The 62,901-nt window shown below is 52.7% G+C and overlaps 19 protein-coding genes across 19 annotated transcripts in view; 6 read left to right on the top strand and 13 right to left on the bottom strand.

Annotated features, from left to right (window-relative positions):
• EI97DRAFT_485377 (uncharacterized protein) overlaps positions 1–759 on the bottom strand; it is a 1,662-nt gene extending 903 nt beyond the window's left edge. Inside the window, exon 1 of the mRNA XM_033802139.1 lies at positions 1–759. This exon is cut by the window's left edge and continues 198 nt beyond it. Coding sequence (XP_033649665.1) covers positions 1–542 — 542 coding nt within the window. The 5' untranslated portion in view covers positions 543–759.
• Positions 760–898: 139 nt separating this feature from the next.
• On the bottom strand, positions 899–2,858 carry EI97DRAFT_406876 (MFS general substrate transporter; the record flags this gene model as incomplete). The annotated part of the gene is made up of 3 exons (XM_033796604.1): positions 2,305–2,858; positions 1,730–2,254; positions 899–1,682 (listed from the first exon to the last, which is right to left on the bottom strand). Exons 1-3 carry the CDS (start codon positions 2,607–2,609, stop codon positions 899–901), a joined length of 1,614 nt encoding a protein of 537 aa, XP_033649664.1. The 5' UTR covers positions 2,610–2,858.
• Positions 2,859–3,931: 1,073 nt separating this feature from the next.
• Positions 3,932–5,245, bottom strand: EI97DRAFT_234347 (uncharacterized protein). Its single transcript, XM_033793981.1, has one exon. It carries the CDS (start codon positions 5,062–5,064, stop codon positions 4,141–4,143), a length of 924 nt encoding a protein of 307 aa, XP_033649663.1. The 5' UTR covers positions 5,065–5,245; the 3' UTR covers positions 3,932–4,140.
• Positions 5,246–6,438: 1,193 nt separating this feature from the next.
• EI97DRAFT_470647 (Coatomer, alpha subunit) lies at positions 6,439–11,010 on the top strand. The gene is made up of 8 exons (XM_033801782.1): positions 6,439–6,684; positions 6,738–6,787; positions 6,840–6,971; positions 7,019–7,167; positions 7,231–7,260; positions 7,318–7,326; positions 7,376–10,104; positions 10,156–11,010. The coding sequence occupies exons 1-8, from the start codon at positions 6,658–6,660 to the stop codon at positions 10,690–10,692; spliced, it is 3,663 nt and encodes a 1,220-aa protein (XP_033649662.1). The 5' UTR covers positions 6,439–6,657; the 3' UTR covers positions 10,693–11,010.
• EI97DRAFT_437212 (cytochrome P450) lies at positions 10,974–13,649 on the bottom strand. Its single transcript, XM_033799296.1, has 2 exons — positions 13,017–13,649; positions 10,974–12,912 (listed from the first exon to the last, which is right to left on the bottom strand). The coding sequence occupies exons 1-2, from the start codon at positions 13,241–13,243 to the stop codon at positions 11,139–11,141; spliced, it is 2,001 nt and encodes a 666-aa protein (XP_033649661.1). The 5' UTR covers positions 13,244–13,649; the 3' UTR covers positions 10,974–11,138.
• A 3,911-nt stretch (positions 13,650–17,560) lies between these two features.
• Positions 17,561–21,861, top strand: EI97DRAFT_234236 (uncharacterized protein). Its single transcript, XM_033793980.1, has 6 exons — positions 17,561–18,837; positions 18,885–20,321; positions 20,372–20,611; positions 20,657–20,889; positions 20,937–21,504; positions 21,560–21,861. The coding sequence occupies exons 1-6, from the start codon at positions 17,939–17,941 to the stop codon at positions 21,777–21,779; spliced, it is 3,597 nt and encodes a 1,198-aa protein (XP_033649660.1). The 5' UTR covers positions 17,561–17,938; the 3' UTR covers positions 21,780–21,861.
• Positions 21,862–24,882: 3,021 nt separating this feature from the next.
• EI97DRAFT_386477 (UDP-glucose:glyco protein glucosyltransferase precursor) lies at positions 24,883–29,664 on the bottom strand (the record flags this gene model as incomplete). The annotated part of the gene is made up of 5 exons (XM_033796073.1): positions 24,883–27,873; positions 27,928–28,188; positions 28,238–29,069; positions 29,121–29,474; positions 29,522–29,664. The coding sequence occupies 5 exons, from the start codon at positions 29,662–29,664 to the stop codon at positions 24,883–24,885; spliced, it is 4,581 nt and encodes a 1,526-aa protein (XP_033649659.1).
• A 505-nt stretch (positions 29,665–30,169) lies between these two features.
• Positions 30,170–31,713, bottom strand: EI97DRAFT_386420 (Ribophorin I; the record flags this gene model as incomplete). The annotated part of the gene is made up of 2 exons (XM_033796067.1): positions 30,170–31,307; positions 31,361–31,713. The coding sequence occupies 2 exons, from the start codon at positions 31,711–31,713 to the stop codon at positions 30,170–30,172; spliced, it is 1,491 nt and encodes a 496-aa protein (XP_033649658.1).
• Positions 31,714–31,887: 174 nt separating this feature from the next.
• EI97DRAFT_504447 (uncharacterized protein) lies at positions 31,888–34,511 on the top strand (the record flags this gene model as incomplete). Its single annotated transcript, XM_033802827.1, has 4 exons — positions 31,888–32,108; positions 32,163–32,744; positions 32,796–33,093; positions 33,158–34,511. Exons 1-4 carry the CDS (start codon positions 31,925–31,927, stop codon positions 34,509–34,511), a joined length of 2,418 nt encoding a protein of 805 aa, XP_033649657.1. The 5' UTR covers positions 31,888–31,924.
• Positions 34,512–34,542: 31 nt separating this feature from the next.
• EI97DRAFT_437209 (SPX-domain-containing protein) lies at positions 34,543–37,581 on the bottom strand. Its single transcript, XM_033799295.1, has 4 exons — positions 37,385–37,581; positions 36,896–37,298; positions 35,243–36,845; positions 34,543–35,146 (listed from the first exon to the last, which is right to left on the bottom strand). The coding sequence occupies exons 1-4, from the start codon at positions 37,387–37,389 to the stop codon at positions 34,770–34,772; spliced, it is 2,388 nt and encodes a 795-aa protein (XP_033649656.1). The 5' UTR covers positions 37,390–37,581; the 3' UTR covers positions 34,543–34,769.
• A 241-nt stretch (positions 37,582–37,822) lies between these two features.
• On the bottom strand, positions 37,823–38,967 carry EI97DRAFT_234139 (uncharacterized protein). The gene is made up of 2 exons (XM_033793979.1): positions 38,672–38,967; positions 37,823–38,591 (listed from the first exon to the last, which is right to left on the bottom strand). Exons 1-2 carry the CDS (start codon positions 38,829–38,831, stop codon positions 38,257–38,259), a joined length of 495 nt encoding a protein of 164 aa, XP_033649655.1. The 5' UTR covers positions 38,832–38,967; the 3' UTR covers positions 37,823–38,256.
• Positions 38,968–40,171: 1,204 nt separating this feature from the next.
• On the top strand, positions 40,172–42,195 carry EI97DRAFT_386454 (FabD/lysophospholipase-like protein; the record flags this gene model as incomplete). Its single annotated transcript, XM_033796070.1, has 3 exons — positions 40,172–40,322; positions 40,632–41,112; positions 41,325–42,195. The coding sequence occupies 3 exons, from the start codon at positions 40,172–40,174 to the stop codon at positions 42,193–42,195; spliced, it is 1,503 nt and encodes a 500-aa protein (XP_033649654.1).
• Positions 42,196–42,857: 662 nt separating this feature from the next.
• Positions 42,858–44,640, bottom strand: EI97DRAFT_470638 (uncharacterized protein; the record flags this gene model as incomplete). Its single annotated transcript, XM_033801781.1, has 4 exons — positions 42,858–43,124; positions 43,179–44,066; positions 44,305–44,386; positions 44,440–44,640. 4 exons carry the CDS (start codon positions 44,638–44,640, stop codon positions 43,108–43,110), a joined length of 1,188 nt encoding a protein of 395 aa, XP_033649653.1. The 3' UTR covers positions 42,858–43,107.
• Positions 44,641–45,540: 900 nt separating this feature from the next.
• On the bottom strand, positions 45,541–46,154 carry EI97DRAFT_437203 (uncharacterized protein; the record flags this gene model as incomplete). Its single annotated transcript, XM_033799294.1, has 1 exon — positions 45,541–46,154. A coding segment is annotated over exon 1 (241 nt), but the record flags the coding sequence as incomplete, so codon positions are not given.
• Positions 45,762–48,347, top strand: EI97DRAFT_437202 (FabD/lysophospholipase-like protein). The gene is made up of 3 exons (XM_033799293.1): positions 45,762–46,023; positions 46,077–46,641; positions 46,688–48,347. The coding sequence occupies exons 1-3, from the start codon at positions 45,957–45,959 to the stop codon at positions 47,934–47,936; spliced, it is 1,881 nt and encodes a 626-aa protein (XP_033649651.1). The 5' UTR covers positions 45,762–45,956; the 3' UTR covers positions 47,937–48,347.
• Positions 48,348–49,941: 1,594 nt separating this feature from the next.
• Positions 49,942–51,784, bottom strand: EI97DRAFT_496808 (FAD/NAD(P)-binding domain-containing protein). The gene is made up of 2 exons (XM_033802486.1): positions 50,436–51,784; positions 49,942–50,375 (listed from the first exon to the last, which is right to left on the bottom strand). The coding sequence occupies exons 1-2, from the start codon at positions 51,348–51,350 to the stop codon at positions 50,067–50,069; spliced, it is 1,224 nt and encodes a 407-aa protein (XP_033649650.1). The 5' UTR covers positions 51,351–51,784; the 3' UTR covers positions 49,942–50,066.
• A 1,638-nt stretch (positions 51,785–53,422) lies between these two features.
• On the bottom strand, positions 53,423–55,081 carry EI97DRAFT_437200 (uncharacterized protein). The gene has a single exon (XM_033799292.1). The coding sequence runs from the start codon at positions 55,041–55,043 to the stop codon at positions 53,532–53,534; it is 1,512 nt and encodes a 503-aa protein (XP_033649649.1). The 5' UTR covers positions 55,044–55,081; the 3' UTR covers positions 53,423–53,531.
• A 285-nt stretch (positions 55,082–55,366) lies between these two features.
• Positions 55,367–58,153, bottom strand: EI97DRAFT_426903 (golgi transport complex subunit Cog4). The gene is made up of 2 exons (XM_033797206.1): positions 56,763–58,153; positions 55,367–56,713 (listed from the first exon to the last, which is right to left on the bottom strand). Exons 1-2 carry the CDS (start codon positions 57,921–57,923, stop codon positions 55,520–55,522), a joined length of 2,355 nt encoding a protein of 784 aa, XP_033649648.1. The 5' UTR covers positions 57,924–58,153; the 3' UTR covers positions 55,367–55,519.
• Positions 58,154–58,298: 145 nt separating this feature from the next.
• On the top strand, positions 58,299–60,973 carry EI97DRAFT_233880 (DUF803-domain-containing protein). Its single transcript, XM_033793978.1, has 2 exons — positions 58,299–59,449; positions 59,500–60,973. The coding sequence occupies exons 1-2, from the start codon at positions 58,673–58,675 to the stop codon at positions 60,700–60,702; spliced, it is 1,980 nt and encodes a 659-aa protein (XP_033649647.1). The 5' UTR covers positions 58,299–58,672; the 3' UTR covers positions 60,703–60,973.
• Positions 60,974–62,901: the final 1,928 nt, after the last annotated feature.

The raw sequence follows: 62,901 nt of genomic DNA, 5'->3' as shown, positions 1-62,901 counted from the left end.
CCCTCAATCTTGACCCGATTCAACCCCTCATCCTGCGCCACCATCTCCTCCGTGATATCCTCCGTCTGATTACAATTCAAAAGCAAAACATCGTAATCCAATCTAGGAAAACCATCCCCGCGCTCCGGGTTCTGAATCAGCGAGTACTCGAGCTGCAAGATATTCTCGGGCCCCCGTCCTTGCTCCGTCCTCGAGATCTTGATGGAAATGGATTCGCCCTCCATTTTCCCCAGCTCTGGACAGTCGGGCGGCGGCGCCATGTGGGCGTGTTCCTTGGGCTTGGGACACACTTCGCGGTAGGCCTCGTGGTAGGTGCCGCCGGCGGGGATTTTGAAGGGCTCGTTGTTGCGGTTGGCGTTTCGCGGCCAGGCGCCGACGAATTGCGCGTAGACGTCGTAGTCGCAGCTGTTTTTGATCCATACGGTGTCGTACTCGGGGCCTCGGTCTGGGCGTTTGGTGATGGGCTGCGGGACCGTGTCCTCCTCGGTGGCTCTTGCGAGGGAGAGGAGAGTTAGGGGTAGTAGAATGTGTGGGAACAGCATGGTGTGGAATCATCTAAGTGTGCGAATACGCTCGTTATAATGCTATTCCTGGTCAGTATGTACGGTCATCATGCAGAGCTGTCGAAGATGGGTTTACAAAACGTTGCGCGAGTTAGAAGGATTAATCGAAATGCTCGTTACGATGCCGTTATGCTTTGAAAAGTTGGAGGGAAATTGCGAAAACGAATGTGTCCCGAAATTGCGAAAAGCGTTGGTGTTACTGATATGGTAGAAGCATGTCAACGTTGAAGGCTTATATTTGTGCTTCATCTTGGTGGCCAACTGAGTCAACTCCTGAGTGTGACCCAGCAAGTACTCAACACTGTCAAGCAGGCTCACCATTCCGGACCGAACAATTACTCCCTCTTCATCCCCACCCTCCCAATACCCCTCAACCCCCAAGCAAACATCAACCCCGTCACACAACTCAGCGCAAAGAGATACCAAAACGCCGCTTTGAACCCCTCCATCAACGCCTCGGGCGACTCCTTGTCCTTGAGCGTGCTCTGCGCTGTCACACTGTTGGCAATGACCGAACTGGTCGCTAGCCCTACGCTCTTTCCGACTTGCGCAATAGTGTTGAATACACCTCCAGCCAGGGCCTGCGTCTTTGCGGGAAACAGAGATGTGATGACCAGATTCGAGATCGTGAAGAGCAGATCGGCGCCAATGGGATTGAGGAAGACGGCCGGAAAAGCGCAGGCCCAGTATGACCAGCTCGGCTGGATGACGGCCATGAGTAGACAGGCGCCGGTCGTCAAGATGATTCCGAAGATAACGGCCCTGTCCGCTTTAACTCTGTGCGCAATCAAGCCCATAACGACGTTGCTCAGGGCTCCAGAGATCGGAGCAGGTAGAAAGCGTACGGAGGTCTCGAGAGCGGAGACGCCCTGCACTTCCTGGAAGAACAACGTGATGTACGATTCAATGGCGTTGAAGACGCCCCAGGTGATGAAGACGCCGAGACAGATGCAGCTGAAAATGCGGTTGCGCCAGAGGGAGGTGGGGATCAAGGCTGGGCGGCCTGTCCTCTCTTGACGTCCTACCCAGAAGATGAATGTGGGGATCAGGGCGATGGAGAGGATGAGCAAAGCAAGGGTTCCGGGAGTTTTGATGTTGGAGGTGCTTCCAGTGATGGATCTAAATATGTGAGCAACTGCCGTAGGAAGGAATTATAGTATGCATACGCAAAAGAATAGGATAACATGGCCAGGCAAGAGCCACCAATAGTAATACCAACCCAGTCAATCTCGTCCTTGAGACGGGCCAGCATATTATCCTGCTTATCATCGACCTTGGGAAGGCCAAAGAACCCAATCACGAACACAACAGTGTTGATGATAGCTGCAATATGCAAAGCCCACCTCCACCCAATGCTATCAGTGAAGACACCTCCAAGTGCAAGGCCGAGAGAAAACCCGACAGGCTGTCCGGCACCCATCGACGCGAACGCAATGTTCCTCCTCTTGCCTTCCGGAAACGTGCTCGTGATGATGCTGACGGCAGACGGAAGACAGAAAGAAATTGCAACTCCGGCAAAGGCTCGAAAGACAATGAGTTGGGTGCCCGTCTTCGCGAGGCCGCAAGCTAGCGTAAAGCAAGATTGCAGCACACATCCCGTCAGGTACATTGGCCTGCTTCCTACAACGTCGGATATGGAGCCGAGTAGGAGGAGGGTACAACCGCAGGTTAATGCATAGATCGAGATGGGCCTATGTTCATTGTCAGCAGAATCAGGCATGGTTCTTGAAGTCAAATATACCATAGAAGCAGACTTGCATCCAATCCCAAATCCCTCGCCATAGTCGGCAGCGCAATCGTCACCAACCCCGCCAACAGGCTACTAATCCCAGTCGTACACACAATCACCGTCAGTACAATCGCCGTGGTCCCTTTACTAGGCGCATCCTGCACCTCCGCTGAAACTGCATTCGCCGGCGGACGGGGATATGAATTCTCTTTTCTCCCAGTCGACGGGGTACCATCTCCCTTCAGTTTGACGCTTGGCGGCGCAGTAACTGGCGCAGAGTATTCCACAAGCTCAATTGAAGTCACTGGCCGCGACATCTCTGGCCACTATGCAAAAAACTGAGATTGAGGAATTGGGCCCGTGAGTAGCCGGCGAGAACTTCTATAGCAATACCTGACGGTGCGGGATGGGGCCGTACCAAGCCGGTGCCGGCCCGCCCGGCATTGCCGTCGGGAATGATCCGAGGAGCATCCCAGCAGAAGAAGATACTCGGTATGAAATATGCGCAGATGGGGTGTCACTGCTGTTGGCCTTGCGGCAACATCCTGATGTCGAGATGGTGTTGCGGCTCTGCGAAGGTTTGCGACAGGATGGGTGGTGCAGAATGAACCCTGCTTCCTTCCTATTTGGGCCTCGGGTCTACATGTGAATACATTACCAAGACAACAACTGAGGATTCACCATTCGCAGGTATAGGTATAATATACAAGTGCCAGGAAGTGACTAGGGGATAGAACCTTGGAACTTTGATTTTATTCGACAAAGCGGTCGCAATGTCATGGCACAATCACTAACTCAGGAGGGCAAGTTTGACAGCTAACCTTAACAGCTTCTGGACTACGGAGTATGCCTCGCGACCAATCATACCTTACCACCAATCGCAGCACAACAACATTATTCGTAAGCACCTCTCTCCTCAAATCCTAGAAGAGCATTGTGAAAGAGACATAATTTACATCTTCGAGCAGACTCTTCGGGCGAGGCTGCTGCAGTATCTACCTATCCCAGGAGCGAGCTTTATGGCACTTTTAAAAGGGAAACAGATATGAGCACATATTCGTGGGGAAAACGCTTCCGAAGCTAGATGGTAAAATATCATAAAACCCCCAAATCTAAAGATGCAAATTCAGAATCATAACTGCTCCGAATATGCAGAAGGACAGCTATTATGTCTTTCAACTCGATTAAAAAGGAAAACCTGCAAGGCGAGAGTGTCTTGTCATGGAAGTAGATCCTTCCGAGGAGCTTGGTGTATTCCCTACCTGTAACCAGACTGTTTTAGACGAAGGGAACGAGTCTCCACGCGTAGTCTCGACAAACTCAGTTGGCATGGCTTTCCCGAGCCGTTAACAGGTAGAGAATCTGTTTTTGGCCGCTCTGATAACTAGACGTTAGAGAAATCCGCAGAGTTGGGCACAAGACATGTTCAGATGGGCTGAAGTTCTTCTCACTCCTTCGCACTCGACATATCCTAAGGCGCCCAGCACTGCAGATTGGGACTGCTGGCGTCGACATGTCGCATTACGCCATGTTCCAGCATTGTCGAGATGCCTCCTGTAGCATAGTTTAGCTGGTTCAGCGAGGCTCTGGAGGTGGAGTGTAATAGGATGGGTTTTGGGTTCAGCTGGAACCTCGGCGGATGAGAGTGATATGAACAGTAATAGATTAGGCATAGTCGCAATGGCTAACAGCTCCTCATGGAGCACGTGAGAGATGAATGCAAAATAACTATGCTCAGAGATAATGACCAATGTCCATGAGTACGCCCAAACTATATTTCAGGATGACGTCGACAGCATAACTTAAAAGACAAGAAACGTGAAACATGTCGTTACCAAACGCGACATCTCATACAGACTCATATTCGAGATCATACATGGGTTCCCCAGTAACATAAAAGGGAAGTTCATCCAGGGTGAAGGCATCGTCGGAAGGTATCGATGGCGGCCCTTGGATATGGGGTATAACATGACCGTCCTCCGGCTCCTCCACCTCTGCAATGTTGTTGGTGTTCGACACGCCCTTGTCCTCGAATAAGAGAGAAGACCGGTCCCCTGGCCCTCGAACCCGGCGACGAAGGCGTCGAGCGCTCGAATCGACATCGTCGAGCGGATCATTGTCGGAGTAACTGCTATCACCTTCGATGCTCTGGCTGTGGGTGCGTTTGTTGTAGATGCCGGCGCTCCATCGCTTCTTTTTCCTCCTGTAGAGTCGTTGCTGCTCCTCCTCGTCTGACGAACTATGTTCGCATCGGAGGTCTTGGAATCTGTGTAGCAATCCGCTATCTTCCAGTCTCCCTCCGCTCTTTTCGCTCTTGGCATCTTCATAGTGATCTGGGCGCACGACTTCTATGTCACTGTCATAGTCGGGATCGCTATCCAGCTCCTCGAGCACGAAGTCGGCATGTTCCACCCTCCGAGATGGCTGCGCTTGATTGCTGCCATTTTCCTCCTCGGGTCCACTTTCGTCGTCTTCAGAGGATTGCTCATTGGTTGAGTTTCCTGGGCCGGATGCCGTCGATGCTCGAGAGGAAACGGTTGTTGACTGCGGCCGCGAGTATGAGAAATGTGGACCTTGGCCAATGGGTTGGATGTGCTCCAATGGAGGGGAGTGATCAAGCATGGCGAAGCCCATTCGCTTGTACGAGGCAGACGTGTGGCTTGCCTGTGGCGTAATGCGTATGTGTGAATGATGGCCTGGCGTCATTGGTGGCGAAGTGGGGTGTGGACCGCTTGGAAATGTGAATGGCTGAGGGAATTGCGGTCTTTCCATTATAAGTTGAGAAGGCGATGTTCACCGGAATGTGCTCCGTCAGGCTGTGGTCGATGTGCCTCAGTGGAGTGGTGAGGGCCGTGGACTGTTTCGTTCCCACTTGTCTTTGGGAAGGTCAAGGTATGAAAGTTCTGTGAACAAGCTTGGCTTTTGGTATACGGGAAGAGGGGTTCGAGGACAGTAGCATTTTTCAGAGAGGGGTTGGAGGCTCGAGGTGAGGTGGATGTCGTGACACGGTGCAGGGCGGATGGGCAGCGTCTTCACAATCAATCGGACCTGGCGAAGGCCTTGGCTTATCGCTGTTGGGGGGATACAGCGTGGTATAGGCAGCAATGCAGAAGAACAAGTCGGGATGTGCCTGCTTAGCCACAGACAGGTTGTCGAGTCGGAAGAGAGGTGGTGGGAGAGGGTGTAGGTGTGGGTGTGGGTGCTGCGGCCGAATGAAGGCGTGGAGAAGCAAGAAGGAAAAACAAAGAGGACTGGGACGTGGCTAAATTATTCACCTGCGTTTCAGCACACTGAGCTGGCACTGGGGCAAGCCTTTCTGAGTGGGCATGGAGCTGCAGAAGTGGCTCCGTGCCATGGTGGCCGTACTGTTGTATATAAGGGCTGCCAGCGTGGTGTGCAGACACGGACAATCTCACCTTGCGTCGTGCTTCCCGAGGCGGATCCAATGACCGCATCGCTCAAAATTGCTGAAATGCAGGGCGGACAGCGTGGTGAAGTGCTGGCACGCCGCCACTGACTGTCGGGGGAGACTGCGGGGTCCACCAGCCCTGGTCCAACGGGCAAAGGTGTGCATGTGCTGCATATGCCACGAGAAAAGAAAAATCTCTTTCTGCGGGGTCGGCGGGAGTCGTCGGTGGGAGTGCGGCTCTGCGGACGCTCAAGGGAGTGCGATGTTGATTACAGTATACCCGTTCTCCGTGTGTGGCTCCAGGACAGAGGGGAACATTGGAGGTCTGGACATGGGAAGGACCTACCGGGAGCACAGGCTCGATATCTGTCACGTGAGCACCCTTGGTATGGATGGGGAGCAACCCAAGAAAAGCATCCAGAATCTGGTTTTCAACATATACCTGAAACTGAGTCTCTCAGACTGAAGCGGTCGAGTGTATCGGCACGGGTGCGTGATCAAGGAGAGCGGAGAGCGATACGCACAGGCAACCAAGGAGATGGTCCTGTGCAAAGAGCATCTCTCAAAAGGTCAAATGGCTCATAGCCCATCAGCTTTACCCTTCAGAGGTGGGAATGTCAGCCTCAATTGCCTCTTGAGATATACCGCCGACTGCGCGATATCAATAGATGGTTGCGTATTGCGTTGAGTCCAAAGTAGTTCTTCGACCTGCGTTCCCTGCCTCGGGCCGTGTATTTCTCCGACATAACTGCCACATGCACCTCACCTCCAACTTTGGCAACCACAAACGTTGACAGCTCGGGAGCATCCAGCAGCTCACGGCCGGCTGTTTGCCATAACCCTTCTCATCCCCTCCTTTTGCCTCTCCAAGCGTCCAAACCCCACCCACAATTGCGTCCGCCGACTGAGCCAATTCCCCGTGCGAGCGGAGCTGCCGCTACCCCCCGACCTCCACCATGTCCTCCCCGTCCATGTTGACCAAGGTACGCTGTGCCCCACTCACAGCTCCCCTTGCCGCTTTTCTCACCTTCTGCAGTTCGAGTCCAAGTCTTCCAGGGCAAAGGGAATTGCTTTCCATCCAAAGAGGTACTTCCTCGGACCCCTCGCCCCGTCGCTTTCCCCGCTGACAGTCCCCTAGACCATGGATCCTCGTTTCTCTACACTCCTCCACGATCCAATTATGGGACTACCGCATGGGCACCTTGATTGATCGCTTCGAAGAACACGATGGTCCTGTGCGCGGCATAGACTTCCACAAGACACAACCCTTGTGAGCTTCCTTCGCTCATCGATCCGGGTTCGTACTAAGAGTGGCAGGTTCGTGTCCGGCGGCGATGACTACAAGATCAAGGTCTGGTCCTACCAGACACGGAGATGTCTCTTCACCCTTAACGGGCACTTGGATTATGTCCGCACCGTCTTCTTCCACCATGAGCTACCCTGGATATTAAGTAGCTCAGACGACCGTAAGCTGGCCTACTCTCTCTCGGCCTCCATGGTACATCGCTAATCTTGAAAACTCTGTATAGAAACCATTCGTATATGGAATTGGCAAAACCGTGAGTAATCGACCGCCCCCACTGGATTGTTCTTTCACACAGCTAACATGGAGGCAGGCTCTTTGAGTAGGTTCAGTTCTCGTCACGCTCGTCGGTTTATTCTAACCCCTTCCAGTCTGTACAATGACCGGTCACAACCATTACGCCATGTGCGCACAATTTCACCCCAAGGAGGACCTCATCGTATCCGCCTCGCTCGATCAGTCCGTCAGGGTGTGGGACATTTCAGGCCTGAGGAAAAAACATTCCGCACCTACCGCCATGTCCTTCGAAGACCAGATGTCACGGGCGAACCAGAACCAGGCAGATATGTTCGGAAATACCGACGCTGTTGTCAAATTCGTGCTAGAAGGTCATGACCGGGGCGTCAACTGGGTTGCTTTCCACCCTACGCTGCCCCTGATCGTGTCTGCTGGAGATGATCGCCTGGTGAAGCTCTGGAGAATGTCAGAAACCAAGGCATGGGAGGTGGACACTTGTAGAGGGCATTTCCAGAATGCCTCCGCTTGTCTTTTCCATCCTCACCAGGACCTCATCCTCTCGGTTGGTGAGGACAAGACGATCCGGGTATGGGACCTCAACAGGCGGACTTCAGTTCAATCATTCAAGAGAGAGAATGACCGCTTCTGGGTCATTGCGGCGCACCCTGAGATTAATCTTTTCGCCGCTGGCCACGATAATGGAGTCATGGTATTCAAGTTGGAACGCGAACGGCCAGCATCCGCAGTCTATCAGAACCAGCTCTTCTACATCACCAAAGAGAAGCATGTCCGGTCATATGATTTCCAGAGGAATATCGAATCCCCCTCAATGCTCTCGTTGAAGAAACTTGGCAGTCCCTGGGTACCCCCGCGAACGCTGTCATACAACCCCGCCGAAAGGTCCATCCTCGTTACGTCACCCGCAGACGGTGGGACCTATGAGCTGATTAGCCTACCTCGGGATACTTCGGGTGCGGTCGAACCAACAGATACAAAGCGTGGATCTGGCAATTCTGCTGTTTTTGTTGCACGCAACCGTTTTGCGGTGTTCAGCCAAGCTAACCAGCAAATCGACATCAAAGATCTCTCCAACTCTACCACAAAGACGATCAAGCCTCCCCACGGCACTACGGACATTTACTTTGGCGGAACCGGCAACCTGCTTCTGATCACACCTACCCATGTCATTCTATACGACATTCAGGCTAAGAAGAACCTTGCCGAACTGGCTGTCAACGGCGTCAAATATGTCGTGTGGTCTTCAGACGGACTTCACGTTGCTCTTCTGAGCAAGCACAACGTGACCATTGCGACAAAGAATCTGGAGCAAGTGAGCACGCTACATGAAACCATCCGTATCAAGAGCGCGACCTGGGATGATACCGGTGTCCTCCTCTACTCCACCCTGAACCATATCAAGTATAGCTTGATGAATGGCGATAATGGTATTGTTCGCACGCTGGAACATACTGTGTACCTCGTCAGGGTAAAAGGGCGCAATGTCTACTGTCTGGACCGAGCTGCCAAACCCAAGGTTCTACAGATCGATCCCACTGAATATAGGTTCAAGCTAGCTCTCGTCAAGAGGAACTACGATGAGATGCTAAACATCATCAAGACCTCGAGCCTTGTTGGTCAGAGCATCATTTCGTATCTTCAGAAGAAGGGTTACCCAGAAATTGCGCTCCAATTCGTCCAAGATCCGCAGACCCGTTTCGAGCTGGCCATAGAATGCGGAAACTTAGACGTTGCCGTGGAGATGGCTAAACAACTGGACCGACCCAAGTTGTGGCAACGCCTCAGCACGGAAGGTCTTGCACACGGCAATCACCAGGTGGTTGAGATGACTTACCAGAAACTCCGCAACTTCGACAAGCTCTCCTTCCTCTATCTGGTAACAGGAGACCAAGAGAAGCTCAAGCGCATGGCGAAGATTGCTGAGCATCGCGGCGACATCACGGCTCGTTTCCAAAATGCCCTGTACCTTGGCGATGTACAGAACAGGATAGAGATGTTCCAGGAAATCGACCTCTACCCTCTCGCCTATGCCACCGCCAAAGCCCATGGACTCGATGAACAGGCCCAATCAATACTAGAGGCGAGTGGACTCACTGAAGATCAAATCAACCTACCCTCCGTTGGCAAGCCCCTAAGCCCTGCAAGGCCAATTGTTCCCACATTCAAGGCGAACTGGCCTGCTCGGGGTGCCTCGTCCACCATGTTCGAGAAGGCTCTTCTCGGTGAGGTGGAGGGTGTCGGTGCAGAGGAACCTGCGGCGAACGCTTACGGCGAAGAAGATCTTCTGGGCGAACCAGAAGCTCCTGGTGTGCCAGCAGGCGAGCTTGGGGGCGAAGATGAGGACGACGTCGCCGGATGGGATATGGGAGATGAGGGTGAAGGGGAGGCGGAAGAGGACTTCGTCGAGGTCGAAGGGGCAGAGGCCGGCGCGGGCAGCAGTGAGGCTGATCTGTGGGCGCGAAACTCACCTTTGGCAGCGGATCACATCGCTGCTGGTTCTTTCGAGACAGCAATGCAGCTGCTGAACAGACAAGTTGGCGCTGTCAATTTCGCACCACTCGAGGGCCGGTTCGAGGAGATATATCAAGCAACCCGGACATTCCTGCCCGCCACCCCCAACATGCCTTCGCTTGTCAACTATGTCAGGCGGACAGTTGAAGAGACGGACTCGCGCAAGATCCTCCCCATCATCCCTAGGGACCTGGAGTCCATCCTCACTGGCGAATTGCAAGCGGGCAAACAGGCAATGGTGAAGAACCAATTGCAGGATGGCGTCGCTGTTTTCAAGAAATTGCTTCAGCTCCTCATTGTCAATGTTGTGTCATCGCAAGCTGAACTTTCCGAGGTAAGTGCTGGAGTTTTGTCTATCCAAGCTATTTGCTAACGACCTACACAGGCAAAGAAGGCTATCCACACAGCTGCACAGTACAGTCTCGCCATGTCCATTGAGCTTGCTCGCCGCGAACTTGTCAAGGGTGCCACGGACATCTCTGGTCTCCCCGATGACACGAAGAAGCGCGCCCTAGAACTGTCCGCGTACTTCACCATCCCCGAGCTTGAAGGCCCGCACAAAGCCATCCCACTCTCTGCGGCGATGAACTTCGCCAACAAAAACAAGCAGCTCAACACGGCGCTCAACTTTGCCAACGCCCTGCTCGATAGAACCGGCAGCGCTAAGCTCAAGGAGCAGGCGAAGCGTGTCAAGACTGTGGCTGAGAGGAATCCGGCGGATGCCATCGAGATTGATTTCGATCAATTTGCCGACTTTGAGATTTGCGCGGCTTCGTATACACCTATCTATGGGGGCAGTCCCTCTGTGGCGTGTCCGTATGATGGTTCGAAGTATCACGGCAAGTACAAGGGGACCGTGTGCAGGATTTGTGAGATTTGTCAGATTGGAGCACCGGCTAGTGGGTTGAGGCTGGTCGGTTGAAGATGTGGTGCAGTGTAGGGTAGTCCCAGAGAGTTGGGGGTGGGAAGCTGCTGGTAGGGTGGGGGAAGTGGAGATATGGGTGATGGATGAGGCATCTACCTTTGGGAATATAGATATGCGGTCGGTGGTGAAGAGAGCCGTGGAGTGATAGGGGAAGAGCTATGAAGTTTTGTGCTCGTGCATTGATTGATTGATAGATGGATGTTAGCGAGCGAACGAGATGACAGGGGTTGAGCGGGTTTGCTAGTCGTCAAAATGTTATGTATGCGCAATGAAGAGCATGTCCACGAAGTTCCGTGTCTCTATTTTTGAACTTGCTAGTCATATCTATTCAGTCTGGAGTCTTGGTCTGCAGACGTAGGATGTACATGGCTGCCTGATCGCAGCCCTTCGTAATCTACAACACTCGCACCCACAACACAAAAGCCTCCATCACTGCGTCCATACTACTCAAGGACAAACCTTTCCTCGCCCCTCCTCACCAACCGTATGGGCACACTCTCGCCCCTCAACTGCAACGTGATGATACTGCTCAACCCCCTCGCCAACGCCCTATCGGCCCTCCTCCACGCGCACTCCCACACGTCCTTCCTCTCCCTCCCACCCCTCGGCATGCGCTCCACCACCTCGTCAGAAGCCCACTCATCGACGGCGAGCTCGACGCTCCAGGCCGAGAAAATGACGGCGAAGCAAGCGAGCAGTTCGACCTGCGCGAAGCGGCGGCCGATGCACGAGCGGTAGCCGTCCGAGAAGGGAATGTAGGCGCCCTTGGGCGGTTTGAAGAGGTGCGAGGACGTGAAGTGGCCCGTGGGGCCGCGGAGGGATTCATCGTCGCTGTTTGTGGTGTCTTCGGGGTCTGTGGCTGTGGCTGTGGCTGTGGATGGAGGGGAGGAGGTAGAGGAGGTAGAGGACGAGGACGAGGACGAGGGAGAAAGCCAGCGTTCTGGACGCCAGAGGTCCTGGTCTTTGCGGGCAAAGGGGTCTTGTCCGTCTGGATAGTGCAGGGAGGAGGAAAAGGGAGAAGGAGTCGAAGGCCAGTATTTGGGGTTGCGGTGGACGGCGCTGCAGAGCGAGACGTGCGTGTCGCCTGGGATGAGGTATTCCTTGCCGTTCATGGAGATGGGTTGGGGCCGCCCCGGATCGGTGGATTTGGGAATATTGATGATGGGTTGGGTCAGGCGGAGGGTTTCGTTCATGACGGCAGCGGGCATGCCGTCGAAGAGTTTGGGGAAGTCGTCCTCGTAGGTCCATTGCGAGATGGGTTTCGAGGCGAGGACCTTGTCGATGGAGGCTTGGAGGCGCTTCTGCGTCGCGGGGTTCATGGCGAGGTAGAGCAGCGAGAAGTGCAGGGCGTTGGCCGTGGTTTCGTGGCCGGCGACCATAAGGACGAAGGCGTTTCCTAGGAGGTCGCTCTTGCGGAGGTCGGATGTTTGGTGGGGGTCGAGGATGCCGCTGTTGCGGAGCATGGCTTGGAAGAGGTCCATGCCTGGGGTTCCCTCCTCGCCGCGGGAGATTTCGGCGGATTTGGCGTCGAACATTTCGGACATGTAGGCGCCGAATTCTTGGACGGCGGTGCCGACATCGCGGTGGACCTTGAAGGGGGATTTGGTGAGGAAGCTGGGTGGGCCGATCTGCGTCCAGACGATTCCCTCGAGGAGCGTGCTGATGGCCTGGCGGTAGTTCATCTTGTGGCCTGGCGGCGGTTTGGAGCCGGCGAAGCGACTGAGTGAGCCTTTCTCGCTCGGCTGCGTTGAAGGGTTGTCCTTCTCTTCGTGAGGCCATTGGACCCGGACGTCGAAACCCGCTCGACTGATGATGTAAAGCGCAAACCGCATAGCTCCCTGATTCGGCTCCTTCACTGTCATATTCCCCTTCTGCTCCGTCCCTGCCCACAGCTTCACCAGCGCCTGCGCATGATGCAGCGACTCGTTCCAGACGAGTTCATTGTTCTTCTCCCCAAAGCTCGGGGCCGTGAGTCTCCTGTGCATGCGCCAGGCGGCGCCCTCGGTGGAAATGACGTTCTTCCCATACAAGTCGATCCGCTTGTAGAGACGCAGCGGTTTGGGGAAGTCTGCCCGCCGCGTCGTGATTTGTGTTATTACCTCCGCATCAGCCACGTAGGCGTTGATTTTGCGGGGGGACACAACGAGGAAGACGTCGGAGCCTAGAGCTTCGAAGGGTGCGTAGCCGACGCGGTGAGACCACTCATTGTCTAATAAGCTGTATGTGGCATTTAGTTAATGATTTATAGATACGGCGATAGTAGTCCAGTGTAACTCAAATGGAATCGATGAAGAGATAGACGGAATTCGAAAGTCACCTACACGAGCCACAATCCGTGAAACCTCTTAGGGAGCTTCCTCAGCAGCGGGAGGAATATTGCCACTGTTGCCAGCCACAACGTCGAGTATACGTTCCAAGGCGTCACCACGTAGGGCAAGCCCGAGTTTCGCGCTTCAGCGAGGTTCCGCCGCAGACTGCGATATCTGCCTACGCAGTGGTACAGAGTAATAGCGCTCAAGACGCTCAGTAGCACCACGAAAATGGCCATGGTTCAACGTGTTGGCCGCTGGTGGGCTGCTGTGCGGGGCCTGCAGCAGTCGTGCAAGGGGGGAGACTATCCGTCCGATGTGACTTGTGACAGCAGCGACTGTGATGCATTGAACAGCGTCACGGGGCCGCTGGAAAGAAGAAAGGACAATGGAGAGGACGACGATGAAGAGAGAGTTGAAGAATTGAGCTCCCAGGACGAAGCGATGTTGGGATGCGCATGCTGGCCTCGGGAATCATGTAGCCGACAAGTGTATCATGGGTGTTTGAGGCAAAAGTTGAGTTAGATTAGGTCATTGGCGCCGGTTAGCTGCACGTTTCGTACGCGAGCCTATATTTAAGAACAGTGAGCCGCGAGGGACAGGAAGGAAGATTGCGCGTTTGAACATTTTCTTCGACAAGACGATATGCTGTGTATACAGTGTCAAGAAGGTGTACGGAGTAAGGGATGTGGTTGAAGTTCACACAAAGGCTGCACTATGTCCGATGTAGGTTAGCTGACAAGCTTAGCGTGGCTGGCGTCTTGGCAATCACACTGTCACAAGTTCCCCACGAGTTACGAGACATGTCCCAAAAATCTGCGCGAAGAAGCTGCTACAAGGAGCAGCACATCGTGGCGCGGCGCCATTCTGTCCCACCAACATCTGAGGAGTCGGAGACATACGTACAGCTGTGCAGCTTGATCTGGGTTACGCTTCGGTACTACCCGTCGTCAAAAGGAACACAGCAGTGTCTCAGGAAGCCTTTGGATCTCGGGTCGTGAACGGTGAGGGGCTGAAACCATGCTTGAGGAGCTTCACTATCTACTGTGTACACAGTACCTAGGGAGTACTGCCGTTATCATGTTGCCGACCTCGGGTGTTGGCGGATCATGTACATGTTCGGTTCAATCGCATCATACCTCACGATTTGAAATCCTGGACGACTGACTGCTCGTCCTGCAACCCAACGGCTTCACTCGTTTCTCTCCGTTGGACTTCGCTTGGCGCTCTGAAGGATCCACACGGAAAACTGGTCTAGCGAATGCGACGTTGAGATATCCCTGGCCGTTCCAAAAATCCCCTCAGAGGCGAAGACACGTGGGAGACTCCCTGACGACAGCTCGGTAGACGCATTATGGGCCGTGGTGTCTCCGGGCGGGAGGTATTTAAAACGGGTATTTATGGGCATCAAACGCCACCCTCCGAAGCGGTCCTACGAATCAGCAGGCACCGGAGCGAACCCGTGTCTCACGCCAAGTAGGTTCCTATCGACTCTGATATCAGGAATCTGAAGAGTGACCTGGCGTCGAGCCTTTGATAGGCCTGGTAAAATCGACTGCTCGGAACAATCAGCAGTACCACTGTGGTACCGGTCGCACGCTGGCAGGCGAACGAGAATCTGCACTTGCATCTCCGTGCCTAGTCCTTCACCGCATCTCTTCCTTCCTGGGGGTCAGCCGGTTATCATGGGAGAAGCTGAGTAAGGGACTCTTGATTACGACAATACCGCATCTTCATTCATGTCGGCTGACGTGACTCCGGACGATGAACACCAAGGTCATGTGGCTGTTCTAGCGAGAGGAGAGTCTTCACTCATGTGGAGCGACTCGTTGACCGCCAGAATGACAATCCAGAGCTTTCGTTTGCCCGGTCCAAATGGTTCATGGCACGACGATGGCGGTGGCGACGACAGATCCTGACTTTGTCCAATTCCCGAGAGACCAGCCACGATGTCCAAGCTCTCCTTCTCGAAGCCTTTTTGGAGACGGGCAGCGGGTCAATAGTGGTCCCAGAAATGAAATTGGGAACGCCAGGGGAGATCTCTGGGGGTTCTGACACCGACTCGCCAAGACACGCCGTCTATTCCGCATTGGGATAACAATGAGCACCAGCACATCTTGGGCAGGCACAACGCTGCCGCACAACCACGACAGGAACTTGAACCTCAAACGCAAGACCGCAAGTTATTAGCCGACGGGCAAAGGATCGCCCTTCGGGGAGAAGAGAGGGAAAAACCATAAGTTGTGTCCCAAAATTCGTCTGCATTTGGTGATGCGCAGCGTTTGAAGGAGTGATGGACACTGGGTCGTCAAAACACATGTCGGGCGAAAGAAGGTGCACCAGGGGAATGAGGCTTCCACGGCATCGAGTGGGGCGCGCAGCTCTGTCGCGTTTCATGCACAGGCAATCCCCCTCCGCTCTTTTTCGAGCCCAAGCCCTCATCTCGGTCCCACGACTTCCCAGCAGCAGCGCTGGGGCAGCCTGGGCTTGATGCTGAATCACGCCGCTGGGAACCTGGGACTGTGGTCTCGGGATTCGCCAATGGATGAGTGCGTGTTCCAGCGCAGCAGTCCGGGAGCTCTGCTCGTTGGCGACTGGCCTGCGTGCAGCAGGTGTGTTGTTGAGGCGCTCTGCGACACGGAAAATCGCGCAGAGGGAGGTAGGTGTATGTGTGTGTGCGTGAGAGGGACACGATGTGGATGCGGAGTGGAGGAGAAGATGCCATGTGCGACGAAGGGACAACGTGGTATGGTGCTGGTATAAAGGAAGGGAATTAGGCTTCCTTAGCCTATAGCCTAGCAGACAACTAGAGCTAAAGACAGGACAAAACCTTAGGAACAGAAACAAGACCTTGCAGGGACAGGGGTTCGAAGGGCTAGGTTTGTAGCATGTTACACTCTTTGCATTTCTTTATTTCCTTTGTTTAAAATTGTTTTGCAATTGCAGCCTAAAAAGGCTACACTCCTTTACCTGCTCTCCTTTTATCCTGCAGTATAATAGAGATATGCCTCTATTATACCTGCTATAACCTATTACATCTATAGCCTAAAAGGCTTTTGTAACTAGGATAGCCATGTTATAGTCTGTAGACTCAATACACTTATTGATACAAAAAAAAAGGTATGGTGCTGGCTCCATAATAAGACGTTCTACGACCAAAAAGAACTACAAAAACAAAGCAAAACTTGTACAAAAATATGTTTAGTTACCTTTATGTCTATAGTATAAAGGAAAGAATACACTAGAAATATAGCTTTCTTTTGCTTTTAAAAGATAGTCGCATAATAAACATTCTAAATCAAGGCTATACTTACAACTAGATTAGCTATATTCTTAGAGAGTAGCATATACTAGGTTATATTAACTAGCAAGGTAACTGTTAGAATATTGAAAAGTATTTCTCGATAAATAAATGTCTATAACTATCTCTAATTAGCACAGTAGAGCACGGGACACGGGACGGCCTCGCCTCGCTTCAACCTGCCGCGCCCGATAGTGGATGGGATAGCTTCCAGGAAGCGAACACGTCGTGTTGTTGCGGCGTCGACGCTGAATCGCTGAATCGCCGAATCATCGTGAGCCCTAGCGCACAACTGACAAACAGACAACTGCGAGCAGTCAGTAACAAGTCGTTGTTGTGGTGGTGGTGCTGCTGCTGCTCGCCGTGCTGCTGGTTACCGTTCACCGTTCGCAGAGCAGCCTCCCTTTCCTCTCCTGGGGCGCGCCTTCCCCAGTTGCTGCTGCTGCTGCTTGCTCCTGCCAGTCTACCGCCTCGCTCCTGCCGTCTCAGGGACGCTCATCACCACCACCACCACCACCACCTCCATCCCCTCCCCTCTCTTCTTCCCCTCTCCTTTTCCCTCTCCTCCTGAACATCGCCACTCATCCTCAACAATAATATTATCTATCGTCTCCTTCACCCCGTCGCCAATTATTCCACAGCTCCACCGTCGACCAGGGCTCCGACCCAGGCCCACCTCACCTCCACCGCCGTGCCAGGCTCATCTTCCCGTCCGTGCCTGGCACCGATCCAAACGCCTTGTGGAAAGGCGCTGACGGTCTGGGATTGTTTTCGCCGCACCTTTGTCACCCCGTGACCTCTTCTGTGACCACCTGGGCACCCTCTCCACTCTCCACCGCTTTCTCCCCCCGGTCTCCCCAGGTGCCCCCCACTCATCCTAAGTACTCGCTCTGCCGGGCATTCCAAGCTTCACCAAACGTCGGACCACAGACGCAACAGAGCAATTTCTCTGCCAGACGGCCACAAGAGAGGGAGAGAGAGAGGTCTCCCCAGCCGGACCCTTCATCGCCCAGCGTCGTCCCATCTCCCGATCGGGCATTTCGCCTCTGGTCTGGTCTTGCAGGCGCGTCGTCGCCGCCTCCATGGTACCAGCGTTGGCTTCGCACCCCGGGTCCTCACGAGCCGCTTCCTGACTCCCGCTCCTGCATCCCACCGTCTGCCCTACCGAGCTCACCTTCTTCCCTGTCACCACCACCACTCCATGATACGCCTCCCCCCAGCATCACCTCGACTCGCTATCCTCTGATCTTCTTGTCCGTCGCGAGTTGCCCTGCCACACTACGGTGTGCCGGCTCCACTCCTGGCTACTCCCTACCTCCTGTCAATCCTCTGATTCCTCCCCTCCGCCCAGGTGTGATGACGCAGAGGAGGGCCTTTCTCTCCCAAGCCCAACCAGCCGACGTCGTGGCCCTCACGCCCTTGTGTTGCCTCTGGTGAATTGCTGCCAGTGCTTCTGCTGCCGAGGCTGGCCCAGCCCCGTTGCTTGCACTCCAGTGTCAGTTGCCCCCCAGTGTGGCCACCAAAAGTGCCGGCCCGCAGTTTGACCGCCTTCTTGTCGCAAGTGGTACAGCTCGAGTGCTCTGCCCTCCGTTGCCGCATGGCCTGAGCGGTTCGTCTGATATATGTAATAACCATGGACGCTGCTGAGCCGGATGCGCCTGTTCACAAACGTCCCCGCCTCAACTCACTCCACCCTCCTCCGTACAACGGCTTGCCTCCCCCTCACCCAGTCTCGCAGAATTCGCCCTTTCGCCATTCCGCCCATCCGCCTTCGTCTCCAGCAACACACGCTCAGGCTCCCTATCCCCCTCACGGCCTTCCCTCTTATCCGTACCCTCCTCCTCCAGGGCCTCCGTCGTCTGTCCCCCACCAGGATCGCTCCTCTGTCTCAATCCAGACTCCAACGCCTCAACTCGTCGCGCAAGAACGTTCCGCGCCACCAGGCCCATATCAACAACCTCCGGAGAGCGCACAGAGGCCGGGCCCATCACCGCACCAGCGCACTCATGGCTTCTCCGTGACTGTTCCTAGGGTGCCGCCTGCTATTGACCAGGACCGAATCTCGGATTACAGCCGTCCTCCCGTGACGCCGCAATCCACCGGAGCCGAAACACAACTCCCTCGTCCGCCGACTACCACCAAGGAGCCCAATCCGCAACCTGTAATGGAGCGAAGTGGTCCTGCTGCGCCATGGTCTGCAAGTTCGGACCACCCCCCGAATGGCACCTATCCGAGCAATGGCTACCCCCGTGTCGTTAATTCACCCCAGCATTCGGATCAACCGTTTCACACACCTTCTTTACCCCCCACCCAATATGCGCCGCTCGTCCCTACATATGGTGCTCCCTCCCATGGACCTTACATGGGCGGTTCGGAGGCGTACGGGAACCAAGTAAAGCGCAAACATGTGCGAGCCACCCAGGCTTGTAATCACTGCCGCTCTCGTAAACAGAAATGCGACGAGGCGAGGCCGTGCCAGTTCTGCAGGGACAATGGATTGGAATGCCTTTACAAGGACGTGCCACCTCCAAAGTATGTAGAGTCTCTATTATTCTGTGCTTCATGCTTACGTGGATTAGGATGGATAGAAGCATGATGCAACTCCAGGAAAGTATGAACGGTGTTTCCGAAACGCTGAAATCCTTCATTGCGGAAATAAACGCCTGGAGGCAGACGGTGGACCGGAAACTATCGCCCACAGTCGAGTTGGATCGCATGACGAACCCACTGTCCCCCGAACAGATCTATGGAGCTGGACCCGCTATGAATGAGCGGCATGGATCCCAGGCGCCCACTCCTGTTCAGGGACGCGGCTACTATCCTAGGGTCGATAACATCAAAGCCGAATCCCCGGTTGCCACGAATTCGACCATGTCTCCGCCCGCTGGACCCGTCTCAACACCCGGCAGGCAAGAGTTTCCAACAGCTATTGCTCGGCCTTCGGCAACACCCGTTGACAGCGCGAACGTCAAGCTCTCGACCCCGGTCCAAAAGGAAGATGACGTGCCTTCGGCATTTCCGGTCGACCACACGACGCCCGCCCACCAGATTCTCCAAGACTGGCCGACAATGAGAGATTTTTCCAAAGGCATTGAAGTCATCGAGAATCTGAAAAGGAAAGGCAAGAACATCGCCGACTATCCCATGCAACTAGAGAGGTTCCGTGGCGTAGTCAGAGTGCATGGCGTAGGCGAAGGACTGGATACGTGCGATGGTACACAAGGACTTACGACGACTCCCGACAGTAATGGGGCACCAGACACGCCGTCACCTCCATATGCCGAAATGAAACCTTGGGGTCCGCTTACACCTGAGAGTCCGCCCACGCTGGTTGATGAAGGATCAGCAGCCGCTGACCATGATCGAGGGCGACGCTTCGACTGTCGGCTTCTACTTGACAAATCAACAGTGGAAAGACTGTTTGACTCGTACTGCCGACACATTCATCCCTTGCAGCCATTTCTTAACATCAAGCAACTGAAAAGAATGGTACAGAACTTCGCTATGATGTATGGACCGGAGTCAAGGCGCAGCCAGAGCCATGCCGGAACTAAGAGGAAACGGTGCGCCGATTGTCTCAGTGGCTACTCGGATACAACTGCATACTTGGGGTACGGCATCCATAGATCCGTCCATAATGCCATCGTCCTGCTCGTCCTTGCTCTCGGGAAAGTGTGCGAGTGGAAGGACCCACTACCCGCCCCAGAGGCGGATGCGTTTCCAGTGGAAAGTCAGCGCCTGGGCTACATGCGGAAATCGTCACGGTCGGCCTCTGTGAACAGTAGCTTCAACAGCGACCACGAAGAAACCCGGAAGAGAAATATAGATCGCTTGCCTGGAATGTTATATTACTGTATTGCAACTGATATGCTCGGAAATCTGACAGGTGGGTTTTCGATAGGTCATGCGCAGGCGAATGTGCTTGCCGCATTGTACGCAGGCCAATATGCGCGCGTGATGGAGAGCTGGAGTTGGATCAACAATGCCTGTAGGATCTGCATCGTGCTCGTCAAGGAGTAGGCTTCGAAGCTCTGAAGTCACAGTGCCAATGCTGACTGCTCTGTAGGGAAATGCCTTTTATTCAGAGAAAGTTAGAGTTCGAGCGACCTGACGAGCGCAGCCAAGCACAAAGCCAGACCCTCAATCCAAACCCTAGCCAACAACCCAGTCAGACTCCGGCCTCCAATCCGCCTGCGACGCCCGGGTTGAGCCCATCTACACAACACGAGGATAAGGAAGAGAAGGAGCTCCAGGCACAGAGGAACCTCATCAAGCTACTCTACTGGGCCTGCCTTCAGCTGGAAACGTATGTCGACCATGATCTTGTTTATCGCGACTGACCGAGAAACAGCGATATATTGGCCGAAATGAGCACGCTGCCACCGTCCCACATTGCACAGTATCAAGATATCATCGATTACCCAAAGGGAGTCGGCCAAATCCGCATTCAGGATCTGCAAATGCCATACGAACAGTGGCCAGAGGACCAGAAAATCATGGTGCTCTATTCGAGTCAGATACACCTACGTGTCCTTCTCAATCATGCCCACAAGACGTTATATCAAAAAAACAAACTACGCTACAGTAAGTTGCACCCACTGCATGTTGGATTGCGCTAAAGAGAGTGTTAGCTCTAGAGAAGAATGACAAGAATGACAAAGACGACGTTGTTCAATCTTCCCTGCTGACGGTAGCCCATGCGGCACGCGAACAATTCGAGATGCTCAAGGCCTGGAAGCGCCTGCAGCCGCCTGCCCTCCGATGGGAGGATCATGACCCTCCAGCGACCGACATCAACATCGCACGGCTCCGGGCCAAGTATTACGGTGCTCAATATATGGTTCTTCGGCCATATTTGGAGATTGCCCTTCACGATGTCCCATTTCCTCCCAACGGTGCCACTTCGGACAGGTCATCGCATGGCTCTGATGCCGGGTTGGGAGATATTTCTACGCCCATGTCCGCCCGTTCGGTGGGCGCTACGCCCCCGGAGACCAGTAGCCAAGCGGCGGGTATTGTGGAACTCCTTCCGGACTTCAAGTCCATCGTCGAGGTTGCGCGTCTGTGTGTGGAGAGTGCTATTCAGAGTACCATTGCCTTCGACCGCGTGGGCCATCAGCCCAATGATGTCTACAGGAAATACGTCGACACGCCGAAAGGTCGACTTATAGTAACTAACATCTTCGGCACTATGCATGCGTACGTCTTCGTGGCTACCTTCCCTCTTGGGTCTTTTCTAACCAGAACCATGCAGGCAATTTGGAAACATGATCGTCCTTGCCGCGGTCATGATGTCAGGCAAGAACAAGCTGAGCCAGCTGCTTCCTGGGCTACCGACTCTCACGAAACAGACTTTTGGCGATCTGCTCGCGCGGACTATCAAAATGTTGAGACAAGTGGGCGATAATTCACCGACGCTTACAACGGACGCCGACATACTGGAAAATATTCAAAAGCTCGCAGGTGTCAATTGACGGATGGTTTAGATCTCGTTTTCATGGCAACCTGGGATGTCGGGATTTCCGGTTGGAGAAATTTCTGAAGGAACATATCCCTTAATGTTGGCGTGCATTCTTCTGGCGTTTGACAGCATTGAGTGGCACCATGTGTGTGGGAGGCAGCGTTTGACTTTTACTGTTATTCGACGCATGATATATCCATCAGCTTTGGTTTTTGGACTACGCGCATATATCCCTCGGCGAGCCCTGGATGCCTGCGTTCAGGCACTCGACGGCACGGCATTTGTATACCCGGTTTGTGAGTCTCCTGGGGTATGGCGATCTGGCTGTATGAGGAGGACAGAAGGACCGACGATGAAGAACGGCCGAAGACTGTATCATCGCACTGTTTTCCGTAGTAAGACGATTAGTCTGATATATACCAGATGCATCTATTCTGTTTCATCGTGGGACATGGACACAGTAATCGTACGCATATGGTCCACCTCGCTCGATTCGAGAACTTTGCCGTGCGCTCAAGAATTTCGGGGATTGAACTTTGCTCCTGCCCGGGCTTCTAGAAGGGGGATGGGGGGCCCGGCAAAGCGGGGACGCCGTCTCGTCTGGTCTGAGAAGCCCGAGCTGAGAAAAGCCCCGAGCCGTGGCGTCGGCGTCGTCCGAGAATTTGGAAATGACTGTGAGACTGACTGACTCTGGGGTGCAGTGAAGGCGGAGAGGGTGAACCGCGGGGTGTCATTCGTCGGAGCTTATCGACTAAGTATTTGTTATGGAAAGGTTTCGGGATGTTTTATAGGCGTTCTTAGTGCGTGGCTGCGTTGTAGAATTTGGTACTCCGTAGTGGGGAAGCAAGCTCAGGCCAGGGTTTCTCTTTTTATTTCTATTGGCGGGTTGAGATATGTATGGTCTGAGGGCAGACAACATCTTGAGATGAGACTCTCGGAGGAGGGGGAAGGCCCGGGGGCCGGCGAGTCATTCCTGATGGGAGTATCTCTCTAGTGGCAACAAGAAAGTATCATGGTTTTCGTGATGCTGATAAGAAAGAGTTCGGGTTCTAAATAATGTAAAAGGGGGCCTTTTTTACCCGAATACCTTCCTCTAGAAAGGGGGGAACGGGTCTATTACACCTTGATACTAGTTCAGATATGGAATCGTACGCGTATACGGACGTGTCCTTTTGTTTGTTGGGCGATCTACTAGCCGTCCGTCCCAGTCATCTAGGTATACGTCCAATAATGCATTTGCTTCCTCAATCGCCTCTGTTATTGCTTGAGACTATCTATTAGACTCTCGATGGGTTTGGCCGTCCGCTGCACCTCCTCCTTCTCCGCATCAGCGCCCCCCAACCAAGCCTGCAGCACGCAGCAATTACTAATAATTCAGATGGCCCGAAGACGCGGTCTTGGATTCTTTTTGCCTGGCCCCGGGGCATCGGAGCCGCGCCTGGCGATGGTGGCGTGCCTCTTCTTTTCTTTTTTCTTTTCCTGTCCCGCTTTTTGAGGGGGGCGTTTGCGGCATTGTTTCTTGGAGGGCGGGGATGTTGGAAAGTTGGGAAGGTTGTTGGGCGCGAGGCTGGGATGGGGAAATTTCCGAGATGGAGGATCGGCGTTTTTTTGTGGTGGCTTGCTTGGGAGGGATGGATGTCTGGGTGGGTTGGGGTGGTGTGATCGGTTGCGGAGGATTATTGTTGGTTTTGGTTTTTTGTGGGGAGTTGCTGTGTTGGTGCTGGTAAGTTCTGGAGGCGCATGGGGACGCCGAGATGGGTCTGGGGAAAGAGGGGGATTGTATGTAGAGAGTAGAGCAGAGAAGGGGAGGTGGCACCGTGGGAGGTATTGTAGAGGTGTGGGTAGGGTGGAGGGATAGATGGCGAGGCTGGAGGATGAGACCTCTTTTTTTCCTTCTTTTCCTCTTTTTTTTTTTTTTTTTTTTTTAAACCTTGACATCTGTTTTGCGTTTCTTTTGGTTTGCGAACGGCGGAGCTGGTGCGTGTGCTGAGGTCCTTCAAAAGTAGTCTACAGACCTACCTACCTGGAGTGGAGTTGATGAGCAGCGGGGAGTTACGCAGTAGTCGATTTCACCAGAATCGAACACCAACACTACATACACAAGTCGTCGGGTCAGCGTCGGGCACCACCCAACAGAGTACATAGCAATCAGGCAGAAAGCCAAAATCCCGTGGCTCCAAGTCCAGAATTCGTGGATGTGGTCATCTTCCGGTGATTCGAATTTCGAATTCCTCACTACCGTGTTTGCTAGCAAAGAAGCGCCGTTAGATGATCATGTGATGTTGGTTAGAGTGGAAACGGGGCATCAATGGCCAAAGTGTGCTGGGCATGTGCGTTTGTTAATCAAATGAGAGAATGCAAGTCATTCCTCTGCAGCTTCTCTTACGTTCTGCTATTCGGGGAATTGTATCACAGAACCTTCAGCTGGGAAGAGGGTACAACTACCTGTATCCTTCGCCAAGCCTGACCTGCTATATACTACTGGAGGGGATCAGACTTGGAGACTGCGGCTTGTAACAATTGTTTGTACTTTTCTTAGCAGACAGAATACGAGCCTGCTTGAGAACAGGAATGGAAGAAAAAGTAAAGGCGTGCAAGGGATGGGGGATCGAGAGTGTTCATGACTGAAGACGTCTCCGAGGAGGTTCTTGTTGTTTATAGCTTTGTAGCTGGGCCTGAGTGACACCTATCAACTTGAACGGGAGCGCATGCGGAGGGAGTCGATATGGAGTGGCGAAATGAGGGGCTGCAGGTAAAGCGCAAGTGCAAGAAATAGAATAGAACATTTTAGTAGCTAGTAGAGCATGACGGCGCATGGAAAAGCTACAGGCTACGCATGTGAGACTCGAATCATAATATAAATGACTGTTCTATGGAAGAGCAGCGGGCCGTTTGCATTTGAACTGAAAGGTTCTGGTGCCCCTTGTGCATATCAAGTGACCTCACAATAAGGTATCTCCATCTCCTCCACAGAGAACGTGACACGTCAACTATATGTCGCGGAGAATGTATGTACGGTACTGTATTCGCATCCAGGCGTCTATCATACGAATCTCTCGATCACTCTAGCAAACCAATTCCTCTGTCCCTCAAACCACCCTTACACAACAAGTGCACTACAACTCATCATGACGCTTCCCAACCCTCTCCCCACCCCAAGCCTGCGGCTCCCCATGCGAATCCGATATCTCCCCCTCCCCATCCCGCTTCCCCTCCTCCCTCTTTTCCTTCCCTTGCCCAGCTCCCTTCACCGCCTCCCCCCTCTTCCTCCTCGCCAACGCCGCAATCTCCTCATCATACTCCGTCCACTCCGGAACCTGCCTCCTCGCCCTATCCAACTTGGGCTCCTTCGTCTGCGGATTATTACACAAATCAATCGTCTTGGCCTGCTTCAAACTCTCATCACTACACCACGTCTCGCACCACAACCACTCCTGCGGCAGACTGTAGATGGGGAGCTGGAACTGCATATTATTCGGCAGATCCTGGTCCAGGTTGCTCAGACTCGCCGGGTCGGCCGACAGCGAGTGGTACTGTTGGCGTAGACGGTCGCCAGCGGCCAGAGCTCGGAACCGCTTGAGGTCCACGACGTACAGAGCAGAGATGTGGTATGGCAGGCCCCGAAGGAAAGACTTCCAGTACCCCTGTTTCCAGAAGCGGAATCCCTCCATTTCGGTCCGGGAATCGCACATGGGTGTGAACCCGTACGGCGCGCCGTGCAAGTCCATCTGGACAAGCTCGTACATGTCCGTCCTGACGATCTGGTCCGCATCCACGAAGATGACTTTGTCGAGGTCGAGCGGGAAGAGCACGTCGAGGAACAGGATCTTGTAGCCCCAGATCTCGCGCTGCTTCTCCTTCTGGCCACGCAGCCAGTGCGGCCACTTGTACGTCACGAGTTCGTACGAGAACCCGTATTCGGCCGCCATGGTCGGGAGGAAGGATTTGAAGCTCGGAGAGAGGAATTGCTCGATGAACCAGAATTTGACGGTGTGGTTGGTGTGCTTCATGACGGAGAGCATCATGATGTTGAGCATGCGTTCATAAAGGTGGCCTGAGGCGACAGAAAAGATGTTGATATCGGCTTGGACGCCGGTTGATTTTGCCTTTTCGGCTGTGAAACCTGTCTTTGAGAGCAGTTTCGAACCGGATTGGAGGACTTTTTGTGTGTCGATGCCTTTCAGGCCAATTTTATTAAGGAGCTTGTTGACTTTCTGTGTTCCTTTCTCGACAATCTCGGAGGCCATGCTCTCATCGGTGACCAGGACGTCGGCGGTTTCCATACCGGGCTTGCGTGACAGACGAGGGAAAAGAGTGGCTCCTTGGAAGCTCATCAGTACGATCTCATTTGTCTCATCACCTGGGACGGGCGCCCAGCCTTTAGTTCCAGCACTGTCAATGTTGAAGATCTCCTGGCTACGGCCACTCTTGAGCTGGATCTTGAAGAAGCCAGGGTTGGCTTTGAACTGGAAATATCCGAGATTTGCCATGATGATGGTGTCTGCAAAGTGTGGGTCCTTCTCAGTGGATAGAACCAGCTCAGCGCCCCTCGGTGGCATTCCGCCTTGGGTGACATCGCGAGAGTGGCCTTCAATAAGAATGCTCTCGAGACCGTAAGTAGCGTCTATGTCAGCCCCAGGACTCAGCGAACTGAGCTTGATATTGTCAAGATCGTGGATGGACTCCTCTGGTGCTACGAGCCATGATGGCGGCACGTCCATGCCTAGGTTAAGCAATGCTTCCTTGGGTATACCAGTAAAATGCGCTTCCAGGTCCACAAAATCGCCATTGTCGTTGAAAGTAGGCCTTGAATCCAGGAGGTATCTGTAGAACCGCTTCACAGGCAACTCCTCCAACCTCTGGTGAGGGTTCAGAAACAGCTTCAGGTAGACACCGTCCATATCGGATAGGACCTTGAGGATGGGAATCCACTTCTGCGCCAATTCTGTAGCAGGATCAACGGATGCCACAACCTGGAAGATAGCCTTTGACTTGTCGCCCTTGGTGATTGCAGTATGGGTGTCGTTCCATTGATTGAAGAGATCCATACGCATTGTAGAAGCCGATTCGAAGATACCTTCTGGTAGGTCGGACACCGTTGACAACGACACGAGGGATTGAAGTTTGGCGAAATCGAGTGGCGAGGTGAGCGTCCCCGTTAGCTGTAGAGACTCCAACGCTGCGCTGAGTGGCTGAATTCGCTTCGAAATCTCGTAAGAAACAAGTGTTTCAATGTCGTCCTTGGAGACTGTCTGCTCAGCAGGGATGGGACCAACAAAACGTCCATTGAGGAGAAGGCCGCTCTGTCCGGGGTTGAGGCCAAGTGCTTCGTAAATAGGCTGAGCTGTCTTCCAGAAAGCCGTCGAGTTGCCCGGAGTAGGGGACAATCTGGGTTCTTCTGATGCTATGGTCTCCAGCTGCTCGGACGTCAATGGCCCATACTTTATCCGAGCCTCCAGCATATCTTCAGACGCACTAACTCGATCGGCTCCGGCTTCCGGGTTATGGATCAGAACAATCTCCATGTTTTTATGTTCTTTACGATAGTGGGATATTGCTCTCAACAACTCGAGCCCGGATGTAGAATCGAAATCGCACACCACGATCAAATGCACCATGTCCTTAGATGGTGTCGCGTCTGCTAAGATGATCGGCATCTTTTCAACAATCTGCTCGTGTCTCTCATAGAACTCAACCATGTTCACAAGAGTGATATTCTTCTCATTCTCCGGAATGAGCAGTGGATTACGCTTCACAGCGGCGGAGGCCAAGAAGAGCTGTGGAACCCACGTTTCTTCCGAGAGATCGCCCTCGAAGACGCGTTGCTGAATTGTCCGCAGGTCCATTGTGATCCGTTCGCTCATTAGTTGCATCCAGTTGTCGGCTTGTGGAACGGGTGCGCCGTTGACGAACATCGGGGCATCAGGTCCATCTGCGGCCAAACGAGACAGATACTGCTTAGCAGACGCCAATAGCTCGTTTACGTCTTCAGCCTTGAGAGCGTCAGCGAGAGAAAGCGCTTCCCGCTCATTGCGCAATTTAGCGTCCTGGACGGCTGCGTCAAAGGTGCTTTTGTCGGGCATGGAGACTTTCTTGTTTTCGTTGGACTATAATGCGTTAGCGTCCAAATGCCGCGTGGATACCGATATACCAGTACGTACCGCTTCCAGGTACCTCATCACGGCAGAAAGCCCGTAAGTCTCTAACAGATGATAAACAACCTTGGCTTGCTCGGCTGCTCCCGTGCTGGTAGTCTTCGGCACGAGACCCCATCGGATTGGGACCCTGCGCTTGACCATGGTTTGCAGAGTCTGTGTGATCGAGATGACATCCTCTTTGGAGCTAAAGTCGACAGGGATGATGACGTTGTGAACATCTCTGCGAACGGAAGGCAGTTGGCCAGGGAAAGTACGCTGAAGAAGCTGCACTTTGTCAGCCGTTGACCATTACATTAGGAGGGTAAGGACCTACGGCAGTGACTTCTGTGGGCCAGTCCTCGTATCTCTTATCCTTTTCAATATCGTTCAGCCAGATGATGACTCTGCCACCTTCGGTTGTATCCCTAAAGTCATAGCGCTGGGGTTCATCCTGCATTTGATTCGCGGTAATCGCCGAATGTGAGAGAAGAGCTATGGCGTCTGGTCCGGAAAGGCCTCGGCTTCGGATACCATTGATCAATTTACGTTCTCGCCGGAGATGCTCTAGCAAAGTGAATGGATTAATATCGCGGTTGGGTATCTGAACACCGTTTATCCACATCACGTTGAAGCCAGATGGCAACAGCTGTTTCCTATTTTCCTCATGTTCATGGAGGAACTCCTTTGAGGCATTGTGTGCGGCGATAGCAGAAGAATGCTTCGGGAAATCCTGCACCAGACGCAGGAGAGTGTCTAGTGGCTGGTCACTCTTCATCACGAAACTAGCAGCGTTCACGGCGAGATTCGACACTTCTGATGAGGATAAGGGCTTGAGATCTGCCACTTCTTCGTCGCCGGTAAGTTCGGTGCTTTGCGCCTTTTTGGCGTCATTCTTAGCCTCTTCGGCCTGCCGGTCATCGATGACAATATAGTCGGTTCGCTTCAGCTGGAGCTCGACACCGTAGCCGTTAACTATGAGTGGCGTCCCTGGCCCTTTCGTTGACGGCTTATGGCGGACCCGATATGATGTCTTTCCCTCCTTCGCGGTCTTGCTCAGGGTCTCGTGGAACCACGCGAAGGAAGGTGAGGTGATATCTGCGTAGACTATGGACGGTAATGCATTTTTGCTGTCGCCGAGAATGCGATCGAAGGGCAATTCATCAGTGCTGGTATGGTTAGCATGTCCCCCACTGCAATATACAAGACGAATAGCTTACCGCTCGCTCTTTATCCTGCCATTGCTCTCCTTCAAATCCGGATTGCAGTACTGCTCCCCACCAAACGATACCCATGTCTCACAGCCCTCGCCTTGATCCCCTTGTAACGAAGGTACGACAGATGTGTTGTAGAATTGATAATGCGCTTCTATGCGCGGAGCTGCGGACCGGACTGATAGTGCGAATTGAAACGAAGCCAGCGTTTCGAGGTCGGTAATGTGTCCGTCTGCTTCCAAAAGATCTGTGAATACATAGTATAGCTCTTGGGGCGTGTTGCACTCCCGGAAGTAACCTTGTGCTATGCGATCGAGGAGCGGGTAGTATGCGGTGGAGTTCTCCTCGGCGGCGGTTTCTCTGCACCTGGTTAGCCTGTTGTCCAGAGACGAGAAGCCTGGACATACAAGAGCTCGACTAAAAATGGAGCAGAATTGAACGAGGCTCGAAGGGCAACGTTGATGCTCGGACCTGCGAGAACACCTATGAATCTACTGGCACCGAGCAACAGCAACGCCTTCGCGCAGAGCGACAGTTGAAGCGCCCCCATAGCACAACCCTTGGGCTGGAGCTCCACCAGACGTCAGAGAAATCTCAGGACTATCCTCAGAGGGTTCCGCGTTGTGAACGTGGGCAATGACAGCTCTGATATTACAGAAGTTGCAACGTATAGCATTCCGTTCGGAACGACGTCTGGGGCCTGATATAGGTGTCGCCACAACACGAAGTAACCGCTGCTTGGGCTACACCTGCAGCGTATGGAGCTAGGCCAAGATGCAATCGGATGTGTATCTAATAAAACATTCGATAGTTATACAAGAGTCTCGTTTGATGAATGGGGTGTGGTTTGCCAGTTTGCTGAGGAGCTTGGCAACGAGCTCTCCCCCGCACCGCCACAATGTGGCACTTCCGAAACGCCGAACTAACATAGTATATGGATATATTGATCTACATGAAGAAACACCAGACTGTAACGCTATGAAAGAGATGATTTACCAACCCGAGACTCCCAAGAAACCGTATCTTTAGTTTTTACTCCGACCTGGATAACTTCTTTACGCTGTTTTCTTTTTGCCTATGCTTGTGTCTATGTTTCCAATGACCCAAACGGCCACAAAGACGCTGAACATGCCCAAAGTAATGACAAGCGGCTTGCGGAGACCCGCTGTCCAAGGGTAGTCATAAGTGACAATCAGGTCGCGGTCTCTGAATTCATCAACAACATTGATCGCAGTGAGGCTCAATGCTGTTCGTCCGAGGGTGTCCATAAAGGTCTTGTGTAGGCTCGTGGTGCTGTCGATAAGGGGCACAGACGTAGCATATCTAACGTTGGTGGCACCTTCAGGAAGGATGACACGAAGGTTGACGCGAGCGTATTCAATACCTTCAGGCTGGCGAGGACCTTCCAGGAACGGGACTTTGAGGATATAAGACTCGCCAGTCGCTAGCTTACGCAGATAGCTGGACAAGTCGGCGTTCCATCCAACCCGGAAGCTGTACTTCCAGCCTCCAAAGACTGGGTAGCGAGGCCTCACCTCCAGGACGGTTTCTCTCCTTCCGGGACGGAACCGGGAAGTCGAAACGTTGCCGATGTCATCCGTGAAATAGGGGTCAACGGCTCCAGGATGGAGAGGAAGGCTGAGAGCCTTGAGAGCCGAGGTGGCTGGGTTCATGTATGAGCTCTTCTGCCACTCAACGCGCGAGAACTGGTTCTTCAGGTGAGCGCCTCGATTCTCCAACCAGTAGCGCTCCTCAGTCGCCAAGTTGCCGCCCCAGTGGGAGACCTCAATATCGCGCTCCAGGAGTGATACATGTGCCACAGGCTTCGTGAATTCATATCGGACGCTGACCAATTGCTCCGCGCCCGCCGGAACGGATGCGTAGGGGCCATAGGTAAAAGTGGTTCCTTGTTTCTGGGGATCCGCGTGCTTCTCGGAGTTCAATTCCGCAGGAAGCTTTGTATAGTCCGGTACGTCGGTATTCGGAAACTTTATCTTGGTCTTCTGGTTCTCGGTGACATAGGCGGAGGGTGCATACGCGCTGAAGGTGTATTGTAGATATTGCTTGTCGTTCTGACCGATATGGGCGGGGACCGGTGTGACGGCAGAGAGGATGGAGTACGTAATGCTCAGGGTTTGCTGTTGCTTGGGCTCCAGCGGAACCGGAAGGTGGATTAGGTAGAACTCCGTGGGGCTTGGGGGGAACCTGTTAGCTATGCCGGAGTAGTATACGAGCTGGTATAGTACCTTTCAGTGTCGAAACCAACCACCTCGACCTTGAATGCTCCTTTAGCGACATCTTTCTTGTCCCTAACCTCCAAACCTCCAACTCTTGATATTAACCGGGATTCAAAAGGGAGGTAGTATTCCGATTGGGGTTTTGAGTCGATATTCTCTATAATGACATTGATTGTTTCTCGGGGATAGAATTTGTCCAAGTTCGTCGTCCGGACTAGATTGGTGTTCTTGAACACTTGTGGTGGTTTGAAGGTCCCAGACAACACTTGCTTCGACACGAGCGGTTGGGACAAGTTCAATTCGGCAGCGACGAAGCTTGAGAGCGCTGCCAGACAGCTTGCCAGCAATGAAAACGACCTCATCTCGGGCATTGACCCGAAGACCCAAGCATAAATGAGGTGTTGGTGTCAACCGAAGGAGAAGGTAGTTGTCGTTCCTGGCGCTCTTGTGTCGTGTTCACTTCGTCCCGGATTCTGCCGATGCGGGCCGCCTTCCTCCCGCCTACCGCCAAGCCTTGAGCTTGAGCAACCGCATCCTTCTAGTTCACATGTCGTTTTCGACAAATCCACAACAATGACGCTTATAGGAAGAGCCGTTGGGAGGCCATTTCTACGGAATAGGGGCTGGTCACGGACGATCACCTCTGGAAGACGTCTGCTCTCGAACAATTCCTTTTTCCAGGTCTCCGATGAGGTGCGGGAAGCTCTGAATTCGAAGAAACCAGTCGTAGCTCTTGAGACTACGATATATACTCATGGTACTGAGAAACGCGCATTTTAGGATGTTTGTGCAGCTCCTAATGACCTTTCAGGCTTCCCATACCCGGACAATGTAGCCCTAGCATCCCTCCTCGAGAGTGTAGTCCGCGTGAACGGCGGCGTTCCAGCCACCATCGGCATCATTGACGGCGTAGCGCGTGTGGGACTGAGTCCTGAAGAGTTGATCAGGTTGGCCTCGTCAGCAGGGAAGGAAAACACATTAAAGCTCTCCAGAAGAGACCTGAGCTATGTCTGCGGTCTGCGATTGGCAGGTAAGAAGTTCAATGGCGGCACGACCATTGCTGGAACTATGCTGTTGGCCCACCTCGCTGGTATCAAAGTGTTTGGTACTGGTGGGCTTGGTGGAGTTCATCGCGGCGCCGAGTCTAGCATGGATATCTCCGCTGACCTCACCGAGCTTGGACGCACTCCTGTGACGGTCATCAGTAGTGGGTGTAAGAGTTTCCTGGATATCCCTCGGACATTGGAGTACTTGGAAACAGAGGGAGTGGGAGTTGCCACCTTTGCAGATGGGCGCAAAGGCAATGTCGACTTTCCTGCCTTCTTCTCAAGAGATAGTGGTGTTAAGAGTCCGACCACTATTCAGGATGAAATTGAGGCTGCTGCGATTATACGTATGTTGTGCTTTTGAACTTCTACCGCATTTCAGCACTGATCTTGTGCAGATGCCCAGCATGCTCTGCAGATTCAGTCAGGTTTGCTATTTGCGAACCCGGTCCCTGAAGAAGCTGCCATTCCCAAGGAGACCATGGACAGTATCATAGAAGAAGCCATTCGACAAGCCGACGCATCAGGTGCCTCAGGCAAAGATAACACGCCATTCATCTTGACCAAAATAAAGGAACTGAGCAAAGGCGCAAGCATACCCGCCAACCGGGCTTTGATTGAGTCGAACGTCCGGAGAGCTACGATTGTAGCAAGAGAATTGGCCGTTCTAGAAGCCAAACAGGAAGAAGCCCAAGGGTGAGCCAGCATCCTTGACGCATAGTTGTAGGTGTAGGCTGGCGCTGATTTTATGTCTATGTAGACATGGCTCCTCCTATTTCACGCCTGTCCAGTCAAGTCTTGCTTCGACACATGAAGCTCCAATGAGCAAAGTCCAGTCTACATCTCCGGAACCTCAAAGTGCGGGCAGCAGAACGTCAGTAGACGGTTCTAAAGTCGACATAGTTGTCGCGGGTGCTCTGGCACTAGACATATCCTGTGACTTTGCGCCACTGTCAACATCTCCCAATCGAATAGACCCTGAGCAGCACACTTCGAACCCAGCAGTGATTACTCAAACCCTCGGCGGCGTTGCCCACAACATCGCCAAAGCAGTCCATTTCCTAGATTCCTCTGTCCGGCTGTGCAGCACGATTGGCGACGATCTCAGCGGCCGCGCCGCTTTACAGCAACTAGAAGCTTCAGGCATGCTCACGGACGGCATACGCACGCTCCCTAGCCCTCACAAGACAGCACAATACGTTGCCGTCAACAACGCCAACAAGGACCTCACCCTCGCCATGGCAGACATGAGTATCCTCGAAACCAGCACCCCATCCAGCATCCACGACACCTGGCTCACCTCTCCCTCCCTAACCTCCAACCCCCCGAAATGCCTCATCGCCGACGCAAACTGGACACCCGAGAGCTTGCACGCCTGGCTCACGCACGGCAAACACATCAACGCCCTCACCATCTTCGAGCCCGTCTCCACCGCCAAATCCACCCGCCTCCTCACCGCCATCGCCGCCTCCTCCAAACACAACAACGACCATGCCGCCGCCGTCTTCCCAAACCACATCGTCGACCTCGCAACGCCAAACGCGCACGAACTCGCCGCCCTCCACTCCCACGCCCACCAACTCGACCTCTTCAGCACAAAGCACTGGTTCCGCGTCCTCGACGCCCTAGGCATCCCATCTTCGGGCCTCCGAGTCCCACTCGCGTACACCACAACCCCGGACCTCGTGGACGCCGGCCTCCCCCAACAAGCCATCAAACTCCTCCCCTTCATCCCCACGCTCGTCACAAAATTAGGTCCCAAAGGCGTCCTCCTAACCAGACTCTTGCCCCTGGACGATCCCGCCCTGAGCGACCCCGAGGAAGCGAAATTCATCCTCGCGCGGAACGCGAATGGCGATGTGGACGTCGGCGTGGGCGGACTGTATGTCCGGCTCTTCGAGCCCGAGCGCGTATTCGCGCCCGAGGAGGTGGTAAGTGTAAATGGGGTTGGGGATACGTTTTTGGGGGCGCTGGCGGTGGGGTTGGTCCGGGGAGGGAGGGTGCAGGATGGGATTGGGTTGGCGCAGAGGGCGGCGGGGTTGACGCTGGGGAGTAGGGAGAGTGTTAGTGAGGGGTTGAGGGAGTTGAGGGGGTGGGTGGAGGGAGGGAGGTGATGAACGTGTGATTCAAGAGTCAGGAGGGAGATTTGAATGGATCTGATAGTGATATCATGAATCCTTGTACAATACTAAGAGAAGTAATTGGTATACAACAATGCAAGGACACCCTCGCATGCAAGTACGAACTCGACCAGAGCCAAACTCCTGCAGACGACACTCCCGACCCCTTTCCTATCCCAACAACATACATACTATGTACATGACGACCGGTCCTCCCTGATATATACAAACCCCCTTCACTCCCTCTCAACACTAGAGCTTCCCCTTCGGCCCTCCATCCCTCAAACCACCTTTATACTCCCCACCCCTAATCCTCACGGCAAAAGACACCACAACCGCCACCAACAACCCCACGCACAGCGCCGTCGGGCCCCACCGATCATGATACGTCACCGCCCTCCTCTTCCTAATCATCCGGACTCGCCACAGGAACAGACCCGCCGAGTAGAACAGGGAGAGACATGCGATGACGGTGAAGCACCAGGCGGCCGCGAGCGCGATGCGGTCGCCAAAGTTGAGCAGGGTCGCCGCGATGGAGCCCAGGAGGATGGAGAATTCGAGCCAGGAGAGGAAGGTGCGTTCGGTGGCGAGTTGGACTTTGGGTTCGACGCGCACGGGGACGTGGATGCCTTGGGAAGACGTGAGTTGTTGTGTCCATTTGCCGAATATGAGCGGAAGAAAGAAATGCGCAGATAATGGAATGTTAGATGGAAGAGAGCACTTACGTTTCCCCGGCGGCGCTTTGAACCGCTTCACCTCGCCGGGTTGCTTCCAACTCGGCACACCGAGCGTAAACCCACCCTCTCCAACAGAAGTTGGTCTCGGTCTGGGAACCAACATCCACAGCCCCTTAATCACGGCATCCCCCAGCCCGTTGATCTGGTGCCTCAACCACGCCTGCCGATAATGCCAACCGCCAACCCTCCTCGCCTCCTCCAAGTCCTCATCATCCTCGCTGTCAGAATCATAAATCGGGTAATCGTCCGGATGCAGAGGCTGCGCCGCAATCCTCTCCTCGACGTCCAGCGCATTCGGGCCCTCGCCGTTCCCGTTGATGGCCCCGTAGTCCTGCCTCCGCGCCATGTCGTGTTGTTCCATGACGTCTCTGGCTTCGCGGAGCCGTCTGATCCTGTCATCGTCTTCCTGCCCCTCTACGCGCGGCAAGCCCATGACAGCATCCTCGTCCTCACTCTCGTCGTCCATGTTGCCGCTCGTGCTGATGTCGTTGCTCGCGCCGGGCCTTTCGATGCCGAATCTGTGGCTGACGGGTTTACGGATGTCGACGTCCATCTGTGGCATCCAGTAGGGGAGTAGGTGTATGCGTTTGGGATTCAAGGTCGCAGTGCCGTGGATATATTTCGAAAACTTGGGGACCGCTTCGACGAGGTGCGAGGCTGTGAGTTCGCGAATCCACTCTGGAGGTTCCTGGCCCGCTTGGGTCTGCAGTTTCACTTCCAAGACCGCGTAGGGGAAACGCTCGACGTCTTCGGGCGGGAGTTGTGAGAAAGGCCAGTCTACTCCAATGTCCATGCGGCGCCAGTTGTTGCCCGCGCGTTGGCGACCATCAAGGTTGTCCTCACGGACCATGGTGAGTTCGGTGTCGAGCGATATACGCACGCGGGCGTCTCCTGGAAGCTGGAACGCCGTGCGGTGGTAGAAGGATCGTGTTACAGGAACCAGTTTGCGGGTTAGGACGCGATACTGGATCTCCCTTGCAAGTTGTTCGTCGGAAGCAATGTCTTTCTCAGGTCTCTTATTATCCTTCCGCTCCTTTTCGAAGATCTTTTCGGGTGTGAGTTCTCCCCTCAAGTACGCATTTACGTTCTTCTCCTTCAGCTTGAAGCGTGCTTTGACGGATTCCTCGCCTGTCCAGTCTTCGCGATGCGTCTTCCGCTCTACGAAGATGGTTTCACTCGACATGCCACCGTACCAGCGCAGTCGGATAGCCTCAGCACCTTCCGTCTTCTTCAATCGGCCTTCGTATAGTTCCCATGTGTCTGTGTTGTCAAAGTATATGGAGGTAATGGCAGAATCGTCCACGTGGAACTCCTTGTTGGGATTGAACACCAACACCGGCAAGTGCTTCAGGATGATGAGCTTGAGCTCTGTGATGTTGTCCGGGTGTACCCAGTACTTGGTTGTCTGGCGGACGAAGTTCTGCTGCTTCCCTCCTGCGGCCGAATCGCCCTTGACGGGGTTTCCGCGCGTTCGCACCGTGTCGTACAGCTTCGACAGCTTCACGATGAAGGCGTCGTAGTTGTCCTTGTAGAAGGGCTTCTGGCGCAATCGAGTTGCGAAGACGGGCTTCAAGACCCAGCGTGTAATTTTCTAGGGCAGTGTCAGCGTAGGTTCAAGCGAAGAACAAGTCTATTACATACGTCATGCTTCTTGATAATCTTCTGAAACCCCGTGTAATTGAGCTGCGCAAACTTGGCCAGGTCGTGCACATCAGCAATGATGTCGCTCAGGTCCTCCTCCAGCAGCTCAAAATCCTCCTCGACGGAGCTATCCAGCTCCGCTCTACCCGCATTCTGTTCCGCTCGCGACACCACCTCATTGACCTCCTTCTCCGACGCTGCGATGCGCCGCACAATCTCCTCGCTCTTCACCGTCGTAAAGCTGTAGACCTTATCGAGCTCCCGCTCGAGCTGTTCGACGAATTCCTGCTCTGCCTTCTCGTCCCAGATATGGTGTTGTCGTAGCGCATGCTTCAGACCGTCATAGTCGATGTAATAAAACATCCAGTCCTTAACGAGCGAGGACTTGAGCTGTTGTCCGAACCTGCATTTCCAAGCTGGTCAGCAACAAGTGACATCATTGGAAGGGCGCTCGTATTTAACTGGAGCCCAGGGTCCAACGCAACTCACCTCATGGCGACTCGATGGGCCAATTGGAGCCTCCGGACAGTTAAACAAAGAATGGAAGGGTAGGTGAAGGGGGTACGAGCAGTGATAGATTAATCAGAGTGCGGAGGGACTCTTGTGTTTTCGTAGGCCCCAGCGGGAGCTGGACGCCAAGGCTGCGTTTCTGAACGCCCCCCCCGGTCATGATCTGGCTCGCCGCGGTTCGTGAGCCAACGAGAGGGTGCGACCAGCCCACGTGTGGTTTCCGAGTTGTGAGCTGCTCTCTTGCAGAGGTCCAAATTCCACAGTAGGTTTTCTTCGTGACTTTAATAAAATAAAGAATCACCGTCAGTAGTCGAAGCACCATGGCGATTAACATCCGCACAACTACTCCTATATTGACCAACGCGACGGCGCAAGAAAAAAGAATGTGAGAAAGGGTTTTGGAACCATAGGAGAGCCAGGAAAGCACACCATCACCAGCAGATATTCACGCGTTGTATCGGTGATTTCGGTTGCAAAGAATGGTGCAATATCATTTGGTCCTCCATAGGTAGGTGGACTCACTGTCACATGCGAGAGGTTTACTCCATCGCGAAACCAAAGGAACGCCAGTGTTCAGAGAGTTTCTCTAACCCCAGACCCAAATCCAATGACCATCAAACCGTAGAATATCCTCCATGAACGCCGCGAACTCCAGTTCCGTGCCTTTTTCTGAGCTTGCTGGGTATCGCCAAGGAACGTATGAAGAGGGAAAGAGTCGTAGCGTCGTGTAGGGTGCATTACCGTCGCAAGAGGTGGCGTAGGCTGATCGCTTTTGAGGTAGCCGGTTGCATCCCAGGTAGGCAGAAGTCGGGCGGACCACTTGGGGTTCATCCGCGTGGACCAGAAAGACGTCAGGCAGATCGCGGCTGGGAGTGATGCTCGAGCGGAAACGTTGTCGAAGGAGTCACATGTTGCGAGTTCTCCGGAGAATTGTTCTGCGAGCCTTCGGGCGTAGCGGTTGCCGATTTCGAGACGATATACAACTCAGGGTAGCTGTCGAAGAGCAGACGCTTCCAGTATGGGCCTGAGGGCAGTCCGACGTTTGCAACCGACCAGTCGGGAATGATCTTGTCCTTATGTTTTTCCACATCGTCGGGCGATAAGAGATCCTCCATGCGGATATCCAGGCGACTGTTGCCTCGCGGGATCTTCTTCTTGGTCACGCGAATGAATGGGAGGTTCGGATCTAGGAGGCCGCCCTTTGTTAGCGTAGGCCACTTGAAAGAGAGAGCGACAGAAGGCATTGCGTGTTTGACGGCGACTTACCCGAGTCTAGGGATTTGCACAGATCATGTTGGGTCGAGACTTCCAGGGCCTTGCCGCCTGAGCGGTATCGATAGACGAGTATGTTAGACTTGTCGTCCTCGTCGAGACCGAAAAGCGAGCTGGCCTTTGACGAACTCGTCGAGTGACTTTTCCACGTCATGGCGGTGGCAGCCTGCGATGACTCCAACTTGGTAACGTGGACCGAGGGTGAGGCTGAAACGGGGTTGACGTAGGCTTCTGGGTGCGTGTAGCAAAGGAGCGGTGGTTGCGGAGTTAGGGTAGGTCGTCGGTGCGCGTTTGCAGTTGGCAAAAGCGTTCGTTGCCTTTGTATAGGAGGCGGTAGAAGAGGCAAACGAATGTCTCTGTCTGGTGATTCACAGTAGGGAAGGAGGTGGGGGTGAGCCAACCTGATTGCGAAGGTGTGAAAGAGGGTTCACAGGCGCTGCGCCGCATATGAATCAGGAAAGAGTGACGGGCGGAGAGAGTGGCTAGATTTTTCTTGGCTTGCGTCGAGACCCACCGATTGGATGCGGGGAAGTGGCGGTGCTCTAACACGCTCTGATTGGATTACGATACAAAAGTTGCTTACATAATCGATCAAAGTGAACGTCAACGGAAGACAACAAAGAGGAGAACATTTTTATGAGACGACAACCCCCTTCTGATGGCGGTGCGCATCGTCCTGCTACTGGAAATCCTGTTATGGCAGCTATACAAGTAGGGAAGCGGGTGACACCATGGCACACACGGTGGATTATGACCTGAGGCAAGCTTGGTCAGGGTCCGGATGACGCCTCCACGTGATAAAGGCTGATGGTCTATCAACCATGGTCCCAAGGCTGCGTCGGAATTGTCCTGCTCTTCACAGTACACGGTATTCCAGCTCTTACCAGCTCTAGATACTATGAAATTCTACGCTAGTGATGCTGTTAATGACGATGCAGGACATTTGCGGTCCGCGGCTGACCTCATCACCCAATTTATTCTATCCGCGCCGTCGGAAGCAACCATGGCCGGAACATGTACGACGGTAACGCAAAATATGTATGCGACTCGCGGGCATGCAAACGACGGAAATGGCCGTGAGGCGAAGCGGCGTGCCTGGCAGCCTTCTCTGCGCAGCTGTTGTTGGAAGGGGCCCAGTCATGAAGCCGCGGTCCAATCACTTGCGCTTGACTCGGTTTGAGTGCCAATCATCAGCCACTCCCGCCTGGCGCATGGCTAGGGCTTCACGGTTCCACACCCGCCTGCACTCCCTCTCCTTTCCCACACCCCCCCAAGTGCGCCTGCGCGAGGCTCTGCCATGTTTACGTCTGTTGACCCCCTTATTAAAACTCCCCGAAGCACCTTCATCCTAGCGTCGGAGTACAAACCCACTGTTTTGTTCCACACCTTGCTCAGGGTGTCGTTTGCTGCGAATCGGACCTACCCGCACCTTCCCGCGCCTTCCCGCACCTTCACTATACAAGTCGACCAACCAATCCACACGTCCTCTCCAACATGCTTCGTCCTCCCAACATAGATCCCCCTCAGCGGCCACTGAGCATCATGACGACGGCCACGTCGGCCTCGGGCCAGGACAAAACTGGAGCGACGTGGGCGACTGCTGTGACAGACGAGAACGCTTGGGAAGACCTCATACTCACACTGGGTACGTCCACGCTTCTCATTCGACGCCTGTTCCAGCTATAGCTTGTCCGAGTGCCTGGGAACGGGTCTTGATTTCGCTGGTGTTTATCAGCCTCGCGAAACTTCCTCAAGCACCGAGAGGCTCAGTCCAGTCAGCCATATCTGCCTGATGGACGAGACTGCGCGTCCCTGCTGCCGTTGGCCAGGCAGACGCCGGGGCTTGATCAAACTACACATCCACTCCGTCCCCGTCCCTCATCAACAGACACAACTTGACATGGCCTACCTGTGCTAAGCTCAGGGAACATCCACTGACCAGTGTACTGAACAGATGGCGGCGGCATACGAGGCTACGCAAGCCTACTCATCCTCAAACGTCTCGTGCATGAAATCGTCAAATGTGAACGGCGGCTGCAAGAAACAGAGGGCCCGATAAAGGACAGTCCACGGCAATCCTTCAACGAGGATGAACTACTCCTCTGCCATTACTTCGACTATATGTACGGCACCAGCACAGGTGGCCTCATATCAGTCATGCTGGGTCGGCTACGGATGACGGTGCCTCAATGCTTGGAGATATATCGACAGGTGGGAAACGACTTGTTTGGGCATCGGAGAAACGTGCTCCCCTTGGCGACCAAGTACCGGCACAAGCCTCTGGAGAAGGCCGTCCAAAGGATAGTGAAAGAGTACTGCAAACATCACGAGAATTGTGACGGGCTAGACTGGCACCCTTGGAACGTGGATGAGAAGGATGCGCCGACTTCGTCTTCTGCAAGCACGACAGGGGAGACATATCGCATCTGCCAATCGTAAGTAACTTGCTCATTCTGTACAACTTCTTTTCCTGCTGCTTCTCTATCCATGTCCTATTCGAGTCAATGAGTTTGGTTCTGGGGTGGTTTGGGGTGCCAACATTCCAACAACACCATCTGAATCTAGTCCAAAAGGATAGGACGGCAGGCTTTCCGCGCAGATCTTACTCAGATCTTGTGCTATTTGGTAACTTCGCTGACAAACCTAGGATCTGCCTCACAGCAACTCGGTCCGGCCAACTTGATGAAGCCTACCTCCTGCGAACGTACGATCACCGCTATGACCCCGAGATTTGCCCTATTTGGTTGACTCCATATAATGAAGGTGCCGACAAGCTGAAGATTTGGCAAGTCACCAGAGCCACTTCCGCGGCGCCCTTCTTTTTCAAAATGCTCGAAGCTGATTTCGGCCCACAACGCGGCAAGGTTGGCTTCAAGGATGGGGGTATTAGGGAGAACAATCCCTCCTACGCTGCCTATAGTGAGCATGCGTCCCTCAGGGGCGATGATCATGAACCTGCTCTCCTGCTTTCCGTCGGTACGGGACGCCCTGATACGTCCCACGATGGCTTCGCCGCCGCATGGCCTGGTCCCTTTGGCAAGGTGCCACTAGTGAAGCAGTGGTCGGAGAAGATTGCCGTGTTCAAAAATCTGCTCATCAAGTATACAGAAGGAGAAGACCGACACAAGATGATGAGGACCATCGCCAAGGGCGAGCACAGGTGGTACAAGCGCCTCAACGTCAACAAAGGCCTCGAGAACATGAAGATGGATCATTGGGAAAGCGGCCACTGGACCGACCCAAGTACCGGCATCAAGAAGGTGGTACCGGGTGGCAAGTCGCTGACTCGCATGGAAGAGGCGACACACGCCTACCTAGACCGGAATGAGGCGGATAAGACGCTGCTTGAATACCAGCCTCCCAAAGTGGTCCTGCAGCAAGTTGCCGAGCGATTGGTGCGACATAGGAGAGCGAGGGAAGCGACCAAGCATCAGGACCTGAAGAGGTGGGAAACACACATGGGACAGTATCTGACGGGCACCCGGGTTGATCACGAGGATGGCGCGGTGAAAAAATAGAAGACAGGATCCGACGACTCCCGGCCGATCTGGTGCTCGGAGGCGAGAGTACTCTTGAGATATGCCTTTTTCGTGGCTATTGATGCATACCACCAACTTCTGTACTGCCAAAGCGGAGATCCCGCCGCGGCGCAGCGCATCGAAATGGTGATGCATAGAGCATACAGTTCCGCATTATAGAGCCTGCAGTTTTGCTCTTCAATTCGGCGCATTCGAGAGCATCTCCGGTTCATGGTTGGGCATTTGAAGCTTCGCATTCCGATAGCAGAAACTCCACTCTTGCTTCGGAGCTCGTTTGGACTGGCGTTTGGGTTGTTTACATGGGATTTGATGGTATGTAACGCTCGTGCATGGAATGGCGCTGGGTTTCTGCTTCCCGACATTGTCTAATGGTTACGGGTATGATTACCTAAGTGTGGAGATTGGGTTCCTTTCTGGGATTTGTTCACACAGACCTTTTTCTTCTGTGTGATATCGCTTTATACCATTTCTGGGCTTTGAGTTCGGAAGGAACGGGGAATTCTGCATACACGTTTAACTGCATCGAACACATCACGGTGTCGACGGTGAGAAAATTTCTTCCCTAACCTTCAAGCATGAATGAGGGTCATTTCGGTGTCTTTCGAAGATTTCAATCATGCTCCGAAGAGGGACGGGAAGCACGTGGAGGAAAAGTTGTGATTGGTGGGGAGGGAGAGGGGTGAAAATGGGGTTCATACTCAAGTACTGGCATTTTCCAAGAACTGCGGAGGTTGCAAGGTGGAAGCGACCATTCACGCTGTCTTCCAAGTGTCTAGCTATCCGAGAGACCGCACTAAGCGTAGCAGCTGGACTCCAGTCCCGCACAAATAAAACAAGTCACAAGAACTTGAGCCCAACCTGGCCTTAATTTGCCAACTCATAGTAGTCCTTTCAATGCAACTTCCAACCTACACACAGTCAGCTTCCCCCATCCACAGACGCAATCTCACTAATCGACTTACTGAATTTCGTCCTCTCGGCATTCACCTTCGTAACCAACACTTCATCCCCGACGCTAATCCTCGCGTCCTCTTCCTTCCCACCGCCCCAAAACCCATACCTCCCAAATGCAGGACTCCACTTCATGCCCTCATCCACCCGTCTCGTCGCCTGCAATAACTTTAAGACTTCGCCCTCTTTCCCTTGCGCTTTCTTGCCGGTGGCGTAGTCCACGTTGATGGATCTGCAGCGGACGCAGTTGTGCTCTAGGCGGAGGTGTATGGGCTGGGAGGGCGGAGTGGAGTGACGGATGAGAAGACGCGACCAAAAGTCCTCTTCCCAGGGAGAAGCCGCTCCGGAGATGACGATGTTGGGTCGGAATTTCGTAATATCCATCTGTTTCCTGTCCTTGCCTTTCTCCTTTCCCCTCTCTTCTCCCGCGTCGGTGTCACTTCCGTCCTCATCATTCAACAACGCCGACACAGCATCCAACGACGTAGCAGAAACGAGGAGATACGGCGCACAATCCGCAAACGTAATCTTCTCCCCGCTCCCCTTCAGCTCCTCGAACAACACATCCCTCCTATTCTCCCCCAGGTACGCCAGCACGACGTCGAAGCCGAAGCATGTGGTGAACCACGCCGAGTACGTCTCCGGCATGAGGTATGCGGTCGTGGCGCTGTGGTGCATTTCTATGTCTAGGGTTTCGAGGGATGTGACGCGGGGTTCGAGGGGGATGGTTAGGGGGAGGACGGTGGGGCCGGAAGGGGAGATGAAGGTTATGGTTAGGGTGCCGGGGGTGGTTGGGGTGGGAGCGGTGAGGGAGGTCAGGAATTGGGTCATGATGTAGTGGTTGCAGACGGCGAGGTTTTGGAGGCCTGTCGGGGTGCGTTTGAGGAGCATGAAGGTACCTGGGGGTATATGTTAGGGTGATGCCTTTAGAGGCGAAAGAGGGAGATTTGGGCGAGAAGGGAGGCGGAAGAGAAGAAGGAAGAGGGGAGAGGGACGGAACGAAGGGTGAGGTAGATGTGATAACATCTGAAAGGCTATCGTATTCTGGAAGACGGGGAGAAAAGGAAATGCAATAGGCAGACGAAAAACGAAAAAAAGAAGTTACAATCATGTAGGGAAAAAAATGGGGAGCGTTACGATCATATTTCAACCCATACTTCGTCGCAACGGCGGAGGACACCCGGGACCCTCGCAGAGACTTGATGGGGTAGATGTATATCTATGTTTTGGTCAGTCACATTCCCCCTTACTACCCCATTCAAATCCGTCCACCTCCAAATCGAGACAGAGATCCACACACACCTCAGAAACCTTCAACGGCTCACTGTTCCACACCGCCAACGGCCTCCTCTTCAACCACCACGCGACTCCCAAATGCAGCACGACCAACACCCCGAATGTGAGATAGAGGTGCTGAGTAATCCAGTCAATGGCGTTCTCCAGCAGTATTTCTATCGTTTCTTTCTCCGCCATATTCAAGGGAGAATAAATGAATCAACGAAAGGAAGGCGTCTCTGAAAGAAAGTGTCTGAAATAAGCGATAAAAAGAACCTTTGCAAAGAGATCAATATGTACATACGCCCTACTGTCAAACTCGCTGGTTTCCGTTGCGACCGACCTACTAAATATGGCAATGATTAAGCTTTTTTGGTGGCGGGGTCCGAAAAGTGGATGCGGGAGCGGCACGTGGGAAACGTGGAGAATGAGGTGTCGTGATGTCCAATAATAGTGGGGGGTGATTGGAGTGAAGCGAGCCAATAGGTAGGTTTGGGGTTGGGTGGCGATAATTCTGTGTGTGGATATTGGGTGCGGTCTGGTCCATATGTCTATGGTAGCTTCGTTCATGGCGCTGGAAATGGTACTATTACTTAGATCTCCAAGATTTTCCTGAGAGCGAAGGGAGAGATATTTGCTGGTAATCTGACTTTGTATACGTTCTTCGAATGAGGAACACCTTGGGTGACATCAAGAACGACAAGCTCTGGTGTTGGAATGTCCACATTTTCATCCCTGTGAAGTCCTGAAATGCAGTCACATCCAAGTATGGGATTTTGAAGGTAAGAATTAGCAAAAGGTACTGGGGGTGGGTATTAAGACCATGGATAAGACGTATGTTTGAGGAGCATGATGTCTTCGACCGGACTGCGGGACTGCTATATTTGCCCTCATAACATCCTCTCATCAGCCTCTGAAGGCATACTGTGTACGATCCAGTACTGTCGATTGATTATTAGTCAGGCCACTCATCCTGGAACTGCTGATGGCAAACTTGCCAGCTGACCCGGTTCCTGACCGCAGGCACTGCCGTCTGGTGATTGAGGCGACTGAATGCAAGGCCATCTTATTGAGGATATCGGACCTTCCTCTACACCCCTACAGTAATAGTCGGGACTCTCCCTATCTCGACGGCTATCCATAGCGGATGAATCAGAGCCAGTCGTGAATGGGGGAAGTGAGAGCCCTGGAGTGTGCCTGGTGGCCCCCACCACCTGGGCAGAGAGCGGGGCGGTGGCTGTGCTGTGGCTTGGCAAATGTGACGTCTGCTTGTTAGCCGCGGGCCTCCCGAGAGCTTCGGGTGAGCAATACCTGGCAGAGGCGGGCCTCGGGAAGACATTGTGTCTCTCACATGCGCAACCGACATTCACACATCCACTTTTGCTATACCGGTTTCCCTTCCCTATCCCTCACGACTCGTGGAAATCCCGCTTCTGGGCGTCTAGTTACTCGCTAGTACATACATCTCACGGCTCCGCGCTTCTGACATTACGCCCACTTCGCAACAGAGAGTCATGGCTCACAACGGAGTCCGGCGGAAGGATACTACCAAAGGACCGCCTCTGCGTATCCTATCACTGGGTACGAGGCCATACCCTTCTCGTGAATGAACTGGGACTGATGTGCGGCTGCAGATGGCGGAGGCGTTCGAGGATACTCCATGCTTATCATTCTGCAAGAGCTCATGCACAGGACGTTTGTGGAAATCGAGGGCAGGGCGCCGAAGCGACACGAAATCCCGAAACCATGCGACCACTTCGACCTGATTGCGGGAACGGGGACGGGCGGCTTGATTGCGATTATGCTGGGGAGGCTACGGTTGGACATCGATACGTGCAAGGACGTTTACGTGCGCATGACGAAGAGGGTGTTTGAGACGGATAAGACTTTTGCCGGCATACCGTATCGGTCAACACTCTTCAAGGCGTCGAAGCTGGAAGAGGCCATCATGGAGTGCGTTCGGGAGCACACAGTCTACGATGATGAAGGGCGGGACGTCGAAGGCGATACTTTCTCGAGGACAGACCTCCGTACGCCTATGACACCAGGAAGCGCAGTGCCAACCATGTCGCGGAGCCCTAGCACGGCGAGTCGGTACAGCCAGATTGGCGCTACTCCTCTTAGCCTGCGCGTTGCCGCGCTTAAGTATGGTAACCCTCATGCGAAGCTCTACGATCATAGGGAGAACCGCACAAAAACGTAGGTCTAGCCAACCTTGTTATGAACCTCATCTAACCGTCCACAGCGCTGTCACTGCAGTGTATAAAGGGAGCACGAAGACAGGTACGGGTCAAATCCTCCTTCGGTCCTACGACTCGCGAAAAGAAACCGCTGTTGAGCCTGATGCGACAATATGGCAAGCCGGTCGAGCGACATGTGCAACTGCTTTAGCATTCAAACCTATCCAGATTGGCCAGTCTGTTTTCCTCGATGAAGGCGTCGGCAAGTACAACCCTGCACCACAAATCCTTGATGAAGCCGTCTGCAATGAATGGCCAGGACGTGAGGTGGGCGTGTTCATTAGCATCGGCACCGGTAAACGGCCAGAAGGCACAAATCAGCAGCAGCATCTCTGGTGGGAAGGCTTTGTTTCCAGTGGTATGGGTGATTTTGCGGAAGCCAGGCGGAAGCTCATCAATAAGATCGAAGACTGCGAGAGGATCCACTTGTCCATGAAGGAGCACCTTGCGAAGCGCCAAGTTAATCCAGAGAACTATTACCGCCTCAACGTCAACGTTGGTGTCGGCGAGTTCGGCATGAATGAGTGGAATCGACTTTCCGACATCAGCACGAATACCCGCATTTACCTGGCCGAGGCTGAAGTTCAGAGCAAGAACGTCGATGCCGCCTCTAAACTTGCACGGATCTACCGTGCCAAAATGAGGTGGGAGCGTCTAGAGAAGCTCCGAGATTCCGGCGCCATCACATATCAGAACCCGTGGGAACGACCTCTTCCACAGGCGCCAGACGCTCATCCTATGGCCGTCGAACTACCAGCCGAAGATGTCGACCCCAACCTTCAAGCTCAGTACCAGCATCATCCAGCAATGCTCACTCCGAGAACATACCCTCCACCTCCGCCAGCCGCTGAAACCGAGAAATTCACCGTCATTTCCTCAGACGAATACCCTCAACCCTCCTCCAGCCTTGAACCCCGCCACTCGGGAGAACTGGTCTCGAACCGCCGATCCCAAGAAATATTTAGCACCTCCCACGGAGGTGCAAGCCCACTCCACAACTCGCCTAGACTCAGCGTGACGAATGTCGATGGACAGCCGCCTCTACCCCCACGCCAGACTCCGCCCCCACTTCCTCCGAAGACACCCCTTCAGAGCGAGAGGCCATCGTCGACAGTGTTTGTAACTCCACCCATCATTCCGCCGGCCGGCTCAACGCTACAGCGACCACCGCAGGGCGTGCAGTTGCCGTATCCGGTCGAGGATGGACCGCCGCCTGTGGTTAATAAGGCGAGGAAGCCAGAGTTTACGCGGTAGTATGTATGCTATATGTCGGATTCTTCGTGTTTCTTCATGAGTGTGTCACATTCATTCTGATGTCACGTGTATACGAGGTTACGACTTTTATCTGCTTATGCCCGGTTGGGTATCTTTTTGGTTGATTGTGAGCGTTGAGAGCTTGGTTTTCTGCATACGGCGTGGAGAAGTGTGGGCAGTGTGTGAGTTGTGGCTTTGAATAGATACCCATTGATGTTCGATAAAGCGGTTTTGCAGGCTTGGATAGGATAATTCGGACGACGGAGACTTATGAATTGAAGATCGTGTCCGTTTGATGAAGCAAGTATAGTGATGGTGGTGATCAGCTGGAGATGACGGGAGTTGTTCGAAAAAGAAAAGTTCACCATCGATGTTCTCCCAAGTCTGTTTCAAAGATACCGATGATGTACACCTGCTTCGAAGTGCAAACACCGGGGCCCATGTGGTCCATAAAACCTTGTACACCTTACGTATGTCACTCTCAAAATGTAATGGAGTCGAAAGTCACGAGCACAGACTAGCCGACTTTGGATATAAAAAAGCACAAGTTTCTAGGAGAATGATTCACTCACTCACCACTCCTTTCCTTTCTAGCTCAAAACTAATCAAAGGGTTCTTATGTGGGCTCTCTGTCTTTTCCTGAAGATATTCCTGCATGATTTATAATGTTGCTGTGTTCTCGGGACGAGGGCGTGCGTTGTTTATAGGTCCTGCGTTTAGAAGATGTAGTAATGATGATTATAGGGAGGGCGGTAAGGCAGGCGCAGGAATGCCGTCCAGGTAGTAATAATGGGAATGACGATGATAATAACCATCAGACTCATGTCCGGCGTGGCTTCGAAAAGTCCCGAATCCAACACATGTTCCTCAACATATTCCTTTCTAGACCCGGACATACGCAGTCACTTCCCGAGGCTCGATCGATCACACGGACAAGAGCACAGACCAGTCACATGTGTATATATATAAGTACCGAGTGGAGCTCCGGAAGTGTTCTTTTACTTGATTCAGTTTTCCCTTCTGCTTTCCCAATTTAGAACAAGGGAGTCCAATGTGGCTGCGTTTGTTTGCTTGAAAAATAACAATCTCGTCGTAGGGACTACATGTTGTTTTGCGTCTTCACGGAGAACGTTACATGACCTGCGTGCTGGCGTACGAGTTAGGAAGGGCGTGCGGTGAATTGAAGTGATGTTGGTGATGACGATGGTGATACCGGTGATGATAGCCCCTAGACTCATCACTCAACCAAAGCCGTATTTTAAGTTGGAAACAGTGCACCCACTGCCGTACAGTCAGGTAGCAAACATCATCGATTGAAATCTCACAAAGTTGTCATTTTTTCCGGCCTGGAGGCCCGGTATATAGATCGGCTACGTCTTCTCGCAAGTCTTGACTCACAATCCTTTCGCTTTGCTCTTCCGCAAAAACGTCCATCAATGATCGTTATGGTTGCTTTGGCTTTCGCTTCAGAATTAAATTGGATGATGTCTTATGTTTCCGAAATTCCTCGGTGCTTTTGGGTCATGTAGGAAGCTTCCGAGGCTGTCTCTAGGCGACATACATGCTTGTGTGATGAAATTCCTGAGAAGGCGATCCTAAGCACGGGTCATGAGTGCATTCATATAAATGCATGCTATAAGTCTCCAGCATCCTGCTTTCCTCTTTCCACCAGCCTGATTGCTTTTCACTAAAACCGATGCTTCAAAAAGTTATGTTCCGTCCCCCTTTCTCGAAAAGAAAACACCGTCCTGTCTACCGCATGGGTTTTGAGAATCTCTTGTCGACTGGAACTTGAAATGGAAATAGGAGGAGGGTAAGACCGAGCTGACAAATTAAAGGCTAATTAAGAAGCTTTATACAAGGTTTTCTGAAAAGACTACTAGGCAGTCTCTTATTTACTAATCAAAAGGCTTACCTGCTCTACACATTCTTGTTTAGAGGACTCTAGAATAGCGAATAGATAGCAGACAAACTATTAAGCAATTATAGTTATCTTATATTATATGGGGACTAGGAACAAACTTGGTATCAATGAGATATCCGCATTTCTTACACTATAGAGCTATTCGAGCATTTTACCGCTCGAAAACAGGGTAGGAGAGGTCTAACGCTCAACTGAACTCAAAGAGATCAGCCAAAGCAGTCTAGGTCGATGTCCCGTACATCGTACGCAAATTCCCTCTCTTTCCGAGACGATGTAAAAGCAAGAAAAATCCACGTGATCCACTCAATCAGAATCGTCTTGAACCAGCCATTCCGCTTAACAGTTTCAAAACCAAAATTTGCCATCTTGACGGCAGCGTTGATCCTCGGTCTGCGTAGCTTATCGTAAAGCTGAAATGACTCTTCCACAGACTTTCCGTTACAGTGTTCCAGAACGCGCGACAGAAGCATAACGTCTTCGAGTGCCAAGCCGACGCTTTCGCCTTGTGGAGGCATCTATTATGAATCGTCAGTGCTATGATATCCAGACTCCGGAAATTGTAAGAAGTTGCTTACAGCGTGCGCAGCATCTCCGAGGAGCAACATGCGGCCTGAGGTCCAGGGCCCATTGTCAGAGATTTTGAAGACGGGATAGAGAACTAAGGAATCAGTGCGGCTCAGTAGCTTCTCTAGGAACGGCAGCGTGGGCCCGCGGAACCGCCTTAGAAGATCCTGCTTCATTGCTTCTTGGTCTTGACCTTTTATGGCCCATCCTTCTCTGCTTCCGACATCTTCCGTACCCATGACTGCAGAAATGTATAAGCGTGTCTTCGCCGCATTTGTGTATGATAGGAGCAAAGAACCAAAGCCGCCAGTGTATAAGGAAGTGGATTCAATGGGTATGATTTCTCGAAGATCACCAGCATCCAGCAAATCATAGGCGCAGGCTACGCCCGTATACTCGGGCATCCGAGAAGGGTCGATGAACTTGGTCCGAATCGCAGAATGTATGCCGTCACAACCGAGCAAAATATCTCCTTTGACAGTTGTTCCATCTTCAAACACGGCTGAGATCGATTCGTTCGCTTCAATGACAGACTGTACCTTCATGCCGTATTGAACGTCCACCCCAGCCTCTTTCAGCGTCTGCAGCATGGATTGAAGAAGGTCGTCGCGCATGACTCTGAGCGCATGGTGTTTGAACTTCTCGATGTTGTCGAAGTTGATCTTTCCCAGTGGTTGGCCTGTCCGCAGGGACAGGATGTCGATATATTTGACTTCGCAGCCTTTCGGCTTGAGCCGTGGGAGGACCCCGAGATGCTCCAGGTACCGCATGGCGTTTGGTGTGAGGTTGATGGCGCCACCAATAGTTGCAGGCTCCGATCTGATCTCAAAGATGGAGCAAGTCATGCGGTTGCGCTGCGTGAGGGCAAGAGCGGCTGCGGCCCCAGCAATGCCGCCGCCGATGATGAGTGCATGCTGCGTAGGCATCTTCGCAGTATGACTGCGAAGGAGCGAAGTCCGTCAGATTCAAGATCTTTGGACCGCAAATGTCGAAATATGCTGTTAGATAATCCGTACTTCGGAGGCGGAATAGTTTGCAATTCGTGCAGAGCAAGCCGGTCGAGCCTAGAAAGACTTGCGATAAAAACAGAAGAAAGCGCTTGCTTCAAGCGTCATTTCAAAAGCGTCGCATTGTTCTATACATTAAAGTCTAGAAATCAGCGTATTTCGCATATAGTGTTGTCGGCAACACAAGCTGAATGCGAAATACGACGTTGTGGCTGGCCGCGTGGCTGCAGCCTCATCAGCAGTTCTTCAGCTGCGAGTAGGGGAGAGTGTGAAGCTTTAACGAAACGAAAGGATTAATTCGATGGAGAAGTATCGATGCGTGATGGATGACAAGGATGCTGACGAAGGGATAGATGCACGTGGGTACAGCTCGTCCAGGCACCTACCTACAGTAGAAAAGTTGGCTCCCCCAAGCTTAGCATAGGAAGGACTTGGCATGGCCTGAGTAGACAACTATAGCTAGCTAGCTAGCTAAATTTCTCTGTAGCTAGGCTTGTACGAACTATAACAGGACTCTCCCTATGAAAACCCTTCTCAAACCCTTTATCCCTTTCCCTACGCGTAAGTCTTCAAAGTCGGCTCAGAGATTACACATGGTAGACCGATGTAGCCGGCCCTTATTTAAAGATTACCAGCTGCCTCCTGTTGTGCTTGTGCGAATCTGCATTTGCATCATTACGTGCTTTTTCGAAACGGTAAAAGAAAAACTAGGAGAACCACTACAGCATTCTGGAAATCATTATCATCAACACCTCCTGTTCCCATGTACGCTAACTCCTCAAAAAACGAGAGACAAACGCCTATGTCGAACCCCTACTCACCTTATAGGAACGCTTGAACATGCACTCTGAGAACCAAGTTATCTTAAACCTGCGCTGTAGATTCTATTCTCTAATTTCGAAGCACTGTGCGCATCGAAACCTATTGACGGCGTTTAAGAATCGTTGAGCTTTTATTCCCCGAAACGTTTACTATATTGAACCAAGACATCGTGCATAAGACCCAAGTGCGAAATATATAAACCTAGCACACTACTACCTAAACTCCTTCAAGTAAAACCCCTCGCATGAATTCTTAAAATCCTCGGACTCCCGTACTATGCGGTAGTGTTTGTCCCTGTAAGGAGTGACTGAAAATCTCAAAAACAGCATGAACCGTGATATGTTCGCCAACGGTGAGTCTAATCACGGCACGTTACACGCCTTACCCCCTCCCTATCCTCACAAACCTTGGGAAAAGGGTATAGGTGCCATTATATGTGGAATATAGAGGATCATCCTATAGCTTGTCAATAATAATGAACGTTACTAATAACTGCTTCTCTGCATCCCCATGAGGTGGGAGATCACATATAATCTCCTGTTTTCTTTCAACCTGGGCGTCTGCCCACAGACATAGCCTTCAAATCCGTACTATAGCACGTTCTGTTTCATTCCAAAGGCGTTACCTGCTAGGTTATAGAGTGCTTGCGTTGGGCAGTTAGGGATCTTTGCAGGCGGAGACATCGCACTAGAAGTATATAAATCACACACACTACTGCTCAACTTGTTCTCTACCCGGAAAAGTTCCTAGATTCCTAAAAACCTGGACGATTCCTTTATGGAAGAACTGTCGGCAGGGGGCTTTCTGTGCATCAAAAGAATACTGTTCGCGATAATATGTTGGCTAGTTCAGCAAATTTGAAAGGCGACATGTTGGCGGCCTGCGAGTCTTTGTTTTGAAACATACTAACGAGCAAGTTTGTATCTCAAGTACCACCAGCCCCTCATATAAAGGTTCATGCTGAGGGGGATAAGAAACATTGCTGTTAGTTGCTTCGTATTCTCCGTGAAATGGTATCACCATGTCGGATAGCGTTCAGGTTAGCATACAACGAGCAGTCAAAGATGTGTGTCGCAGTTTTAAAAGTACTAATGATATTTCTATTGGAAACTTTTCTTCAAAATATGCGGCTTCCGCTTCTCGAGGTCCAGAATCGCTTGTCCAAATAAGCCGTTTGCCCAAGAGAACCTATCAGTATGTCAGCATGCTGTTTCAACCGCCCACTTACGAAGCCCGTCAAGCAAGCAATCTTGACAGATAACGCAAAAGGGACACGACTCACCACTGCCTACTCCACTGACTCTCGCTATGACTGCTCACACTCTCATGCATCAACCCCAACCCATCCGTACTCCCTACCAACTGCCTCAACGTCTCCGTAATCTCCTCGTCATCATCGCTCGTCAAAATCCGCATGATACTCGCCATCGGCCAAGCACGTCCCGGCAGCGTATGCGGCGAACCAACGCCAGTAATCACAGGGCCCCAGGAAAAGTACGGGTTATCCTTCGACAAGATCTTCCTGCGCGTGTTCTGGTAGACGGGATCATCGGAGTCCAGGTAGCCTATAAAAGGCGCGGAGAGAAGCGAAGGGATGTTTGGGTCGTCCATGATGTTCGCGGAACCGTAGCCGTCGATCTCGTAGGCGAAGATGGTGCCGTAGGTGCGGTCTGCGACGCGGGCGTGGCGATGGATTGCGGTTCGGATTCCCGTGGACAGGGTGCGCATCCAGTTGGTGAGGTTAGCGTTGTCGGGGCCCTCGATGCGAGACATGATCTTTGCCGTCGTGTTGAGAGCGTGGCTGAACATCATGTTTGATGGGATGAGAAACTGGTATGTACAGGCATCGTCGCTAGGCCTGTGGAACGAACGGATCAGGCCAATGTTTCTGTGCGGGCTGCCGTTACAATCGTTGATTGGTGTTCCGCCGTAGGGAGCGCAGTAGGTATACGGTGTATGCTGCCATTCGCCTGCTTCGTTGTAGCTGTCTATCATCATGCTCTCTGCGGTTTCAAGCACTTTCTTGACCGCCTCTTTCCACTTCCACTTTGAGAAGAACTCATAGTCCCCAGTAGCAGTGACATAATCGTCGCTGAGCTGCAGGAAAGAAGCGACGGAATCAAGTTCCCACTGGCATGAAAACACCTTCATGAAATCGAACGAGGGACTGATACGATCCGAATTCTCGGAGCTCTTACGCGTGATATTGCTCTCCACGGGTGCCTGAAAGGCGTTACAAAACGGCGCTTCCAGGATATATCTTGCTTGCAGGTTGATGGCGCCTCGGAATACAGAGGCCAGCGATGAGAAGTCCGTGCTGGGTTTCAAGATGGAGGTGTACGCCTGGAGCTGGTTCGCGGAATCTCGCAACCACATTGCTTCGATGTCGCCAGTGATGATGAAGCTGAGTTCTTCCTTCTCTTCCGCATCTCGTTTCGTCACCCCTTCCCCTCCTTCTGCTCCTTCAACCTCCTCTGGTAAACTGGGTGGAGCAGCATATCCTCTCCATGCAATCGTAGTATCCAGAGTGCTTGGCCATGTATTTTCGAAAAGTCGATATAAATCCGGATCCGTAATCACGTCTTTCAATCTTTTCAAGGTGTCCTCCAGCTCCGGGGAGTGGAATGTCCTGCAATCCGGTACTGGTCTGGCATAGGAAAGGTTGTAACGGCCCGAGGATAGAGGCTCATGCCGCTTATTTGCATAGTTCTGATACAAGGGGCATTGAGCAGAGACGAGGAGGGAGAGAGATGCCCATGCCAAGAACTGATTCACCCTTTGAAGTCCCATGCTGACTGATGAATACTGTCGCCGCGGCCCCTGAACCGTCTGCCAATCAGCGTCGCAGGCTATTTTCCGACTCGAAGAAGGCCCGGAGCACCATAGCCTGTGCCGAAGAAGAGAAGAGCAGAGAGGACAACCGCCGCACAAGAGTATGAATGCCGTAACGGCTCGTGGTCTGTTACCAACAATTGCCCAGGTGGTCTGGAGTTCGAGAGGACACGAAGGGGTTAGCTTATTAGCCAAGCATTTGAGCCAAACGAGGCATTCCTGCATCAAGCGAAGGACTATGGCTATTGGAGGAGACGCACGTGGATGTTGTCAGCAACGTTGGAAGCTGGCCCAGGCGGACAGACTTGTTGGTATATGAATGAATCGAGCAGCTACTGCTAATACGAGATAGTATAGCATCTAGAGGTGCGTGACAAAGCGACCTCGTTTGAGTATATTAAGTGCCAAGAACATTTGCAATTCTACCAGGTGAATCACCCTTTCACAATGGCCCTGACTCGCTTCCTCTCTTCAGCATCCATCACCCACTCGATCCCCGAGCCCGAGTTTTGTTCGTTGAGGACTTCTTCCCACTCATCGTCCTCCATGTTCAAAATCAACGTCATCTGCGTGCATTTCGTGAATGGCTCACGGAGACTGTACTTGCCTCCTGCGACTGCAGCATTGATAATCCCGGCGACATCGCGTTCGAGTCGGACAGCGCCTAGTTCGTTGACCCTGCCATAGTAACTCTTGATGCGTTTTTCGAGTGCGTTGGCAAGATAGCTCATCGCAACACTGAGAAGTCGGTCGGAGTTCGCGGGTGTTAGGATTCGCTTGATCGGTCGTATAAGAGCACCCCAACTACGATCAAATCGTGCCTTGACCAGGTCTGTATAGTCGCCATCAATCTCCTCTTCATCGTCTCCCCCATCCTCGGGTGCATAATCGATGTCACGGAAAGCATCCGCAAGAATAGGTCGAACGCGCGGTTTCAAGACGGTGAGAAAGGTGACTTGGATGCTGTCGTTCAGAAGTTCGGCTGTCTTCGAGGTGAATGAATGCTCCATAGATTTGAGAGTGTTCTCGACGAATACTGAGTCGTGTCCAAAAGGAAAGAGGTCCTTGAGGGATGACGCAGGTGCATCAGGTCCAGGTTCGGTTCGATTGTGCAGATGGGTCTCTACTATGCGTTTCATATAGTCGTTCGCGACGTCAAGGTTGTTGATCAGCAATAGAAATGCAATGACCTTGTCTTCAGGGGGCAATCCGCCTTGTATAACTGGTTTTGGATAACTCTCGTCCCTCATTTTTCTCTGGATCATGCCGATGAAGTCTGCCCCTAGAACACGCGAGACGTTCGGGACAACGCTTGCTACGACGGCTCGTTGGGAAGTGGCTAAGGAGCGCTGTATGACCTGATTGACAATGTACATGACATCATCCACAGCGGAAGTTATAAAGGGAGGGTTTGCGCCCAGAGGTTTATTCGGGTTGAGGTTGAGGTCGGATGGCGACTCGTCCAGTTGAAAGGCCTTCTCTACAGATCGCCGGAAGAGAAAGGTTGTCATGTTATTAAACGGTTCTATGAGGTGTGTGGCCACTTTGTTGATCAGATTACTCGTAGCGAGAAATGGAGGCAAAGTTAAGCCATGATCAATCCCTGGGGGGTCTGGCGACTCTCTGGGCTGCGTTGATAAGTATCATTCATTAGAATAAGGCGCAAAGATTACGTACTGCACATTTCGAGGAGATAAACCGCGCATACAAAGCCCAGCGACCCAGCATGACAGCGCTTTCTCCAAGTATGCTGTCCACTTCTTTCATGTTCACCCCCTCGTCTTCGCTGGACCGCGCTGCAGCGTTAGCTGGCGAGCCCGAGCGTGGAATTCCGGTAGCTGGCTTCTGCGAGGGCAAATAGCTTTGCACAAGGAAGGAAAACGCGTAAGATTTGATATCTGTCAGCTTCCGATCGATCGCACGTTCATCCCGCCAGGTGTCCAGGATGATTCCGCCCTGGACATCCGCCTCGATCTGGAGACGCTCAATTACTTTTGCCATCATTCCCGGACCATAATGTCGTTCCACAAGTGGCTCGTGGCCGTCAACAATCTGGGCGATGTGCTCAAAAAGTTTTGTAAGAGTGCTGGCATAGAAGTACCCCTCTTTCCTCTGCGCAGCGGGTGCTGAATTGAAGTTTGTCCTCGCTCTTGATGCTACTCCCTGGCACACGTAGCGTCCATATGCATCGAGGCCTACGTCCGTTCTCCCAATCAAGGGGAACAGCTTGAAGAATCTCGTTACTCGGGAACCATCCCCCTCTCGTGTTGCTTTCTCGAATTCTCGAAGGAACAAGCCACATAGTGATTCCGCAGCAGCATCTAGAGTGACCCGTGGGGGGTCGGGCACCTCTGCAGTGGGCACAATCTCCTCTGCAAAGCTTCCGTTGACGACGTCGTCGGGAATCTTCGAAGCTCGATGCAAATATCCTGCAGCCGTCTCCCAATCCTGCGGCGCCCCCATTGACCCATGAACACCCAGCACGCATGCCTTCAGCTCCGCAACCTGTTCAACCACCTCAAGCGTTGCCTTGACATTGGACTGTTCGTGGTCGAGGCGTTTCACGGCGGTGGAGATGCGGGAGGCGGTCGAGGCGGCATCGGCAAGCATGCCATTGCTGATTGCACGCGTATTGACGGCCTGTGTACCAAGATGCGCTCGCAACAGGTCCAGGCGGCCGAGTTCACGGGAAAGGTCCTTTTGCGATGCAATGAGATCGTTGAGGCGTTGGGTCACCGTGGCCTCCCGAAGCTGTAAATGCGCCAGAGCAGCGTGTATCTCAGCAACCGAGGTGGCGGCGTAGACGTCTGCCGGACGAGGCAATTGGGCGGTCTCCATGCCGTTACGCAGCGCATGGAGTGGGTAGCAGGGCGGGCGAGCAGGAGTCCCGAATTGAATGGGGAGGTGATCGTCTTCTCGAATTCAGGGTCTCTGTGCCCTCGCGGAGATCATCGTTGCTTGGCTGACGCGACGGGCGCCAACCTTCTCAGACAACGAATACATAGAAGTTGGCATCGGGCAGTCCATCCACCGCGAATCATAACCTTTCGCATTATTCTATTGTTAAAGCATTCGGCGAGCGTGTTTCACTTTTCTTTCCGTCTCTTCTCATCTTTGGTGTTCTTTGCCCCGCCAACGAATCATCAAGCACTCAAGCCCAGCCTCCCCAGCCATCCACGTATTTACCTCCCTGAGACCCAGTTACGGAGTACAATCACCTCCGCAGACCTCGAGGTCTCTCCTCTTATTCAACAGCTTGACCACCAGACTTGCACCCATCTATACGACTCCTCATCCGCTCTAGCAAGTTCCCACAAGGCACCCTACGTCGCCTATCGTCGCTGGTCCCGTAAAACACATTTCCTATCTCGGCCCGCCTACGCATTCCACAGCCACCACCCGCTCCACAACTTCTGAAACGCACGATCCGGCTCCGTCAATGTTTGCTCCACTCCTCACACTGGTCTAGAATTGCCACTCACTCCAGGGTCTTTCCACCGTGGCCTCGACTTGCCCCCAGAAGGGTGGCACCTCTCAACAGTTGGCCTCCCTCCCTACCACTACCTCAACACCACCGCTCTTCTACCATGGATCCCGCGGGCCATGTCCTCCTCGCCGCACACGAACTCCTTGCTCGCTCCGGGGGCATAGGAGGCGACACTTCGAAAAGGCCGCCAATATATAAAGTCGTTGGAATTGTTCTCGCCATTTCGTCGGGCGTCTTCATTGGAATATCATTCGTCATAAAGAAAGTTGGACTGTTGAAGGCCAATGTCAAATATAACGAGGAAGCCGGTGAAGGCTATGGCTACCTGAAAAACGCCTGGTGGTGGTTGGGCATGACGCTCATGATCATCGGAGAGATATGCAATTTCGTGGCCTACGCATTCGTCGATGCCATCTTGGTAACGCCAATGGGAGCCTTGAGCGTTGTTATAACGGCCATTCTGTCAGCCATCTTCTTGAAAGAGCGACTGAGCTTCGTGGGGAAGGTTGGCTGCTTCAACTGCATCATCGGATCAGTTGTTATCGTCATCAACGCCCCAGAACAGTCAGCCGTTGCGAATATTCAAGACATGAAGAAACTGGTCATTTCTCCTGGATTCCTCAGCTATGCTGGAATCATCATCGTCGGCTGCACAATTGTTGCGCTGTGGCTGGGACCCAAGTATGGAAAGAGGACGATGATGGTTTATATCAGCATCTGCAGTCTGATTGGGGGACTGAGCGTTGTTGCGACCCAGGGTCTTGGAGCTGCCATCGTGGCACAAATCGCAGGACAGTCGCAGTTTAAAGAGTGGTTTCTATATGTGCTCCTCGTATTCGTCATTGCGACTCTACTGACGGAGATCGTATACCTGAATGTGAGCACTTATCCTCTCTTCTGTTTGAGATAAACACTGACATTCCTTAGAAAGCACTCAATCTCTTCAACGCTGCACTGGTAACGCCGACGTACTACGTCTTCTTCACTTCCTCTACCATTGTCACATCCGCAATTCTCTTCCGAGGATTCAAGGGAACCCCATCGACCATCTCCACTGTGATTATGGGCTTCCTGCAGATCTGTGCTGGAGTCGTCCTTTTGCAGCTATCGAAGTCGGCGAAAGATGTTCCCGATGCCGCAGTGTTCAAGGGCGATCTCGATCAAGTGCGCACCGTTGCCGAGCAGGAAGAACCCGAGTACGAGCCAAGGGCTGATACTATCCGCGGAAGCGCTGCTATTCTGCGCTCGCTTTCCAGGTCAAGGACTGAGAAGCAGATTGCCGAGGCCAAGAGACTACAGGAAGAGGTAATGGCGCCCATTGGCGAGAATGAGCATGTCGAGTTTGATGGATTGCGAAGACGGAGAACAGTGTTGGACCCCGATCATCCTGGACGCACCGGAACAGTCGTGCGTCACAAAACTGTACACCCTCCATTGGGCATGTCACATTTCCCCTCACTCGACGATGAGGACGATGACGACTACCATCCTGGTTTCTTCCAAAGGCTACGCTCACGTGGGAAATCGACAAGCACTGCTCTCCCACCAACAGCAGACATAACGAGTCCGTCTCGTTCCACCACAAACGACTCCGCAGACTGCGGCGGGGAGAAGCCAGGCTACAGCCAGGCCATGCAAGCAGATACCTCCTACAGACCCCACGAGGCACACGTACAGTTTGCGCCCGACACTGAACACAACAGCCGTCAAGCATCGCGCGACTCGCTCCATCCCCCGCGCCCACTTCCACATGCCGCTGGCCGGCAATTCTCCTTCCAAAACGTCTTCTTCCGGCATCGTTCCGACTCCTCAGGCCACGGCTCCGAGCATCGTCGTCCCACGAGCAGAGGCAGCAGGAAAAGTAGCTACAACACGGGCCGCGGCACCGAGGAGGAGCGTCTGGGTCTTGTCAAGGGAGACTCGCAGGTCCTACTTCCCATACCCAGCCGTGATAGCAGAGAAGAGAGTCCGCCAAGGTACACGGCGTCGCCTGAGCGAATGCTTGCAGGTACTGAGGGTTCTGGCGCTGGAGGGGTAAGGAGAGTGGACTCGGATACGAGTGTGAGGGATTTCGAGAAGGAAGAGAAGAAAAAGAGGGAGGTTAGTGAGGGGTCGGATCGATTCTTGTAGTGTGGAAGGGTGATTACGGATTTGCATTTGGCCGAGCAATTGTATAATACCCTGTGATTTTCGCGCCCAGCCTTTGGGAATTTGTTTGCTCCTGGTTTGGCGTTGCATTTGCATTGAGGAGGTGGGTCAGCATGGTCGGCGCAACGCTTCGCATTGTGGTTGGTGCGATATACCACTGCTTTGATATTTCTAGGAAGGAGAGATGGGATGATATATATTATCGAGTTGTCAAAGGGGAGATCATCATGACTTAATGAGGAGGACGGATACACGCATGGAATGAGAATGTAACGTACATAGCTATTGGCACCATTGCACATCGAAACGTACCGCAGTGGACATTATTATGACCATAGAGAGATATAACCGAGAACATAAGGGATTGCATGCGCAACATCTCCACGACTATTTGACATTTTGAGCAAATCCTTACGGGACCTCTATGAATGTCACGTGCCACGTCTTCTCATGTGTATAATCTCCCTTCCTCGATAGATTTTTCTTGACACTGATCCTACGCGCCGTTGCTGGAGGCACTAAAATGGCGGACGAATGGGCGATGTTCTCTTGCTCCTTTTCTGTTTCAAAAACCGCAGGAGGTCCGCGGTATGTTGGCGTGAGCTGGACTTTCAAACGTGAGCAGGGAGTTCATGCGTTATCGCTGTCGAAAGTAGATAATGATGATGGAGACGATGACGGGCACCTTTTTGAGAAAGTCGATGCTGTTCATGCCATTGGGATCGATGTTATTACTGGAAACCGCATCGCACACTAGCGCGCGAAGGCGCGTATATGAAGCCTCCTCTTCTCCCTTCTTACGTCTCTACACTTGATACATTCTGATGACGGACCCGAAAACTTCTTGTGCAACTTCCATGGAGTCGTTTTGCTGTCTTTTCAAAAACCCGTGGAACAGCGGATAATGTGTTTCTGTGCAGAGGGCCCTGGGCACTGCTGTTAGATAGTATAATGCTTCAAAGCGAACATGGTGTATACGCTCGCCAGAGATGACATCCAGCACATGAGCACCAACGAATTAGACCTCTCGGAACCTTTACGTATTTCTCTTCGTAGATGTGATTCACGTGATTCTCTTTTTGTATATAAACCCCTCTCCTCTATTGTTGTCTCTCCACACTAGATTCATACGCAAACGGCTAGGGGTGACTGAAATTTAGGATAACGCCAACGCATGCTGTCCTGTTGCTTGCCTTGATTAAAAGCCGCCGAGATGTCCTAGGTTTGGGGCGAAGGGCTGGATGATTTGAAATTTGAAGCAAGGCATGTTGATGACCGGAAAAGAAATGTGAATATCGGTTCAGTCGCGAGCATTTCCAAATGTTGTCAGCGCAAGGCCATGGATGCTTTCAAAGTCACGGACAGTTCGTGGAGTGGAGGGAGAAGTGAGGACTGGGAGTGGGTTGGTAAGTGTGCTTATGACACTTCCTAGCCAATCTTCCGTGGGAAGAAGAGGTAGATGGTGGTGATGAAAAGCACGACGGATCACTCCCTCAGAAATGTCGGTCTTCATCAACGTGATCACCCTACGATATCCGCTATTCATCTTTCTACACTTTGCTCCTTTTGCTGTTATTTTGCTTGGATACGCCCAAGGGAACAGTCAATGTGATTGGGCTTTCTTGTTTTTCAAAAAAGAAACATTGGTTTAACACATGTCATTCCTGTGTGAAGGTGTGCTTTGAGCGTCCTAGCCGACCTGGAAGCATTTAAGCACTATGAGTGTTTGGATGTTAATGGTGATGATGGATACTACGGTATGGGCACTTTTCTGCGCTTGTCTTCAGCACGTGAAAATATCTCGTGTGTCTTTTCTGTAACTACAGCTAATCTTTTATTTACTAACGTATTCCACCACCGAGTGTCGCACACCACCGAGTGTCGCAGAATCTCTTGGCATAACCAACTCATTATATAGAATACCATATTATTCGCTATTAAAGAGAGAACCTTGGTATACTGTACTTCCATCTAACTTAGAAGACACCTCTGTATCCTTCTTGCATGTTCGTGCGTTGTGCCCAGTCCTGCCGCAGTTCCCACAGCGCCGTACACCTAGCTGCGACGTCTGGTGACTATCCTCAACCTGAGCCTTCTTGGATTGCTGAGGCACTAAAGAGGCCTCAGCAGCTGCCTGTGCTGCCCCCTCGCCGTACTCTACTGTACCGCCGTGCTGGATTC

This window comes from Westerdykella ornata, assembly GCF_010094085.1.
Source record: "Westerdykella ornata strain CBS 379.55 unplaced genomic scaffold EI97scaffold_43, whole genome shotgun sequence".
NCBI classification, from domain to species: Eukaryota; Fungi; Ascomycota; class Dothideomycetes; order Pleosporales; family Sporormiaceae; genus Westerdykella; species Westerdykella ornata.
The sequence above is the reverse complement of the archived record's forward strand: the minus strand, read 5'-3'. Positions and strand labels throughout refer to the sequence as shown.

Bases quoted from the DNA above. Each gene is read 5' to 3' on its own strand.
- EI97DRAFT_234347 (XM_033793981.1), bottom strand. From the start codon at position 5,064: ATGGAAAGACCGCAATTCCCTCAGCCATTCACATTTCCAAGCGGTCCA.
- EI97DRAFT_470647 (XM_033801782.1), top strand. From the start codon at position 6,658: ATGTCCTCCCCGTCCATGTTGACCAAG. The intron at 6,788-6,839 runs GTACTTCCTCGG...ACAGTCCCCTAG, and splicing joins ATTGCTTTCCATCCAAAGAG to ACCATGGATCCTCGTTTCTC. The intron at 7,168-7,230 runs GTAAGCTGGCCT...AACTCTGTATAG, and splicing joins ATTAAGTAGCTCAGACGACC to AAACCATTCGTATATGGAAT.
- EI97DRAFT_437212 (XM_033799296.1), bottom strand. From the start codon at position 13,243: ATGGCCATTTTCGTGGTGCTACTGAGCGTCTTGAGCGCTATTACTCTG. The intron at 12,913-13,016 runs GTAGGTGACTTT...TGCCACATACAG, and splicing joins TTTCACGGATTGTGGCTCGT to CTTATTAGACAATGAGTGGT.
- EI97DRAFT_234236 (XM_033793980.1), top strand. From the start codon at position 17,939: ATGGACGCTGCTGAGCCGGATGCGCCTGTTCACAAACGTCCCCGCCTC. The intron at 20,890-20,936 runs GTAAGTTGCACC...AGAGAGTGTTAG, and splicing joins AAAAAACAAACTACGCTACA to CTCTAGAGAAGAATGACAAG. The intron at 21,505-21,559 runs GTACGTCTTCGT...AGAACCATGCAG, and splicing joins ATCTTCGGCACTATGCATGC to GCAATTTGGAAACATGATCG.
- EI97DRAFT_437209 (XM_033799295.1), bottom strand. The intron at 36,846-36,895 runs GTATGTAATAGA...ACACTGCCCTAG, and splicing joins AGATTATCAAGAAGCATGAC to AAAATTACACGCTGGGTCTT. The intron at 35,147-35,242 runs GTAAGTGCTCTC...CGTCTTCCCAAG, and splicing joins CAAAGCGCCGCCGGGGAAAC to GCATCCACGTCCCCGTGCGC.
- EI97DRAFT_234139 (XM_033793979.1), bottom strand. From the start codon at position 38,831: ATGACGTGGAAAAGTCACTCGACGAGTTCGTCAAAGGCCAGCTCGCTT. The intron at 38,592-38,671 runs GTAAGTCGCCGT...GCGGCCTCCTAG, and splicing joins GTGCAAATCCCTAGACTCGG to ATCCGAACCTCCCATTCATT.
- EI97DRAFT_437202 (XM_033799293.1), top strand. From the start codon at position 45,957: ATGGCTCACAACGGAGTCCGGCGGAAGGATACTACCAAAGGACCGCCT. The intron at 46,024-46,076 runs GTACGAGGCCAT...GTGCGGCTGCAG, and splicing joins TCTGCGTATCCTATCACTGG to ATGGCGGAGGCGTTCGAGGA. The intron at 46,642-46,687 runs GTAGGTCTAGCC...AACCGTCCACAG, and splicing joins AGGGAGAACCGCACAAAAAC to CGCTGTCACTGCAGTGTATA.
- EI97DRAFT_496808 (XM_033802486.1), bottom strand. From the start codon at position 51,350: ATGCCTACGCAGCATGCACTCATCATCGGCGGCGGCATTGCTGGGGCC. The intron at 50,376-50,435 runs GTAAGCAACTTC...GATTCATAATAG, and splicing joins TCGGAGATGCTGCGCACGCT to ATGCCTCCACAAGGCGAAAG.
- EI97DRAFT_437200 (XM_033799292.1), bottom strand. From the start codon at position 55,043: ATGGGACTTCAAAGGGTGAATCAGTTCTTGGCATGGGCATCTCTCTCC.
- EI97DRAFT_426903 (XM_033797206.1), bottom strand. From the start codon at position 57,923: ATGGAGACCGCCCAATTGCCTCGTCCGGCAGACGTCTACGCCGCCACC. The intron at 56,714-56,762 runs GTACGTAATCTT...TTATCAACGCAG, and splicing joins TTATCTCCTCGAAATGTGCA to CCCAGAGAGTCGCCAGACCC.
- EI97DRAFT_233880 (XM_033793978.1), top strand. From the start codon at position 58,673: ATGGATCCCGCGGGCCATGTCCTCCTCGCCGCACACGAACTCCTTGCT. The intron at 59,450-59,499 runs GTGAGCACTTAT...GACATTCCTTAG, and splicing joins CGGAGATCGTATACCTGAAT to AAAGCACTCAATCTCTTCAA.